The sequence below is a fragment of the Panthera uncia genome (genome assembly GCF_023721935.1).
Source record: "Panthera uncia isolate 11264 chromosome A1 unlocalized genomic scaffold, Puncia_PCG_1.0 HiC_scaffold_17, whole genome shotgun sequence".
Classification (NCBI taxonomy): domain Eukaryota; kingdom Metazoa; phylum Chordata; class Mammalia; order Carnivora; family Felidae; genus Panthera; species Panthera uncia.
In genome coordinates this window covers 24,612,762-24,684,850 of record NW_026057577.1, presented here as the reverse complement: position 1 = coordinate 24,684,850, position 72,089 = coordinate 24,612,762, and the positions used below count along the sequence as shown (strand labels likewise).

The 72,089-nt window shown below is 37.5% G+C and overlaps 2 protein-coding genes across 2 annotated transcripts; one reads left to right on the top strand and one right to left on the bottom strand.

The window, feature by feature from the left end:
- Window positions 1–22,576: 22,576 nt before the first annotated feature.
- Window positions 22,577–55,404, bottom strand: LYRM7 (LYR motif containing 7). Its single transcript, XM_049648469.1, has 5 exons — window positions 55,290–55,404; window positions 42,755–42,827; window positions 41,208–41,278; window positions 36,448–36,529; window positions 22,577–25,905 (listed from the first exon to the last, which is right to left on the bottom strand). The coding sequence occupies exons 1-5, from the start codon at window positions 55,305–55,307 to the stop codon at window positions 25,835–25,837; spliced, it is 315 nt and encodes a 104-aa protein (XP_049504426.1). The 5' UTR covers window positions 55,308–55,404; the 3' UTR covers window positions 22,577–25,834.
- Window positions 55,405–59,595: 4,191 nt separating this feature from the next.
- Window positions 59,596–63,631, top strand: HINT1 (histidine triad nucleotide binding protein 1). The gene is made up of 3 exons (XM_049648468.1): window positions 59,596–59,772; window positions 62,026–62,130; window positions 63,316–63,631. Exons 1-3 carry the CDS (start codon window positions 59,662–59,664, stop codon window positions 63,478–63,480), a joined length of 381 nt encoding a protein of 126 aa, XP_049504425.1. The 5' UTR covers window positions 59,596–59,661; the 3' UTR covers window positions 63,481–63,631.
- The last annotated feature ends 8,458 nt before the right edge of the window (window positions 63,632–72,089 follow it).

Below are 72,089 nucleotides of genomic sequence, written 5' to 3'. Positions count from 1 at the left end.
ATCCATGCGAGGGCACAGCTGCAGTAGTAAACCAGGCGGTTAGGGCAAGTCTCGTCGAGAATGGTGTGTCACTCAGGGAAGACGGGGAGAAACAGAGGAAGTTAGCTAAGGGAAAGAACATTTCAGTCAGATGGCATAGTCAGAGCAAGAGCGTGTATGGAGTGATGGAGTAATAGCAAGGAGGCCAGTGGGTGAAAAGGAGAGTAGAAAGAGATAAAGTCAGAGAGATAATGGGATACCAGATTAAGTAGGACCTTGTAGTAAGAGTTTTGCTCTTACTTTTGTTGTTATAAGAGTTGCTCTTACTCTATTTGTTGTAAGAGTTTTGCTTCTTTGCTGAGTAAAATGGAAAGTTATTTGAGGATTTTGAAGAAACGACATGGTCTGTCCTACATTTTTAAAGCTCATTCTGGCTACTAACATGGGGTTTAGGTTATAGGAAGAGACACAGTGAGGAGGTTACAGGGTTAGTCCAGGTGAGAGAGGACAGTGGCTTAAATCAGGGCCGTCACCAAGGAGGTAGTGAGTAGTTTGATTCTGCAAATATTAGAAGGGAGAGCCAAATAGGAATTCTTGACAAATTGGATGGGAGAGATACACAACATTCAAAGTTAACTCTAAGATTTTTTTTTTTTTAAAGCTGTTCTTTTTTTAAGTTTGTTTGTTTGTTTATCTTAAGGATAAATAAATAAATGAATAAAGATTTAGAATCCTAAGCAGACTCCACACTGTCAGTGCCCAGCCTGACCCAGGGCTCAAACTCAGAAACCATGAGATCATGGCCTGAGCTGAAATCAAGAGTTGGATGCTTAACCAACTGAGCCACCCAGGCGCCCCTAACTCCAAGATTTTTGACCTGAGCAGATGGAAGGACAGAGTTGTCCAGGATGTCAAGATGCCAGGATGGAGAAGGCTCCAGATGGGCCAGGTTTGAATAGTGTGATCTGGAGCTCCATCTGAGACCTGTAAAGTTTGAGATTCCTATTAGATATTCAAATGGAGATACTGAATAGGCAGTTAGATATGTAAGTCAGGAATTCAAGAGAAAGATCGAAGCTAGAGAGATACATTTGGGAGTTGTCAGATTAGAAGAGACATTTTTAGCCCAGAGAACAGATGAGATCATCAGCGGAGTGAATGTGGACAGAAAAGAAGAAAGGACCCATGATTGATCCTGAGGCATACTCTAACACTAAGGGGTTAGAGAGGGAAGAGGCTAGGTTAGCCAGAGGCTGAGAAGAAATAGCCATGGAGGAAGGAGGAAAACCAAGAGTGTGGGGTCCTGGAAGAAAAGTGAAGAAAGTACATCAAAGAGGAAGGAATGATCAGTGTCATAAATGCTGCTAGTCAGGTAAGACGAGGACTGAGAATTGATGATTGGAATGATCAAATGAGGTCATTTGATGGCCTTAACACAAAGAAATGTGGTGCATCAGTGTGGGCAAAAGCCTATCGGAGTAGATTCAAGGAAGTGGGAAGGAAAAAACTGGAGAAAGAATTTACAGATAGCCATTAAGAAATTTAACTGTAAAGAAAATGGGCAGTAGATGGAGGGAAAGTAAGTCAAAAGAAGGTTTTTGTTCATTCTACTGAAGATGATAGAAATAATAGCATGCTTGTAGGCTGATGGAGAGGATTTAGTGGATCGGGAAGAAACGATAACATGAGCCACGGAGCAGGAATGACTGGAGAGATGTCTGTTACTGGGAGAGAGGGGATAAGATCTAGATAAGATCAGAAAAGATCGGACTGCCTGTAAACAGAACAAGAAGAGTTCATCTACCGTAACAAGCCGTTTTGGGGGAGTTTTGTTTTATGTAGAAAATTGAATTTTTTAATCTGACTTATAATATTGATCACAAGAAAGCAAAATGTTTGTCAGATCAATGGAAAGTTACCTGTCCAAGTTGGCAGTTGTGCCCCCAGACATCCTTCTGCCAGTACTCATCCTGCAGACACATGTCTAGTCCCAACAGTGCAGTCCATGCCCCAGACATATTTGGGGAAGGCCAAAGAAGGCCAAAGACCATTTTTCTTTCTTTTTATTAAAAAAATATTTTTTTAAATGTTTTTATTTATTTTTGAGACAGAGAGAGACAGAGAATGAGCAGGGGAGGGGCAGACAGAGAGGGAGCCACAGAATCCGAAGCAGGCTCCAGGCTCTGAGCTGTCAGCACGGAGCCTGACGCGGGGCTCGAACTCATGGACTGTGAGATCGTGACCTGAGCTGAAGTTGGACGCTTAACCGACTGAGCCACCCAGCCGCCCCCACCAAAGACCATTTTTCTAATGGTCATTGACATTCAGTTCTGGGGTGAAGATGCTCCAGGTTAGATTAAAACATCAGGATGAAAGAAAGAATTGCATTTTACAATCAATTGCGTTCCATTTAGGACTACAAAGGAAGAAGAAACAATTTTCTATGTTAAGGAAGTGGATAGGGTGATGATGAGTCGAGTAAATTAGCTAAGAAACAGTGCTAGGAGGAAGGAGAGAAGATAATATGCTATTTAAAAAAAAATGGATGGGGTGACGATGATTTAATTATGTTAGCACTAGCTAAGAAATGAGTTAGCGCTATTGTACCTTTAAGGGGGGGCTGGTCTGGAGACTTGAATATGGGACAGATCTGGAAGCTTGGCAGCAAGCAGAGTAAGAAGCAAAGACTTCTTTGGTAGAAAATGATATTGTCATTTGTATCTGTCTTTCTGAGGGAATCACTGGGCATGGTATTGAGAAATTAAAGGTGCCACGTCCCACATTCATGTCCTCCTCCTGTGTCCATGCCAGCCCACATGTCACTTTGTTAAAGAAGACTGCTGATATAAAGCAGATGGACAAGAAGCAGATAGTGTGTCATCTCAGGCCAAAATGGGACTGGAGGGTACTCATCTGCAACAGACACACAGTAGAAATGCAAAGGCAAATTCAGTAATGTGTGGGTCTTCATCTCCATTCATTTTTTTTCTTTTATGTGTCATTTAGAAATAGCTCTGGTTTCTTTTGATTCAGTGTCATTATCAGATAATGCAAATAATAGATGGCATATTAAGAATTTCCAATGTGCCGGGCACTGTTCTAAGTAGTTACAATGGTTTTTTTTTTTTAATATTTTATTTATTTTTTTAAAGTAGAGTCCACACCCAACATGGGGCTAGAACTCATGATCCCCCCAAAAAAGAGTTGCATGCTTCACCGACTGAGCCAGCCAGGCATGCCCTCAGTAGTTAAAATGTATTAATTAATCTGAAGTAGGGACTATTATTTTCCCTTTACAGATGAGGAAGCTGAGACACAGAGAGGTTAGACAACCTGAACCTCCACACAAAATTAGTGGCAAAGCTGTGTTCCTGCCTCATCTGGAATCTCAGGACTTAGGGACTTTTGGATTGCTAAGCACTTCTTATTCTATTTGTGAAAAATCTGTTTCATCTTTGCGTTATGAGATTCTATCCCAATAATGAAAATTGAGCAGAAATTTCTCATCTTCATAGACATATTAAGGTAGAAAAACTCAGTTACTCTTTCCCGGAGCATTCATCCACATGAGCATTATGCAATGATGAATCAGAGCTGTTTGAAAGGTTTGGGGAGTGATATATTATTCATATTACTAACTGCCTTATCACACTAAAATGGTAACTTACACAATGTTTATTTTGAATATTATTCAGGTAGAATTTAGTTATTTAAATCATTTCTGACTTCGTGTATATATATGAATCAATGATAACTTGCAATGTTCTTTTCAATAACAATTTTTAACAACTAATAAAATATTAAATTTATACAATTCGCTTATGGAAAAGAGCTGATGGGTAGTGTGAAAAAAGAGGGCTGCAAATAGAGGGAAAAAAGGTGTGAAAGAAAAATTTATTTGTATAAGTTAACAGAATCATTTTCCTCTTTCCTTTAGAGATTGTTTGTAGAGGAGGATAAATGAAACAAAGAAGTCAGAAGATACTCTGTAAGGCATGAAGCTTCTCCATCCTGTAATAGAAATAGTCCCTGAGACCTCCATTCCATCCTCTGGAAAAACACAGTGAGTATTCTGGGGTTGCTTGTTTTTTGTTTGTTTTGGTTTTCTTCTTCTTTTTCCTCAATCATAGTGTTCTCACACAAGAGAATCCCATTACATTTTAAACTCTGAGGGTGAGGTCACATTTCTTGCTCCTTCTGTATTTTGCCTAGTATCTAGTGCTATGCTTTGCTTAGTGAAGGTTGTTAATCAATATTGATTTAGCTGGGTGTGATGGTTAATTTTATGTGTCAACTTCACTGGGCTAAAGGATGTTGGTAAAACATTATTTCTGGAGAACTAGGAAATCTCAGCTGGTAAAACATTATTTCTGGATGTATCTGTAAGTGTGTCTCTGGAAGAGATTAGGATTTGAACAGTAGACTGAATAAAGATCTCCTTTAGCAATGTGGGTGGGCATCATCCAATGCAATGAGGGCATGAATAGAACAAAAGGTAGAGGAAGGATGAATTCACTCTTTGTTTGAGCTGAGACATCCACCTTTACTGGTTGTCAGATATTGGCACTCTGACTCCTTAGGCTTTTAGACTTAGATCAGGACGGACACCGTTGGGATCCCCAAATGCCATCCTATTCCCAGGTCTTTGGATTGGACTGAAGGACACTACTGGCCTTCCTGATTCTCCAGTTTGGAGATGGTAGCTGGTGATTAGCCTCCATAACAGATACTGCTTCTGTTTCTCTGGAGAACCCTAATACGTGGGGAGATAGGATGGATGACCAGATATTTAGCCTCAGATGAGGTACTCTTGGAAACATTTTGGCCTTGGAGACACACGAACAAGTCTGTATAACTTGGGAGATTAGAGCTGAATACACACACACACACACACACCCATAATGTAGAACTGCGCCCTAGTAATTAGGCCATAGCATGTGTTTCACAAAAATACCACTTGATGAATGGCTCATCCTGAGCAAAATTCCAGTAATAGTTCTGCCCTGATTTGCTTTGTGATCTTAAATAATTTACTACCTTTTGTCATTCTACCTCATTTTCTACATCTATAATAGGATATTCTATCAAGGTGCCACAGAATCACATTAGCTAAAATGTGCTGTTGCAGATGGAAATAGGTGTTATGTGCTGCCTGCTTGGAAATCTTTTCTGAGAAAAAAAGTAAAAGTATTTTTAAAATAGGGCTATTCCTAAAACAAATGACATAATTAAATGCAAGTGTATGAGCAGCAAGAACATTATGTACTGACAGTTTACACTTACAGAAATTCAATACTTCTAAGTAATTCCTATATCAACTATTACTCAGGCATATTGACATAAAATATAGAGGAATTAGAGTGGTCACAAGCAGAAATAATCAAAACCTTATTCCAACAGATACCTACATTACAGTTACTGTGGCAACCCACAACTTTTCTTTTCCTGCATTGTGTGTATCAGAGCCATATGATGTTTTGGCAAACGACATTTTAGCAGCCCAGGTTCCAAGTACAAAAGTTAATGACCCATCTCAGTTCAGTCTTACTTGTTCATTATTGTGGAGGGAAGTAATAAAGTGCTATAGTTCCTGGAAAAAATGGCCAGACTTTATTTTTAGTGCAAACAGAATTTTATTCTTCTGAAAAGGATACTGAAGTAAATGGTAATTAATTATTTTTTAAAAGATTTTATTTTTAAGTAATCTTTACCCCAATGTGGGGCTTAAACTCACAACCTTAAGATCAAGAGTCGCATGCTCTACTGACTGAGCCAACCAGGTGCCCGGTAGTTGATAGTTTTTAAATCTTGAAATATAACAGAATTGTGGGCTTTACTTACTTGTTTAATTTATACCATTAACAGGAACAAAATTTTTTTTTGGGTTTCATATAAGTGTTGTGTTCAAGTAACTATGCTAAGATCACAGGGAGGGGGTAATGATTTAATGTAAACTGCATGGTTTGTTTTGTTTTTTTTTTTTTTTCACTTTCTTTTTAAGTGAAAATCTTTATTGTTAGCATAATATACATGTATACAAAAAAAGCACACAAATTCCAAGTGCGTAAGCTCAATGAATTTTCACAAAGTAAACACTGTGCAATCCCCCACTTTAATCAAAATACCGAGCATTAGCAATACTTTAATAGCTTGTTTCCAGTTTGGGCTAAAATATTAGTAACCATATTTGTATGTCTTTGGTAAACATAGTTCCATAACTCAGAGTACAAACATTGGGTCATAGGATATGCATATGTCCAGCTTTAGTAAACACTGACAAACAGGATTCCGAAGTTGGTCCAATTTGCACTGTGGTCAGCAACATATGAAAGCTCCAGATGCTCCACATCCTTGTCAACTCTTGTTATTATCTGTTATTTACATTTTAGTCATTCTGGTGGGCATGTAGTGATATTGTCTTCCCCTTGTATTTTCCATTTCCATGATGAGTAATATAGTTGAATACCTGTTTTTCAGGTTAATTGACTAATTACAATCCCCTTTTGGAGATGTGGAGATCTATTCAAGTCTTATGCCCATTTTTCTAATGTTATATCTTTTGTATACTGATTTGGAGGAATTCTTTACACATTCTGGATGTGAATCAGATTTATGTACCGCAAATATCTTCTTTCACTCTGTAATCTGCCTATTCGTTTTCTTAATGTGTTTTTGGCAAAGAGGTTCTTAAGTTTAACGTAGCCCAAATGATCATTTTTCCCCTTATGATTGATATTTGTGTCCAAGAAATTCTTGCATACCCCAAAGTCATAAAGATATTCTATTTTTCCTTTAAAAACTTTGTTTTCTCTTTTATGTTTATATCTACACAACATTTCGAGTGGATTTTTTAGTATGGTGTGAGATATGGTCCAATCGTTTTTTTCTATTAATATCCTATTCACCCACTACCATTTATTGAGAAGAACATATTTTCTCAATCATACTTCTGACACAGGCCTATATGAGAAGGCACATTCAGGAAACTTAAGTCTTTAAAAGAACTGTATATAATCGTGTGAATAATTTGGAATGCTCTGGATTGCCAATACAGATAATATAAGAAAATTAATGTATCTTTAGACTTGGGTTGGCAAATTGTTTATGTAAAGAACAAGATAGTAGGGGCACTTGGCTGACTCAGTCAGTAGAGCAAGCAATTCTTGATCTTCGGGTCATCAGGTCAAGCCCCATGTTAGGTGTAGAAATTACATGAAAAACAAAATAAGCTTGTAAATATTGTTTTAGACTTTCTGGGTCATATAATTTCTGTCCCAACTACTCACTGTTCCTACAGTGTGCTGCTATAGCAAAAAAAATTTACAAGTTAATGATTTATTCAAATGTACCTATATATATATATATATATATATATATATATATATATATATATGGGCCTGGTAGTATTCCAGTCAAACTTTATTTACAAAACTAGGTGGAGGGCTAGATTTGGCCTGATGGCCATAGTTTGCCAACTCATACTCTAGATGGTAACCAAATTACCAAATAATTATGTAATTTTTCTATTTCCTTGTATCAGTGAAAACCTGATATAGGAATAGACCTTTGGCAGACAGATGGCCTGATCCTGCTTTGGGGTTGTTCACAGGAGTTGATATTGATTCACCCAGTCTGAGCTACCCCTTAGGTGTTTCATGAGTATTTAAGATAAGACTGAGTGAATCAGTATCAACTTCTCCAGTGAATCTTCCCTATGCAGTCATTTAGTGAGTGTTTTCAGAAAGGTTTGGAAGGATTAATGTGGTATAAAGTTCCCTAATATGAGAGGGAATGGAATTATTGAGGACCTAATTGAATCATGCCCCAAGTCAGGTCATTTCATTGGCAGTTTGGGGGACCCGAAGATCAGGGAAGTTTGCACACAGTACTGTTTTAGTGCAAATGAATTGTGTCCTCTACCTAAAGACTGTATCCTCACCCCACGTCTATAGCCCCTTTCTGTCAATCACTTCACAAACTCTTAATGACAGCTACACTCCTGGTTATAGAATATAACCTTCATTGTAAATAAATATCAGAAATTGGTTTAAGCCACACACCAATCACGAATCAAGAAAAAACATCTTAGGGGCACCTGGGTGGCTCAGTTGGTTAAGTGCTGACAGCTCAGAGCCTGGAGCCTGCTTCAGATTCTGTGTCTCCCTCTCTCTTTCTCTGCCTCTCCCCAGCTCACATTCTGTCTCTCTTTCCTTCAAAAATATATAAACATTTTTAAAAATTAAAAAAGAAAAAACATCTTTAGTCCAGGTGTTTTAAACATTCACATTCCTCTTCTGAAAACATTCTTTTTGCATTTCTTGATATTTTATTACCAGGTAAACACTGTCAGTTTTGTATGCGTCTAAATAGAACAGTGAAGTTGTCAATGCATTTTGCTCAGAGAATTAGGTTTCGATCTCCCTCACTGAATTGTCAAATTCCCATTCACAATTTGTGTATTTTAATTAACTACCATACTTTTTTTAAGTTTACTTATTTATTTTGAGAGAGAGAACATAAGTGGGGGGAGATGGAGAGAGAGAGTCCTAAGCCCTGATGCAGGTCTTGAACTCATAAACCATGAGATCATGACCTGAACCGAAGTTGGACGCTTAACGAGCTGAGCCACCCAGGCTCCCCAACCACCATAATTGTTAAATGACAGTTTAAAGCATCATTTAAGAATCAGTGGAAAGTGAATCAAATTTCACTTAGGTAAATTGCTTAATCAAATCATAGGATTTTAGTGTCAACAGCAGTGTACAAGTTGGCTGTCATGGAACACTGTCCTAAATATTTTCTGGAAACTTCTCTCTCCACCAGGTTCCTCACTTAGCCACAGTTATTTGAATCAGAGGTTGTTTCCTTCATACAAATAAGGCCAACAAGCACTGTTCTCAGACAATCTGGAACTCAGACCAAGGGATTTTAGCCTGGGTGTGGCTACTCTCTTGAATACAGGAAACGAAAACAGAAGAGCTGCTATTTTATTATCTCCCTCGTGTGAACTGAAAAACAGTGACTGCAGCAGTAGGAAAGAATGAAGTAGGTGCAGAGGCTGGGGTGGAGGGCATCCCTGGATCGCCTAAAGCACTCCAGTCTGCTCCTATAGCTCAGCTTCAATCCAGCTTCTATGAGATGCAGATTTATTCATTAAACCTATTGCCTCCTCTCTTTCTTTCTTTTCTCTCAAGCTAGGTAAAGGGGGTTTCTGTTAATCACAACTAAAATATTTCTTTATTTTTATTTTTGAGACTGTGAGAGAGAGAGAACAAGCTAGCGAGTACAGGGGAGAGTGGGAGAGAGGAAGAGTGACAGAATCCCAAGTAGGCTCCACACTCAGCACTAACCCAATGCAGGGCTTGATCCCAGATCATGACTCGAGCCATAAATCAAGAGTCAATATGCGGGGCTTGAACTCATGGACCACGAGATCATGACCCGAGTCAAAGTCGGATGCTTAACTGACTGAGCCATCCAGGTGTCCCCACAACTAAAATATTTCTAATAATCTAGCCCACACATCTCATTGTATAGGAAAAGAAACACAAGTCCAGGGATGATAAATGATTTACTCAAAGATCCCATTTTCAGTGACAGAGCTGTGACTAGAACCCAGTCTCCTCCCACTTTGGTAGGTTTTTCTTCAGGTGATCCTAGATAGACATTTACTGAATGAATGAATGAATGAATAAATGACTCCATGAATGAATTCACCTTGAATCTCAGCATGTGATTAGCTCTTTTCTAGTGGGTTTGCTCTCTTCTTTTGGTCTGAATAGGTAACAAATGGTCTCTGGGATACTTACTTCCCAGAAGGGAAAACGCTCAGCTTTAGAGTTGTGCTTTTCCTGCTCAAGAAGTATGAGCTAATTATGGAAAGGCCTTATTTGGTATAGCAGATTCTGTGCACTGACCAGATGTCTCCTTCAGAAGGAGTCATTCATTTCTCTAGCTCCTGGGAGTGCTGACTGCTGAGGGTTCACAACTATTGCTCTTGCTAGTTGTCCGATTGAAGGGAATTGCCTCAGTCAGGTTATGCCTCTTCACCAGGATCTGCCTGTCCTCAATGACTGCTGATGCCAGGAAAGGCAAGTCCGGTCCCCTTGCCTCAGCTCAGCACAATTCTGAAGGCCAGTTCATCTCCTGGCCTTCTTTGCAGCTGTGTGCTAATTCCACAGCTCTCTCCGTCAAGTCTGCCATACTCCCTCAAAGGGGTTATTCCTGAGAACACTCCTTAACTTAAATCTCCTTGGAGCACCTGGGTGGCTCAGTCGGTTGAGCATCCGACTTCGGCTCAGGTCACCATCTCGCGGTCCGTGAGTTCCAGCCCCGCATCAGGCTCTGGGCTGATGACTCAGAGCCTGGAGCCTGCTTCCGATTGTGGGTCTCCCTCTCTCTCTGCCCCTCCCCCGTTCATGCTCTGTCTCTCTCTGTCTCAAAAATAAATAAATGTTAAAAAATCTCCTACATGCATAGTCTGTTTCTCTGGGAATCTTATCTATGACAGTAGTACCTTCACTGTTACCAGAGCAAAATATAAGAGGATGAAAAATGCTACATAAAGCGATTTGTGGCAGAAAGCTTAAGATCTCACAAAGTTGTCCTCTCTTAGAAACAAAATCCTGGGGTGCCTGGGTGGCTCCGTCAGTTAAGCGACCTACTTCAGCTCAGGTCATAATCTCGTGGTTTGTGAGTTCAAGCCCTGCATCTGGCTTTGTGCTGACAGCTCGGAGCCTGGAGCCTGCTTCGGATTCTGTCTCCCTGTCTCTGCCCCTCCCCCACTCATGCGCGCGCTCTCTCTCCGTCAAAAATAAAAATAAACAGTGGCGCCCCAGTGGCTCATTCGGTTGAGCATCTGCCTTCAGCTCGGGTCATGACCTCACAGCTGGTGAGTTTGAGTCCCACATCAGGCTCTGTGCTGACAGCTCAGAGCCTGGAGACTGATCGGATTCTGTGCCTCCTTCTCTCTCTGCCCCAACCCACTCACATTCTGTCTCTGTCTCTCTCAAAAATAAATAAACATTTAAAAAAAATTAAAAATAAATAAATAAAAATAAACGTTAAATTTTTTAAAAATGTCCTGTTTTTCATTCTAATTGATATTTTAAAAATAGTGTTAGCTGTGAGTTATTTTATAACTGTTTACTTCTTTAAGATATTAAAAGCACGTCATCTTATGTATTTATTGTCTTTTACCAACCACTTTCTAATAAATTACTTTTTATATACTTAAAACTTTTTAATCCCGTATAGCAGTAATTACACTCCAACTGCCTCCTTCCTTGCTGGTCTTCCCTGATAGGTTGTCTTGTCTTTGAATCTCTAGCACCTATCTTTCAGATTGACCCTGAGCAATTCAGTTATTGTTGGTTGAAAAAATAAAAAAGATCGCATTCAGTTGAAATTAGGAAAAGGATTATAGCAGGAAAAAGATTCATAAACTGAAGGCCTGAATCAAATTTTGTTGATTAAGATTCCTTATACTCAGAAGCCTTGAGATATTAACATTGGATTGTCAGACAATTGGATTAACATTTTAGGAACTTGTTTGTTTCTGGGGCACCTGGCTGACTCAGTCAATGGAGCATGCAACCCTTGGTATCAGGGTTGTGGGTTCAAGCTTCACTTTAGGTGTAGAGATTGCTTAAAAACAAAATCTTAAAAAAAAAGAAACCTGTTTGTTCCTAGAAAAAGTATCTGGAATTCTCAGGCAACATGTGAACTAAAGCTAATACAGAATTTAACCATTCCACCAACAAAATGCTGAATGAGATTCAATTTCAATTAACTTCAACTTTTAATTTTGAAAAATTTCAAAGCTAAAGAAAAGTTGTCTGCTTAAAAAAACAAAAAAGCCCTCCAAACTTCACCTTTTTTCTTTCTTCCCCTCTTTGACTGTCTTAATGAACTCATGAGTTATTTCATTTTAAAATTTTTATTTAGGGGCGCCTGGGTGGCTCAGTCGGTTAAGCGTCCGACTTCGGCTCAGGTCAGGATCTCACAGCTTGTGAGTTCGAGCCCCACAATGGGCTCCGTGCTGACAGCTCAGAGCCTGAATCCTACTTCGGATTCTGTGTCTCCCTCTCTCTGCCCCTTCCCCACTCATGCTCTGTCTCTCTCTGTCTCTCAAAAATGAATAAACGTTAAAAAAAATTTTTAATAAAAAAAATAAATAAAAAATAAAATTTTTATTTATTTTTATTTTATTTTTTAAAGTAGTTTCCATACCCAACATAGGACTCAAACTCAGAACCCTGAGATCAAGAGTCAGATAATCAACTTACTTGAGCCACCCAGGTGCCCCAGAATATTTTATTTTTAATTTATGTATAAGTCCATTATAGTATAATTGTTATTTTTGATCCATAAATTGTCCCAAACTTGGAGCTCCTGGGTAGCTCAGTTAGTTAAGTATCCAACTTCAGCTCAGGTCATGATCTTGCGGTTTGTGGGTTTAAGCCCCGCGTCGGGCTCTGTGCTGACAGCTCAGAGCCTGAAGCCTGCTTTGGATTCTGTGTCTCCCTCTCTCTCTCTGCCCCTTCCCCGCCCACACTATGTCTTTCTCTGTCTCTCAAAAACAAATAAACGTTAAAAAAAAAAAAAACTGTCCCAAATTTGACTGAAGAGTTCCTTCACTCTGGCTTGTGGGTCCTTTTAACATTACATCATTACTCTTTTAGCATTTCTTTGCATTCTGGCTTATATTACATGGCTGAGCTCATAGGAAATGAAAAGAAATTCCCATTTGCTAGAAAGAAAAGAGAACTGAAAGTCAAAGCAGGTTGTAATCGTAAGGTGACACTGAGGTAGCCTAAAAGGCTGTGAGGTGACCTGGAAATAGACCTTACTTAATAGCTAGAGACTTAGATTTTATTTCCAGCATATCACAGGTGATGAGTCCCTGGACTTGGGTGTAACAAAGAGTAGAACTGAGATCTCTGTATAAAGCAAGTCCCCTTCAAAGTACCATGAAAGAGAACTGAAAAACTATTCATAAGGCCAGAGAGAGAGAGCAAAGATCCAGGGACTCTGGGTGGGGGAAAAATCACTGGTGAGAGAAGAAAATCACCATGCCATTCACTGATTCAGGATCAATTCTAAATGACCTGAGTGGAATGGAAATCTCCAAGTTACTCTTGGGGTACCTGGCAAAGTCATGCATAAAATCTCTTTGGAGGAACACTCCCATAATTTACAACTCCACATTTGATCATAAGAGAAATAACAATTGCCATTCAAGATATACACATTATCAAAAAATTATAAGACACATGAGGAAAGACTGTCAAGAACAAAAAGGAGTATTGACAATCTAGACAGATGATAGAATATTCTGAGAGAGACTATAAAATTAGTATTTTTAAATGATGAAAGATATGAAGAACTAGGATTACAGAACAAATCACTGTGCAAAAGGAATAGTGTATTTAACATAAAAACCAAACATTATGACTAGAAATGAAAAATAGTCACTGAAATTACAAGAGAAATGCATGGGTGTTAATAAACAACAGATCAGATACTGATGAAGAAAGTGATAGTGAACTAGAGCAAATACTAAACCAGTAAAACTGAGCAAAGTACCAGAATGAAGCACAATGAGAGATGCCTAATAGGAGCCCCCACTAAGCAAAAAACTGTAGAGAATGTTTGTGAGTTAATGAAAATATAGGGGATGAAAAATTTCCAAAATTGAAGCATGACATGAGTCTTCAGAAAGATGAAGTACACCAAAGTTGAGTAGGATAAACAAAAATAAAATCTCTACCTAGAATACCAAAGAAAACACAGAAGCCTTAAAATCAATCATAAAGAAAGGACAGATTAGCCAAAAGGGACTGCAATTAGATTGCTAATAAATGTCTCAGCAGTAAAATGAGGTTAAAAGACAACACTATCTGTGAAGTGCTAAGGAAAAAGGTGCCAACATAAAATTCTTTAAAAACAAAATTTTTTTTAATGTTTATTTGTTTTTGATAGAGACAGAGACAGAGCATGAATGGGGGAGGGGCAGAAAGAGAGGGAGGCACAGAATCCCAAGCAGGCTAAAGGCTCTGAGCTGTCAGCACAGATCCTGTCGCAGGGCTCAAGCTCATGAACCTCGAGATCATCATCTGAGCTGAAGTGGGACGCTTAACCGACTGAGCCACCGAGGTGCCCCTCAGCATAAAATTCTGTACCTAACTAAACTTATTCAAGGGAAAGGCTGAAAATAAATACTTTCAGACACAGATATTCATTGAAAAAACTATTAAGAACGTATAGAATAAAGAAAGTATATACATTCAGAGGGTTATTTGGGTCTATCTCTGTGTTCTATCTTCTGGTCAACTGCTACCATTTTTCAGTTTTTTCACCAATACTACACTTAGAATCACTAAGACTTTATAGTATTTTTTAACAGCTTTATTTTATTATAACTGACATATATGGTAACTACACATATTTAAAATGTACACATGAAATTTGTACATACATGTGCATGCATCCATCAAATCATCACTACTATCAAGAAAATGAACATATACATCACCCTCCAAAGTCTCCTCATACACGGTTTGAGTTCCTCCCACCATCCCTCTCCATGCCCTCATCCTCTGGCAACCAATGATCTGCTTTCTACCACTATGGATTAATTTGCAGTTTCTAGAATTTTATATAAACAGTATCATAAAATATGTACTTGTTTTTGTCTGGTTTCTTTCACTCATAATAAAGTATTTTGACATTCATCTATTCATTGCATGTAGCAATAGTTCCTTTCTTTTTATTCTAGAGAAGTATTCCTTTGTACCAAAGGAATATACCAAAATTTATTCATTCATCTGCTTCATGGACATTTGGGTTGTTTCTAGTTTGGGGCCATTACAAATAAAGTTGCTATAAATAAGGTTTTATTTTATTGAGATATAATTGACATATTAGTTTCAGGTGTACAATGTAATTATTCAGTATTTGTATGTATTGTGAAATAATCACAATAAGTAGAATAACAGTAAGTCTAGTTAACAGTCACCACCACACATAGTTGCACTATCTTTTATTGTGATGAGAACTTTTATTTTCTTAATTAATTTTATTAAAAAAATTTTTGAGAGAGAGAGCCCACAAATCAGGGAGAGGGGCAGAGGGAGAGAGAGAGAGAGAGAGAGAGAGAGAGAGAGAGAGAAAGAGAGAGAATCTCAAGCAGTCTCCATGCTCAGCGTGGAGACTGATTTCATGATGGTGACATCATGACTTGAGCCGGAATCCAAAGTGGGATGCTTCACTGACTGAGCCACCCTGGTGCCCCATAATGAGAATTTTAAAAATTTACTTCCCTAGGATATTTGAAATATACAATATTATTAACTATAGTTAATGTATAACTATATAATATATATATCTATAATTTATACATATAATTTTTATATATTATATATAAATTATATATATAATTAATGTAATGTTGTACATTACATCCCTGTGATTAATTTTTTTTTACAACTATAAGTTGTACCTTTTGACTACCTTTGGTTACCCATTTTGTCCACCCCTACTCCTTGACTCTGGCAACTACCAATCTGTTCTCTGTATCTATAAGTTCAGTCTTTTTGTTTTCAGAGTACACATATAAGTGAGATCACACATTATTTGTCTTTCTCAGACTTATTTCACTTAGCATAATGTCCTCAGGGCCCATCCATGTTGTGGCAAATGGCAAGATTTTATTTTTTAATGGCTGAATAATTTTTCTCTATATAATACAAATACCTGCACCACATTTTCTTTATCCATTCATACACTGACAGACACTTAGGTTACTGGAAATACACTGCAATGAACATGGGGCACAAATATCTTTTCAAGCTAGTGTTTTCATTTTCTTTGGATAAATACCCAGAAATAGAATTGCTGGATTGTATGGTTGTTTTATTTTTAATTTATTGCGAAACTTCCATACTGTTTTTACAGAGTGGCTCCACCAATTTACATTCTACCAACAGTGTACAAGGATTCCCTTTTGTCCACATTCCCACCAAAACTTACTCTTGTCTTTTTCATAATATCCATTCTGAGAGACATGAAGTGGTATCTCATTGTGGCTTTGATTTGCATTTGACTGAACAGTGATGTTGAGCACCTTTTTGTGTACCTGTTGTCCATTTGTATGTCTTCTTTGGAAAAACATTCAGATCCTCTGCCTGTTTTTTAAATTGGGTTGTTTTTTTCTTGCTCTTGAGTTAAGTTCTTTATATATTTTTGGATATTAGTCCCTTATGAGATATGCTTTATAAATATTTTCTCCAATTCTATAGGTTATCTTTTCATCTTGTTGATGGTTTCCTTTCTTGTGCAATATAATATAAATAAGTCTCCACGTGGATAAATGCTTTCATTTTTCTTATGTAAATACCTGGATTATACTGGGAGTATATGTTTAGCTTCTTAGTAGTTTTTCAAAGTTGTTCAGCCATTTTGCATTCCCACCAGCAATGTATGGGGATTTCAGTTCCTCTGGATCCTTGTCAGTCTGTGGTATGGTCACTCATTCTAATTTTAGCTACCAGAAAAGGTGTATAGCAGTATCTAATTGTGATTTTAATTTCTAATGACTAACGTTGAGCATCTTTTCATGTGCGTATTTTCCACTTTTATAACTTAATTTTTTTGATAACTTGATAATTTTTTCAAATATTTATGTTTCAAAAATTAGCTTGTTCCCTGATTTTAAGAGTTCTTTATATATTTGGGATACAAATTCTTTATCAGTTTATGATGTGTGAATATTTTTTCTCAGTCTGTGGGTTATCTTTTCATTCTCTTACAGTTACCTTTCACAGAGCAAAGTTTTTTAATTTTGATAAAGTCCAGTTTATTTTTTCTTTATGTATGGTGCATTTTGTGTTATATCTAAGAAATCTGTGTCTAATCCAAAGCCAAAAAAGATTTTCTCCTGTTACTTTATGAAGTTTTACAGTTTTAGGTTTTATATTTAAGTCTATGACAAATTTTGAATTAATTTTTATATATAGTGTGAGGTATGGATCAAAATTCCATTTTTTGCATACGGATATCTAATTTTACTCTTCTGTTATAGCTGATTTAGCTATTTATGGACCTTTATTATTCCTCATAAATTTCTGAGTAAATTTTATTAGTTCGTCAAAAAATCCTACAGCAATTTCAACTGTGATCACAATGAATTTAAAGATCAATTTGGGTAAAATCAACATGAGCATAACTTTCTCCAATTATTTCATTGAAATTCTCTTGCCTAAGGGATCAAAACCACCTTCATGCTTCTAAATCCTACTGGAATTTTTAAATTGCAATTACACTGCAATCATTCCCTCTACAATGAAACATTTTTTTCACTTGGCTTCCAGGACTCTACACCCGGGGTCAAAAACTTGTTCTGTATGGGAACGGATAGCAATTTTAGGTTTTATGGATGAAATTACTCAATGATGGCATTATAGTATGGAAGCAGCCATAGAAAGCACGTAAATGGACAAGTGTGGTAGTATTCCAATAAAATGTTACTTACAAAAAAAGGCAGTGGGTTAAATTTACTCTCTGTGAGCCACGGTCTGCCAACCTCTATTCTACCTTCTTTTTGTTTTCTTCCTACCTTACTGGAAATTTTTCTGTCTCTGGTGCTTGTTGTTCTTTATCTCCTTAACCCCAACACTGGAGTATCCCAGGACTCAACTTTCCTTTTCTATCTAAATTCAATTTCTTGGTGATTTCATCCAGTATTATGGTTTTAAGTACTTTATATTAATGGTTCCCAAATATGTATTTCCAGCCCAATTTCCTGAAATACAGAGGTTACATTTAATGTCTTATTAGTATCTCCACTTGGATATCTAATAGGCATTTCAATCAATACATGTCTAAAACTAATTTCCTGATTTTTCACAAACCTAGTCTGTTTTTAACCATAGTAATTGATAGCAACAATGTATTTCTAGTTGCTCAGGCCAAAACTCTTGGAAATTATCTGACTCCTTGTTGTCTCACTTCACATAAGAACACCATGAGCTCTATGAAAATATACCCAGAATTGTGCCCCTTCTCACCACTATCAGTGCTGCCACTGTGGCCTAAGCCATTATCACCTCTTATCTAGATTTATTCAACAGACTTCTAATTCATATCCCTGCAATCAACCCTGCCCCGTAGTCTATTCTCAGCACAAAAGCCAAAGTGAGCTCTTTAAGACTTAAAATCAGATATCACTTCTCTTCTCAAAATCATCTAATGGCTTTCATTTTGATAAGAGTGAAAACCATAGTCTTTGTAATAGCCCAAATAACCTGGCATCTACTCCCCAGCTCTTTCTATCATATCATTTCTATGACTGCATCTACTACTACTTTTTCCGTAAGTCACTTTCCTCCTGTCACTGGGCTTTCTTCCATGACAGTAGGCATGAGCCAGTGTTAGGAACCTTGCACTAGCAGTTTGCTGTAAGGGAAAACTCTCCCCTTACATATATTTATGTCTAGATCCCTCATACCCTTGTCTTTGCTCAACTATCACTTTCTTGGTGAGACCTTCCCTGATCACATTTAAAATTGCAACACCTTATTGTTCCCAGCTTCCCTGTCTCCCTTTCCTGCCTTATCTTTCTCCACATTACTTATCACCTTCTAATTTACTTGTTAATTTTGCCTATCATCTGTCTCTCACCTCCATAAGTAAGTTTCCTCAGGGCAGTGAATTAGCTATTAAAATATGGCAGTTTGAAAAAAAAATATGGCAGTTTGAGAGAGATTTACATGTAAAGTCACTATTTATAAAACTATGAGTGTAGGGGAACCCATGTGGATAGTAGCAGATAAGCTGTTGCAACCCCAGGCCTAAAAAGGAAAGGGAAGCTCTTATGCAAACTGGAAGGCAAGAACTGTACAGAACCCACCTTGAGAGAAGCTTTGAGGATAGTACAGCCTGAGGCAACTTCTCAGGGATACAGTCAGACAGATAAATAACTGCCCTCATTTTCCTCCCTCCTGATACCTGCCAGCATCCCCCATTAGCCGAACCAACCAAAAGTCAGAAAGTACAGAAGCCACTTGGAGCTGGTTTACACAGTCAGTCCTCACAGAGGAGGCTGAGACCAGGGTAAAGAAAGGAGGAGAGTGGCTCTAAAATAACAAATAGAAGACAAGGCAGGCATTTTTGTTACTTGGGTCCATGTTTGTATCATACAATAGGTTTATAGTAAATGAGTGTCTAGGTCTCTGTTCAAAAAAGAGGGAATGATTGATTATGCCAACTGCTACTGAGAGGATGAATAAAATAAGAACTAAAAACTGACCTTTGGACTTCTAAGTGGAGGTCACCAGTAACTGGGACAAGAAGGGTTTGATTGCAGTGGTAGAGATTAAGCCTTGAGTGGGGTCTGTATAAGATAGAATGGGGAGAGAAGTGCTGATAAGGACAGAAACCTCTTAGTAAAAACTGCAGAAAAATGTAGTGTTGAAGGTGGAGGGCAGAGGTGGGTTCAATAAAGTTTTTTTTAAACAAAGGAAATATTCCGGAATGTTGAATGCCATTGAGAACAATCCAGTGGGGGGGGGGGGGGAGATTTGGGGGAGAAGAGGGATAATTGTAGAAACCAAGTCCGTAAATAGCTATGTCCTTAAATGATTCTAATATATTGTAACTTGAGATATGATCAAAGTTCTTTTACACGTAATCAGAAAAAGGATGGGTTATCCAATAAATGATCCTGAGGCAAAATTTTCCAATAAAAAAGGTAAAACTAAATCCCTCCCTCATATATAAATAAAAATAAATTCTAGATGGCACTAAGTCCCAAATATAGAAAGCAAAACCTTAATGTTCAGAGGAAAATGTTTTAGAACATCTTTATGCCTATGGAGTATAAAATATTATTTAAAAAGGTACAAAAGCAAAATTAATAAAAAATCTTTTAAAATGGATACACTAGGGGCGCCTGGGTGGCGCAGTCGGTTAAGTGTCCGACTTCAGCCAGGTCACGATCTCGCGGTCCTTGAGTTCGAGCCCCGCGTCAGGCTCTGGGCTGATGGCTCGGAGCCTGGAGCCTGTTTCCGATTCTGTGTCTCCCTCTCTCTCTGCCCCTCCCCCGTTCATGCTCTGTGTCTCTCTGTCCCAAAAATAAATAAAAAACGTTGAAAAAAAAATTAAAAAAAAAATAAAAAAAATAAAATGGATACACTAAAATAAACTCCCATAATACAGGTTGATGATAAACAGTGTTAAAAGACAAGTCACATTATGGAAGAAAGCATTTACAGATAACAAACACAAGATTAGTACCCAGAACATATAAAAAGGATTAGTGAGAAATAGCCAGACAATCCAAAAGAAAAAGGAGGACAAAGGATATGAACATTCATAAAGGAAAACTGTAATGACCAGTAAGTACAAGATGATCTCACCAGTAATACAGAAATCCAAATTAAAACATGATACCATTTCATGGGGCACGTGGGTGTCTCAGTCGGTTGAGCGTCTGACTCTTCGTTTTGGCTCAGGTCATGATCTCCGGGTTTTGTGGGTTCAAGCTCTTCACCAGACTCTGTGAGGCAGCATGGAGCCTGCTTTGGATTCTCCCTCCCTCACTGCCCTCCCCCACTCGTACTGTCTCTCTGAAAATAAATAAACTTAAAAAAAAATGATACCATTTCATATCCAAATATTTGACAAAAATGTGAAAAGTCCTATATAACACTAACAGTGAAGATATGGAAAAATGGGGTTTCTCATACAGTGTTGACTAGAATATAAAGTGGTACAACTACTTTAAAGAACAATTTAAGAGTTACCTGGGTGGCTCAGTCAGGTGAGCAACCAACTCTTTATTTTGGCTCAGGTCATGATCCCAGGGATGTGGGATCGAGCCCTGCCACTGGGATCCATGCTAAGTGTGGAGCCTGCTTAAAATTCTCTCTCTTCCTCTGCCCCTCTTCCCTGCTTGTGTTCTCTAACATTAAAAAAAAAAGAAGAAAAACAATTTAAAAATTCTAGCAAGAATTGAATATGTACATACCCTATGACTCAACGGTTCTGTTTCCTTGTGTATATTCAGGTAAACTTTGGGTACAAAATCCACATGCTGGAATCTTTGGCAAATTTGTTTGCAATATCAAAAAACAGAACGATACTACTGTTCATCAAGAGACATGGATAAACTAGTTTATTCTTACAATGGAATAAGACATAAAAGTAAAAGACCTAGCTATTTATGCAACAAAATAGATCTCATATAAAAAATTTTTTAAAAATAATCTCTAAAACCTGATGTATGATGAAAATAAGCTCGAGAACACATAAAGTATAACACCATTTATTTTCATTTTTAAACCACAAAACAACACTATATATTGTTTTGAACACATGCACATTTGGTAAAAGTATAAAAACAAGTATGGGAATGATATCCATGAACTGTAAAACAGTAATTACACCTGAAAAGAGACAGGCGAAAGAAAAGAGAGGTGGGACTTTAATTTTTTAAGATTTTGTGTCTCACAAGGAAGGAGCTCTTTAAACAAATATGGCAAAATGTTAACATCTGTCAAATGTGGGAATTAGGCTCATGAGTGTCTCATACACTAGATGCTGATATCTGAACTATTTCATAATTAAGTTTTAAATAAATCACTAGGGGCGCCTGGGTGGCTCAGTCGGTTAAGCGTCTGACTTCAGCTCAGGTCACGATCTCGCGGTCCGAGAGTTCGAGCCCTGCATCAGGCTCTGGGCTGATGGCTCAGAGCCTGGAGCCTGCTTCCAATTCTGTGTCTCCCTCTCTCTCTGCCCCTCCCCCGTTCATGCTCTGTCTCTCTCTGTCCCAAAAATAAATAAACGTTAAAAAAAAAAAATTAAAATAAATAAATCAATAAATCACTAGCAGCTTAAGTACTGTCCTTTAAAAATTATACATTGATACACTCACTGTAAAAAATATTTAAACATGCAAGAGTTATCCTAATAAAAATCCTCAATTTATCAGTCCTTTCATCAAATCTCATTTTCCTACCTACCTACACTTGGCCCTTGAACAATATGGGGGTTAGGGGAGCTGAACTTTGTGCAGTCAAAAATCCACATATAACTTTTGATATGCCTCAAAACATAATAGCCTACTTGTTGGCCTTAACAGTAACAGTTGATTAACACATATTTTATACAAGCATTATATACTGTATTCTTTTAAAAAAAAAGCTAGAGAAAATATTAAGAAAATCATAAAGACAAGAAAATACATTTATAGTATTGTACTCTATAAAAAAAAGTCTATGTATAAGTGGATCTGTGCAGTTCAAGCCCTTGTTGTTCAAAGGTCAACTGTAGTAACATTAAGCATGTATATTTCTATTCATTTGTATATACAGTAAAACCTTGGTTTACAAGTATAATTCGTTCCAGAAACATACTTATAATCCAAAGCACTTGTATACCTAAGTGAATTTCAAGAACCATCGGCTCAGTTGTGATCATGTGACATTCAGCATCATGTACTACACATACTGCAGAACATTGCTCGTTTATCAAGTTAGTATTAGAAATGTTTGCTCGAAAAAAAAAAAAAAAAAAAAAAAGAAATGTTTGCTCGTCTTGGAACACTCACAGAACAAGTTACTCGCAACCCAAGATTTTACTGTATATGCACAAACCTGTGCAAAGTAGTTCTTTTGTATGTAAATGGATTCATAGAGAACATATATTCTGTGACTTGCTTCTTTCAGTTGACAATATATATATTTTGCATCAATTTTTGAACTGTTGTGTAGTATCCCAGAACTCTATTTCCTTTAATTCTCTGCCCCAAGTTTGGAAATTTAGGCTATTATCAATTTTTTTTAATTATAAATAATGTTACAGAAATTTCTGTAAATATATCTGAGTGTTCATTTATTAGCACTCCTGTGTGCTATTGACATAAAGACTGAACAATATATTTATTTTAAATTTTGATGTGAATTTTCCTTTCAAAAAAGCCCTATCACTTACATCCTTTCCAGAAATGAGATTGTCCATTTCCTCACACCCTATGACCTTTAAAAATATTGGGTATCTTGAGCTTCTTTAGCTTTTGCAAATTTGATGAACAAAATTGTTTCATTTTGTTTTAATTTACATTTCTCTGATCACTAGTGAGGCTTAATATTTCTTCTTCTGTGAACTTTTAATTTATATCATTTGATCATTTTCCACTGAGTTATCTTTTACTGAGTCATAGGAACATTTACATCTTAACTATCTTTTTAATGTTTACTTTTGAGAGAGAGAGACAGACAGACAGACAGAATCTGAAGCACGCTCCAGGCTCTGAGCTGTCAGTACAGAGCCTGACATGGTGTCTGAACTCACAAACTGCCACATCATGACCTGAGCTGAAGTCTGAAGCTTAAATGACTGACCACCAAGGCGCCCCACATCTTAACTATTTTAATCATTATGTTGGTAGCAAGTATCTTCTGTAAACTTTATTTATAGTAGCTTTCACAGAGTGTACAGGTTATATATTTTTATTTAGACAGACTTCCAATCTTTGGGGATTTTGATAGGTAACATTTAAAGAACTGTTCACTTCCATAATTTTCAATTGTCCCATCTAGGAACATAGTATATCTTTCATTTTTAAGTTACAGCTTTTTTTAAAAAAAGTCCATTTCCTTTTTTTTTTTTTTAATTTATTTATTTTTGAGAGAGTGTGTATCTGCTCAAGGAGGACAGACAGAGACGGGATAGAGAATCCCTAACAGGTTCTGCGCTGCAGTGCAGAGCCCAATGCAAAGCTCAATCTCACAAACCATGAGATCATGACTCAAGCCAAAATCAAGAGTCAGCAGCTTAACCGACTGAGCCATCCAGGAACCTCTAAAAAGTCTATTTCTATTTTATAGTTTTGTTTGCTAATATAAACAGGATCTTTTCTCTTATATATCTAAAACATGTATCTTGGAGAAAATCTCAAAGCCACTACTTTAAATAAAATAAACCTATGAATTATTAACCTCTATTGCTCTTAGTAGTAACTATTAAAAAAAAACCCTGTTGAGATATTTAAATTAATGTGAGTGAAGAATTGAACAAGGGAATTAAGATTAAAGAGAGAAAGCTAAGAACTGCTAAAACTGTTCAATAAGACGGAAATAATTAAAATATGTTAAATTAACGTAGGTCAGGCAACTTTCCTTAAAATATATAATATACTTAATGAAACAGTAGTAAGTCAGGCAAATTACCAGTGATGGTATTATGACAACTTTCAGCATACTTTTATAAAGGCAAATTTCAAATAGCAAACAACTTTTACTTTTATGTAGGTATAATTTCCACAAAAGTAACAAATATACATAGGAAATGAAAAACTAACATAGCAAATCTTTTGACATGTATAAACCATTTCACAGACTACTAACTACTCTCCTCAAAAGTATTAGAAGGCATTAAGGATAGTCGATGGCTTAATGTTAAGTATAATATGTCTAAGGAATTTAGAAAAATCTTTGATTTTCTAAAATTAAATTATTTTATTATGTTTTAAAATTAAATTATGTTAAAACCTAACATTTCATATCCAGAATGGATATATCCATGTTTTGCCAACAAACAAAGCTTGCATCAAGAATCTTACAAAAATTTTACGGGTGCCTGGGTAGCTCAGTTGATTAAGCGTCTGCCTCTTGGTTTCAGCTCTGCTCATGATCTTACAGTTCATGGATTTGAGCCCTGTTGTCAGAGCAAAATCAATTTTGGATTCTCACTCGCCCTCTCTCTCTCTCTCTCTGCCCCTCCCCTGTTTGTGCTCTCTCTCAAAAATAAATATTAAAGAAAAAAAAGAATCTTGCAAAAATTTAAAACTCTGTATTGTTACTGGGAAAACTTATCAGGGAATTAGGAAAGAACACACTGTTCACTAAGAACAGAGAATGGTAAAGACACACAGATAAAAGAAAAACAAGAAGATTATTAAATACAATTTTATAATTCCTACCATTAGAGGGTACAATGACAAACTGTTCTGTGATATTCCCAATCTTGTCAGGGAGGGATGGGACATGTGGGAAAAAAAAGCCATTTAAGTTTATTGATTAAAATGGAAAGAATGGAGCCACGTATTACATTTTCATTATAAAGTCTAGCTATGTCTAAGTACAGCTATTTCTACTAAGGCTATATTATATAGTTTGATCAAGGGTCACTCCTTCCTAAAAAAATTTGGATTTATTCCACAGTGATCCTAGGTGATTTTGATATTTTATTCATCTATCTTCAGAAGACTTATAAAAAAAATGTCTTTACAGGATCAGAGAGATACTCTATCTCTGAAAGGAAAGTGTATAATTATTTGTTAGAATAATTACAGAAATAATGTCAATGCTTTACAGGAAACAAAGGCCACTTTCTATAGAGAGTTGGTATATGCTATGATTTTTTACTAATTTAAGGTTTGTGGGACTAATCATAAATTTAAACTAATAATTTTAATCTAACAGTTTCATTTCACATGGGAGGAAAACCCACCAACTTGTCAAAACACTGCACTCTTAGTTATGGTGAGACTAAAATACTCATCAAGGTCAAAGAGAAATGAGTATGACATGCCTCCCTAAGCATTCATTTTACTTTATAAACTTTGATTTTATATGCAAATTACAGGTCTTCTTATCTAATGCTGTCTAGAAATATTTAACTATGTTCTGCAGTTTTTAGCAATGTTCTTTTAATGTGAAATTTAATTATGATGCAATACTTCATTCATTTTCAACAGGCCAGTTCTAAGAGGAATATTTCCATTTCCAAAACTTTTGCCAGAGTTATATATTTAAGATTAAAAACTACAAAGCTTGAGTTTATCCTAGAAAACTCATTTTTTCTGAGTTGGTGCATCACAGTATGGCACATTTTCTATAAGGAGTTCTTTCCTAGGGACCAGTTCTGAAAGAGAAACAAAAAGAGTAATTGACATCATGAAAATGAACATACATTCATTTCCCCCTAAACTTTTTTACAGTAAAATATTGAATTTTAAGGTAGATCTTCCATAAATATTTGAGTTAATTTCTAGGGTGAAGTCCTTGATTTTAAATGGAAACTGTTAACAGAATTCTCATTTCAGATTATATTAAAACATATATGATCAACTGAACCTTTTATCATTTATTAAATATAACTAATTACGTGAACAGAATTAGGCTAAAGCACATTATCACCTATCTGATGACAGATTACTGATAATTAAAATAATCAACAGGAAATTTGTTTAAATGCCTATTATATAAAAAGCAAGACTGTTTCTCTAATTTAAAGATCCTAAATTTTACAGAATAGTTCTCACATGGGGGTGTTTTGGGTGGTCACACCAACTGAAGAATGCTGCCTGCATTTAGTGGGTAGGAGCCAGGGATGTATGGGACAATTTGGTGCAGTGAAGAACTATCCTGTTGAAAATGTCAACAGTTCCCCAATGAGAAACACAGTTAAACAACAACAACAAAAAATATGAGTCTTCAGTAACATATCTTGCTGAAGGTCAACTGAGATCCAAAATTTTGAGATCATTGATTTTCCCTTTTTTTCCCTGAAGAGGTTAATTCAGGTATCATGATAAAAAAAATGCTCACATCACTTTCTATGAAATAACTTGGGTATACTCTGTCAGGGGCCTACTCTGTCAGGGGCTCCTGAGTGGCTCAGTAGGTTGAGTGTCCAACCCTTGATTTCAGCTCAGGTCATGATCCCAGGGTCATGGAATGGAGCCCGGCATCAGACTCCAAGCTGAGTGTGGAGGCTGCTTAAAACTTGTCTGTCTCTCACTCTCTCTCTCTCTCTCTCTCTCTCTCTCTCTCTCTCCCCTCTCCCTCTCTCTCCCTCTCTCTCCCTCTCTCTCCCTCTCTCTCTCTCTCTCTCTCTCTCTCTCTCGGGGCACCTGGGTAGCTCAGCTAGTTAAGCGTCTGACTTCAGCTCAGGTTATGATCTCGCAGTTTGTGAGTTCAAGCCTCGTGTTGGGCTCTGTGGTGTCAGCATGGAGCCTGGAGCCTGCTTCAGATTGTGTCTCCCTCTGTCTCTGCCTCTCCCCTGCTCATGCTCTCTTTCTCTCTCTCTCTCAAAAACAAACAAATGTTAAAAAAATTTTTGAAAGAATTCTCTCTCTCCACCTCTCCCCTACTCGTGCTGTCTTTGTCTCTCTCTCAAAAAAAATCATGGTCATGAAAGAAAGAAAGATTGAGGAATTGCTTCAGATTAAGAAAGACTAAAAAACATGGTGACTAAATGCTATTTGTGTGATCCTCAATGGATCCTAGACCAGAAGGAAAATTTTTTTCTTCTGCTATGGAAGACAAGTTAGGACAAATGAAAACATGCAAATGATACAGTTGTATCAATGTTAATATTGTGGTTTTGATAATTATACTGTGGTTTTATAAGAGAATCTCCTTGCAAGTTTAGCAAATATATATGAAAGTATTTTTAAGAAATACACTCTTTCTCCAAATATAATCTTAGCGGGCTATCATGATTTTAAAAATGATCATTTGGGGGTAAAGAGGCATTATGTCTGCAATGTACTGTCAGAACATCCAGGAAAAAAAATGAGGGAGGAATAATAAAGCAAATGTGGTAAATGTTAGCATTTGTGAAATTTCAGTAAAGGAAGTATCCATACCCTTCAACTTCTCTTGCATCTTTTCTGTAATTTGAATTACTAAAAAAAAAATTTCTAAAAGGTGTCACTAAAATAAATTTAATTCGAAAGGAAAATATAACTGATCTAACTAAAAATAATGTTCTTATGAGCCAGGTCGTAAATGTGGCTTACTGAAATGAAAACCAGTTAAATAAATATTTTATATCTCATCTGCTTTTACCAAATCTTGGGAGATATCACCAGAGAACAAATTATAGATTAGGTTTTAACTTAGTAACAATGGCAATAAATTGTTTCACTTATCAAACATATATGGGCCTATTTTATGCTGAACATTACATCATGAAATGAAGATGCAGAGATGAATATATAATAGTCTTTTCAGGACAGCATGGTAACAATAGTTAATAATACTGTATTTGAAAGCTACTAAGAGTACATCTTAAAAGTCCTTATCTCAAGAAAAACAATTTGTAACTATGTAAAGGACAGACATTAACTAGACTTATTGTGGTGGCCATTTTGCCATATGTACAAATATGGAATCATGTTGTAGAAATGAAACTAATAATGTTATATGTCAATTATACTTCAATTTAAAAAAGAAAGCCTATTCAGCTTCAAAGAGTCTACAGTCTGGTGGAAAAGACATTAACCAAAAGTACAACAAACAGTAGTTTAAAAAAGTAAGAGATTTAATTTTCTCACATATCAAGAAATATGAATTAAGGCAGTCCTGGGCTACTACGGGTCTTTACTACCACTAAGAAGCCAGGCTCTTTTTACATTCCTGTTGTGCTATCCTTCATGCGTGGTTTTTGTCTTTACTGCTGCTGTGACATCACATCTGCTCTCCAGGCAAGGAGAAGGGAAAAGGGCAAAAGGTGAGAGCTAGGTTGGTTTATGACTTTTTAACAGGAAAACAATAGCTTTCTTGCAAGCAGCATCCAGTACACAACTGCTTATGTTGGCCAGAAAGGTGTCCTGTCGCCTGAGAAATAATCTTTTTTTTTTTTTTTTTTTTGTCTTGGCACACTGCACACTGAACAAAAATTTTCAGCTAGTAAGAAGGAATGGATAGTGAATACAAGTGGTCCACCCTCCTGTCTACACAACATGAATATATACCCTTTGGTGCACACACAGAATATATCCATTTACAACCCCCAAAGTCTTATCCACCAGGTTTAAATCAAGTATTTCTGGCTGATGTGCTAGTCTTTCCCTTAGGTCTACCCAGGGCTCACATGGTAGTATAGACACAGCAATGAAAAACTGGAATAGGAAACACAGCAGTCACTGTACCACAGCAAATCCTAAATCCTGCTGGACAGGAAGAGCAAGGACTTCTTGCTTTTGCCAAGCGATATATTCCCTAGTTAGCCAATCTGGCAGCACCTATCCTGTTTTGTGGGAGACTAAAAGACCTTCTCCTGTCCTCTCTTCTTCAAGGCTCCTGGTTCTGTATGCTAGGGGCATCCTTGTCCAGAGGTGGGATACTGGGGAAGATCTTCTTCGTTGAGACTGTGAAGCTTTCACAATCCACTTGCTATTGATATGTGTTCAAGGGTCCAGGGATGGCCTTAAGAGTTGAAGTGAGCTAGCCAGACTTGGGGTTTCTTGGCAATATAATTCATTTAAAAACTTTATAAGCTCCAAATTTATTTTTTTTTCTAGTCATTTCCATGTATAGGTAGTCATAGGTTTTTAAGCATGAAGATTTTCATTCTTTGGTAATGGCCTCTACATTCTGCCCATTCCCCAATCCTTAGATTAATGCATATTTCTTAAAGTAATGAAAAACTATAGGCTCCAGTGAGTAAATGCACTGTATATCTGATCTTTGCCTGACAAATGAGAATGGCTTGAGGCAAGGATCTTATTTCATGTCAGAACTCAAAAGCCCCGGCTTGTATTGGCTATAGTGTTAGTAGGGAAGAGCAATTCTCATCTTCAACACTGCAAGACTCTAAATCTAAAGTATAGGATTCTCCATCAGGACACAGACAGAAAAGTGCCCTTAGCAAAACAGCACTTCCTTCCATCTTTGCTTCGTAGCAACTAGCTTAATCTGCATTCATTCTCTTTTTCAATATTCTGCTGAAAGCAGGAAGATATAACCAGAACACCATGACATTCTGGTTATTTCTCTTATTCCTATAGCTTCAACTGGTACTTGGTGTGTTTCAAGAAACACTACGAGGCACTTACCTCATGTTTCATCACTACATAACAAAGGCCACCAGCCTAAAGACTGTAAAGGTGAGATCCATAACAGTCATATCCACCTGTGTCTGTGCCTTCCATTCAACTAATCGCACAGCACCTCACTTTTGGTAACAACTTCTGTTGTTCTTAGTTAAAAGTAACAGAAGCTGACTCTGGCTGATTAAGCAGAAAAGGCATTTATTAAAAATGTTTTTGGGGGCGCCTGTGTGGCGCAGTCGGTTAAGCGTCCGACTTCAGCCAGGTCACGATCTCGCGGTCCATGAGTTTGAGCCCCGCGTCAGGCTCTGGGCTGATGGCTCGGAGCCTGGAGCCTGTTTCCGATTCTGTGTCTCCCTCTCTCTCTGCCCCTCCCCCGTTCATGCTCTGTCTCTCTCTGTCCCAAAAATAAATTAAAAACGTTGAAAAATAAAAAAAAAATAAAAAAAAATAAATAAATAAATAAAAATAAAAAGGTTTTTGGTCTAACTCATGCAATTATTGTAAGGGCTTAAGAATCAGGCATGCTTAAGGCTAAGCTTCCAGGAACAATGTACAAATCCATACCACAAAACTGGCTTGATGATGAAAACTGCTGCTGCCTGTTGGCCCCTACAAGAAACTGCCATCACTTCTATCACCATGGAACAAAAGATGCTACATTTCAGATGCTGCTGGAAACTAAATTTTACTACATCTGCTTCTGCCACCACACCAGTGCCACTTCTGAATCAGTAAATTGACTCTGCCATTACTGCCAGCAAAAGATTGTATGCCAACCATCTTTTCTCAAGTTCATTTCTGAGTATGAGTGAATGTACTGCACCTATGTCAAATTCCATGCCTGAACTTTATTTTTTTTTTTAACATCTATTTATTTTTAAGAGAGACAGAGCACGAGTGGGGAAGGGCAGAGAGAGAGGGAGACATAGAATCCGAAGCAGCTCTAAGCTGTCAGCATACAGCCTGAGTCTCAAACCCACAAGCTATGAGATCATGACCTGAGCTAAAGTCAGATGCTTAACCGACTGAGCCACCCAGGTGCCCTTCCATGCCTGAACTTCAAAGAAAACCAAGGAACTGAATTTTCCAGATTCTTATAAAAAATTTTTTTTTAATGTTTATTTTTCAGAGACAGAGAGAGACAGAATATGAGTAGGAGAGGAGCAGAGAAAGAGGGAGATACAGAATTTGAAGCAGGCTCCAGCCTCCAAGCTGTTACCATAAAGCCCAACGTAGGGCCCAAACCCACGAACCATGAAATCATGACCTGAGCCAAAGTCGGCCACTTAAATGACTGAGCCATCCAGGAGCCCCTGAATTTTCTAGATTCTATAATGGAAATTTAGAACTCACTGAGATGGAAATTTCTGAAACAAAATGAGCAATTCAGAAAGTGGTAAATAACCAGAAAACCTGTCAAATATTCATTACTCCATCCCTTAACCCAATTCACCTTATTAGGTAATCTTTGGAATCAAAAGGTGCCCTACAACAGAATTTTTCTAAAGTAACTGCTAGCACTTTCATTAGGACAAATATATAAGAGGCAGATTTACATGCTGTATACTATTTTTCACTGTAATGTTTCTTTACTGATTATAAAATCTTTGACTTTGTTCTCTATGTTAGATATCAATGTGCCATAACAACATTAAGTTTATTGAGGTTGTCAGATCTTGAAAAAGAACTACATCGAGATCATGATTTATTTCCTGTACTTTAGAGGCCCCTAAAAACCTTATTATGGTCATATGAAATTTATCAGTTAAAGAGTAATTTCTTTTTTTTAATGTTTTATTTATTTTTGAGAGGGAGAGAGCACAAGTGGGGAAGGGCAGAAAGAGAGAGGGACAGAGGATCTAAAGTGAGCTATGCACTGAAAGCAGCAAGCCTAATGTGGGGCTCAAACTCATTAACCATGAGATCATGACCTGAGCCAAAGTGAGACACTGACTGAGTCACACAGGTGCCCCCAAAAAAGTAATTTCTTTTTTTTTTAATCACTTTATTTTATTTATTTTTTGAGAGAGAGAGGGTGCAAGTGAGGGAGGGGCAGAGAGAGAGAGAGAGAGAGAGAGAGAGAGAGAGAGAGAAAGGGAGAGACAGAGAGAGAGAGAAGTGGAGCTCACCCAAAGTAGGGCAGAACCTCACTTTAAGCGGAGCTCAAGCTCACCTGTTGCAGGACTTGAACTCATGAACTGTGAGATCAAGACCCAGGCAGAAGTCAGATGCTTAACTGACTGAGCCTCCCAGATATCCCCAAAACAATAATTTCTTAAAATAAAATCCTTTAACTTATTTATGGCCCAAATAAAAATTTAGGTCAAGATTAAAAATAAATAAATAAGTAAATGAAACAAAAGAGGAAGTAATACTTTCAAACTCATTTTATGAAGCCAGCATTACTCTGATACCAAAACTAGACAAGGACACTACAAGAAAAGAAAATCAGAGGTCAATATCTTTGATGAAAACAGATGCAAAATCCTCAACGAAATATTAGCAAATCAAATTCAACAACACATGAAAAGAATCATGTATCAAGTGGATCAAGTAGAATTTGACAATCAAGTGGAATTTATACCAGGGATGCAAAGATGGTTCAACATCTGCAAAATACTGTGATACACCACATTAACAAAATGAAGAATAAAAAAGAATCATAGAATCAATGCAAAAGATGCAGAAAAAGGATTCAACAAAATTCAACATGCAGTCATGATTAAAAACTCTCAGCAAAACTGCTGTAGTAGAAACACACCCCAACATAATAAAAGTCACATAGGACAAGCCCATAACATCATAGTCAATGGTAAAAAACAGAAAGCTCTTCCTCTAAGATCATGAACAAGACAAAGTTGCCTATTCCCACTGCGTCTGTTCAACACAGTACTTTTTAGCCAAGTAGCAAAATTTTAATTCATTTCTATATACCAGTACAAACACTGCTAAAATTTGTGGAGATATTTGCTTAAAATAATTTTAAAGTAGATTAAATAATCCAATTTGTTATATCTTGGACATAGGCACAAAGTAGGAAAAAGAGACCCATATATCTCTTAATAGAAAGAATGATGAGGCCATTCTTAAGGTAATATAGCACTATATGCTAATTACCATGAAAGGCTCAAAAATTTCAATCTTGTGGGAAAATTAAATTATAAAGAAAACCAAAAAATCAAAAGAAATTTAAACCAGTATTATCACATCTAAAACCAGGCATTTGAAATATATCCAATTTAAATGTTTGAAATAACTTAATTTTTATTCATATAAATAAATATTATTTTATTCAAATAATAACATTTAGAAGGGACTACCTGTATAAAATGTTGGCTATACTACACAAAAGCTCTAAAGATCATTATTAAGATTAAAGGTAATGATTAAAATTTGCAATTTAGAGTAATGCAAATTTTATGTTTTGCATTTTTTTTTACTATGTTTATTGCCCTTATGAATACAACTCAGATCTAATAATTTCTGATAAATCCTCATGAACTTAAAAATAACTTTAAAGCTTTATAGGGCTTAAACTACTAAATACCAAGACTTACTATGAGACTGTAATAATCAAGACATTAAAGCATATGATGGATCGATAGAAAAACTAATTGCAGAGATTATGAAGTTCAGAAACAATTGAAAGCATATATAGTCATTTTATTTTATAACAAAAGTAACCCTGCAGTACAGTGGGAAAAAGTGGTCTTCTCTATAAATGCTCGATCAATTGGACATTCACATGTAAAAACATTGTGACAAACACCAAATGATTTCACTTCTATGTAAACCAAACCAAACCAAACCAAAAACACACAGCAATGAACAAAAAAAGCATCAAGAGACCTATAAATACAGAGAACAAACCGGTGGTTGCCAGAAAGGAGAGTAGTGGGGAAATGGGCAACAAGGGGTGAAAGGGAATGGGAGGTACAGGCTTCTAGTTATGGAGTAAGTCACAAGGATAAAAGGTAAATAATAGGGAATATAGTCAATGGTAGTGTAATAGTGTGTTGTGATGAATGGTTGCTACATTGGGGTTAGCATAGCATGGACAGAGTTATCAAATCACTATGTTGTAAACCGGAAACTAATATTGTGTCAACTATGCTTCAACTAAAAAAAAATCTTGACCCCCTAGCTCATACCATATACAAAACCCAACTCCAGGTGATATAAACAACCAAATGGAAAAGATCAAACATTAAAGCTTTTGGAAGAAAGCATAGGAATATCTCTTCATGACCTTGCTTGAGACACACAAAGATTTTTTAAACAGGACAGAAAAGTATCAACCATAAATGAAAAAACAGACAAACTGGATTACATTAAAATTACGAACTTCTCATCAAAAGGCAACATTACCAAAACCAAAGGCAAGCCATTAAGTAAAAGATTCTTGTAATACATAGATCTAAGAATGTATATTCAGAATATACAAAGAATTCCTTCAAATCAGTAATAAAAAGGCAGCTAACCCCTTGGAAAAAGGGGAAAAAGACTTGACCAGTCACTTCATAAAAGAATATCCAAATGGCCACTTAACAACTGAAAGGGTGCTAGTACTTTATTAGTCACCAAAGAAATGCAAATTAAAATTACAATGCAAATACCATAACACAATCACCAGAAAGGGTGCTTAAAGAGGTGCAGATTACCAAGTGTTGGTGAGGATATGAAGCACCCTGAGGTCCCAGACACTGCTGCTGGAAGTGTAAATTAGCCTAACTAATTTGGAAAACTGGTTAGGAGTATCATACATTCATTTTTTCGATACAGTACAGTACTATAAATGTATTTTCCTTATAATATAATGTTTTCTTTTCTCAAGCTTACTTTACTGTAAGACCATAGTATATGATACTATAACATATGTGTTTATGTTATCGGTAAGGCTTCTTATTAACAGCAGGCTATTAGTAGTTAAGGTTTTGGGTAGTCAAAAGTTACACATGAATTTTCTAATGTAGTCAGCACCCCTACCCCTGCACTGCTCAAGGGTCAACTATGTATATGTGTGTGTGTGAGTGTGGTGTTGGTGTGTGTGTGTGTGCGTGTGTATACCCACACACACATAAATTTTTCATATATTTATAAATTTTGAACTAAAAGGCACATCCAATTATGTTCAAGGAATCAATAGTCATTACACATTAAGAATTAGAAACAACACAAATGAACAACAGCATGGATAAACTGTGATATGTTCCAACAGTATTCATAGAAATGTTTTACACAACAAAATAGATTAATGTCGCAAATGCCATGTTGAAAAAAGCCAGACAAAATAGTAATCCTTTACGAATCCATTTATATAAAGTTCAAACATTTTATTTTACTAAATTAAAAATCTATAGTATTAATAGTAAGGATAGTGGTTAGCTTATTAGAAGCGGGTATCTGGAAGGGACATGAGGAGTTAGGGGAATACTGGTAATATTATGAAATAGCTTACTTTGTATGGTGATTACATGGTTATTTTACTCTGTGAAAATTCCCTGGCTGTATATTTATAATTGAGCACTTTTCCGATTGTATGTTATACTTTGAGATTACTTAAGAAAAAAAAAAAGAAAGAAAGAAAAAGAAACCTTGGGACACCTGGGTGGCTCAGTCAATTTAGGATCTGACTCTTGATTTTGGCTCAGGTCATGATCCCAGGGCCAAGGGAGCAAGACCTGTGTTTGGCTCCACACTGAGTGTGGAGCTTGCTTAAGATACTCTCTCTTCCCTGCTCTGCCCCTCTCCCCCCTTTTTTTTTTTAATTAAAGAAAAAGAAAACATTTTCAAAAATTTGAATGTCATCTTTTGTTGTTGTTGTTGTTGTTGTCGTCCTCAAAGATATTTTAGGGAATGAGAACAAAATATAATGTGAAATGAAAATTCTGCTGAAGCCCTATGAGGTATCTGGAGGTATAATGGAGGATCCTCAACTGTATTTCCATTTTCTATAATACCAACGCTTCTAAATTAAAATAACTCTAACCAAAGAATAAAAGATAAACAGTCTAAGTAGGTGATAACTGATAATACAATTGTTAAGAACATCAAATAAATATGATGAAAAAATAGTCATACTGTTTTTGTAACTATAGTTCTATAATATAACCAGTAGTTAAAAAAGAAAAAGAAAAAAAATCTGGTAAAATAAAGTTTCATAATCTGGCATTTTAAACAGTAACCTTACAAATACATACAGGATAGGAGCACCTGGGTGGCTCAGTTTGTAAGCTTCCGACTTCGGCTCAGGTCATGATCTCATGGTTTATGAATTCGAGCCCTATGTCAGGCTCTGACATAGGCTGACAGCTTGGAGCCTGGAGCCTGCTTTGGATTCTGTCTCTCCCTCTCTTTCTGCCCCTACCTCACTCACACTCTGTCTCTCTTTCTCTCTCTCTCTCAAAATAATAATAATAATAATAATAATAATAATAAACATGTAAAAAAATTAAAAAAAATAAAAAAGAAAATAAAATTTATAAAAAACAAACAAATGTATACAGGATATACCACATTGTCTGGCAAAATCAAGTTGCTTTATTATTAAGCATTAAAAGCACTGCAACTGCTCAATAGTTTAAAACACATAGAAGTCAGAAAACATTTTTAATTTTACTTACTCAGTGTATTGTGGTCTGTATGAATACCTTGTACAACGGATGTTCTGAGTAACAATTCAACGTCGGAACCTATTTTTATTAGCTGTTAAGAAAACCAAACATAATAAATCCTCTGGGTGTTTTTTTTTTTCCAATGGTCCATATAGAATGCAATGATTTTGAAAACCGTAGGTATACTGTTTAGTTGTTTTTAGGTAATACTGCCTTTAACTTTTTAAAACTATTCCAAGCGTAGAGAATATAGACATGTGTGTACTTTGAACTTTTATCCAACCATTCCAAATTTTGTTCCAAAATAGATTATTTTTTCTTGAATGTGTATTTTATATGTTAAAAATGCTGTTTTGGGGGGCGCCTCGGTGGCTCAGTTGGTTGAGCCCTTGGCTCTTCATTTCGGCTCACGTCATGATCACATGGTCATGAGACTGAGCCACATCAGGCTCCACTAACAGTGTGGAGCCTGCTTAAGATTCTCTCTTCCCCTCTGCCCCTCTCCCCTGCTTTCTCTCTAAAATAAAATTAAAATAAAATTTTTTGGGGGGTGCCTGGGTGGCGCAGTCGGTTAAGCGTCCGACTTCAGCTCAGGTCATGATCTCGCGGTCCATGAGTTCGAGCACCGTGTCGGGCTCTGGGCTGATGGCTCAGAGCCTGGAGCCTGCTTCCGATTCTGTGTCTCCTTCTCTCTCTGCCCCTCCCCCCTTCATCCTCTGTCTCTGTCTCAAAAATAAATAAAAACGTTAAAAAAAAATTTTTTTTTTAAATAAAAAAAATAATAAAATAATTTTTTTTTTTTAAAAAGCTATTTTTGGGGTGCCTGGGTGGCTTAGTCTGTTAAGCATCCAACTTTTGATTTCAGCTCAGGTCATGATCTCACAGTTCATGGGATTGAGCCTGGCATCAAGCTCTGCTCTGCAGAGCCTGTGTGGGATTCTCTCTCACCCTCTCTTGCTCTCAAAATAAATAAACTTAAATAAAAGAGTAAATGCTGTGTTCTTCAGGAGACGGCTGAGTCTTTCTTTTATAGAGTTGGATGTACTATAAACAACAGAAATGATACTGAATTAGAAGTCAGAATACTTGGATTCCAAATCTGGCTCTATCATTAAGTATTAGGCCTTGAGTTAATTACCTACTCTGAGTTTCAGAATTTATCATATGCAAAATGAAGAAATGGACTAGAACAATGATTTGTAAAGTCGTGGACCCTTAAGGTACCTTGAAAGTCTTTCAGATACCATGAAGTCAAAATGATTTTCATGACACTAGAGCTTTCTGCATTGTTTGAGTTATAGCAAAAGTAGAATTTTCTCCATGGACTACCATTTTGACCTGAATGAACCACAGACAGACAAACTATGATTATTCAGACCTGGGTATTTGGAAAACATTTTCTTGAAAATGAGTAAATGGACTCTATTTTATTTGCTGACAATGACAAAATTCAAATTTTCAAGAACAAATTAGAATTCTAGGGAAATTGTATCTGCCACCATGAGCTTGATAGTTTCCCAATACTTAGAAATTTTACTTATGAGATGGATATTAACATTAATAAATATAATTTTAAAACATTACATATTGAACTATGTCAACATTTGGAAGGTATGCATTACTTAGTGAACCTGTATTTTCCAAGTCAATGGTGCACGATGTTACAAAATCATGCATGGGTAAAAGATCCATTCCAAGAGAAAGACATATTAAATATATTGGTCTACTAAATCAAGACTTGAGGCCACGCTGGAGAAGAATATCCTAGGAAGAAGCAAAAGCATAAATGCCGTAAGACAGGAAAGTTCTTGGTGAATTCCAGTGCTCTCAAAGAACACACTGAGACTGGAAGAGCAGGAGAGAGAGGGTGAGCTGAAGTGGGGAGTTAACAGGAATCAGATGATACAGTCTTACAGGCCATGGTAAGGACTTTAGTTTTTACTTTGGGATGAGAAGCTATGAGGGTTTTTGAGTACAAGAGTGATGAGATACACCTTTATATATTTTAAAAGGCTCAATCTGGGGCACCTGAGTAGTTCAGTTGGTTAAGTATCCGATCCTGTCCCAGCTCAGGTCTTGATCTCAGGGTCGTGAATTCCACCCCCATGTTGGGCTCTACACTGGGTGTGAAGTCTACTTAATAAAAAAATAAAATAAAATAAAAATAAATAAAAATAAAACAATCTTCTTTTAAAAGTGTTGAGGAATAGGCTCTAGGGAGTTAGGGTGAAAGCAGGGATACCTACTAGGAGGCTTTTGTAATAATCCAGTGAGAGATGATGGTGGCTTGAACTAGGAGGTAATGATGGGGAGAATGAGAAGTGGTAGAATTCTGGATGTATTTTGAAGGTTAAGCCAACAAAACTGTCTGACAGGTTGGATATAAGTGTGATAGAAAGCAATCAAGAAAGAGGTTGACCAAGGTTTTTGGTCTGAGCATTAAAAGGAGGGAGTTGCCATTAACGGATACGGAGAAGGGTGTGTTAGAGCAAACACTCACCTCTCAACAAACCTGAGAAGGGACCTGGCAAGAGAAAGGAAAAATATGGGTGTTCTCATCTATTGGAGGTGCATAAACTGAGTTGAATCATAGGTCTAATGCTGGAAACAAAGTTAGATGAGGAACAGGGATACGGGGAAATCAGAGAGGATGAGCAAGAGGTGGTCCGTATAATCCAGGAGCCAAAAAAAAAAAAAAAAAGCATCTATTTATCTACCTACTTCTCTCCACCCATTGGTCTAACAGGTAACAGAGTTCCACAGTGCAACTAACCTTTAAAGAAATTTACAAACTGTTGAGGTGTAGTATCAAAGAATATTCAATTTATTTGAAAACGTTACTCTGTACTCTGACACTTTTCCAACTACATATCTGTGTAAGGCTGAATTTTCTTTATTTATTTTTTATGTTTACTCATTTTTGAGAGAGAGAGCATGCGCACAGGAGAGGGGCAGAGAGAGAGGGAGACAGAGGATCTGAAGCAGGCTTTGTGCTGACAGCAAAGAGTCCGATGTGAGGCTTAAACTCAAACTGTGAGATCATGAGGTGAGCTGAAGTCCGATGCTTAACTGACTGAGCCACCCAGGTACCCCTTCATATACTTCAACCTAAAAAACACTGCACTGGACTGAATGAGGAAGCAGATATGAGAATTTAGCTGACTGCTATTAAGACAGACTTTAAAGAGATTTGCAAAATATAAAACAATATTCTCACTAAATTTTTTGAAAATATGGTTATTTTCCATAAACAGTATATCTGTTAATGTGTAATGAGCTTATTTTTAGACAATAAATATATATTTCAAAAATTTCTCAGTTTTAATCTCTACTATGGTAAATAGTGAAAGAGACACCACATGAACAGCACTTTGGGGTCCTCAACTTTTAAGAAAGTAAAAGGGTCTTGAGATCAAAGAGTTGAGAACTGCTGGTGTAAAAGATGCATAAAATTCCTTTTGGCATCAAGATTTCATTACTGCTCTAATACACAACAACGTGATAATCTAAGAACCACTAAATATTTAACAGATGCAGAATTACAAAACATACAAAATATATATTTGTATATAACAAATATCTAATTTCTATACTGCTTAATGCTAAATTAGTGCTTCACAAGTAAAATAAATTTAGAAGACTGTAGTTCATCTCCCAGTTGACATAAACAGACTTCAATTTAAAATTTTTTTACCATGATTTCAAAATTAAAAAACAATTACCACATTCTTAGTAATCAGTCTACTGAATAGCAAATGGTACATACTTTTGTATACATCCATTACCCTCTCTTCAAGTCATCACTTATGATGTCATCTTAACTTCTGCCATGAAAAAAATTACAAAGTCCCTGTTTGCCCTATCAAATGGCTAAGTGAAATCTTTCCCTTTATGTTACAGGGATAGAAATACTCAAGCTACCTCATTTTGTCTCATTAATTTGATCATTATAGATATTTACTATTCTAAAAATAGTATTTTTCTCTACTAAAAATAAATGCATTTTAAGAAAAAAAAAAAAAAAAAAAAAAAGTTAACAGGTAGATTTTATTAAACCAAACCAATTCTTGGAATTATAACTGCCCTGCAAATAATTTTCCATTTTTTTGTTTTCTTCCTAAGGGTTCTTTCCCTACATTTATACAAAATGAGATAAAGAAATACTTGGGAAGTTAAAAACAGAGACAATATGTATGTATATGCAATATGAGTTTAAACAATAAATCATTGTGCATTTTTTAAAATGAATATGTACTGGGAGTATTAGGAAGTTCATAGATTAGTGTCAGTAGACGGACTGTCTTCAACTAGAACAAGTGACTAAAAGGCAAAACAAGAAGAGTTCACAAACTGGCTGATTAACTTTCACTGCCAAGACAGGAATTAAAAAAAAAAAAGCCTCTAGTTGAGCTAAATGAATAGAGAAGTTCTATCTGCAGTTGTAATATTTATTCTCCTTAGTTTCAGTCACTTGCCTTAGGTGAAGATAGAATTTCTGTGGGTTTCTGGATTGGTTCAGCTGCTCTTGCTCTGACCATAGCTACATCCATATTCTTTTCAGCCAGAAACTTGCTGTCTTAGGGGTGTAGGCAGATGAGCCTGAAGAGGTGAGCCATACCAAACAAGTGAACTATAGATATAGTTGTGATGCCTTTAACTATCAAGTAATAATTTTTATTTCATATAACCCCTCTATTTTCATCATTTTCTCTAGTGGCTAAGAAAACATATAAGGGCTTTGTCATAAATGAAAGACTCAACTACTGTACCTCTTCTATTTTCTTGGGAGAAGTTTCACTTTTATTACTTTTGAATTCTTCATTTATCTTTATTCTGGCTGCTAGAGAAAGAAAAATATATATACAATTATTTCTTTTCTAATTTATAATTCCTGCCCCAAGAATGTATAGGTTATTCATTATGAATGACTACTTCTCTAGTAGTCGAGATAGTTTTGCCTCATGTAAAACAAATGATAAAAAAAAACCAAGATATTTATTAAACAAGTGTCTTGGAGAGCTTTTGACAGGCTGGCAAATTTCTAATTAAACTGAATACATTCTTAATGCTCTAATATTTTTGTTTTCTGCTTTTTACTTCCAGTTTCATTTGTGTACCTCCAGCTACTAGACTCTAATAAATCCCATTTAATGCTTTATTCCATAAATCTAAAAATTACAATTAAAATGCTTTAAAATGGCAAAACTCAATATATAAAGCATGTTAAACCATACACACACACACACACACAAAGACATAGGAACAAAATATATATATAAGTGTCTTGGCTAACATGTAAAGTGAGTGATAAACCTTTTGTTCATGTACACCACTGACACTTGGCATCATTATAGCAAAATTTAATCTAACAACTGCCTTATTGATGCTGTGAACATTTAATAGAGCAACCCATGTAAAGTGCTTAGTAACTATGTAAGGTTAACTGTTCTTATGTCACTTGAAAACACTTAAAGTAACAAAAATATGCTGCTGATGGAGAATAGCCAGAAAAGCTGCTTGATATATTTCGATACGTAAGATGGTGAAGATTTGGGCTTTGCACACAAACTGCTTAGGCTAAATTCCAATTGTACCTCTCACTAAATACGATGTGGGAGAAATTCTTTCACATTTTGTTAATTTTGTCATCTGAAGAAAACAGAAATTATAATAGTAACTCACAGGGATGTAGGATTAAATGAATTTGGTAAAGTATATACAAAATGAAGTATACACTTTAATATTCAAGAAATTATTTTTGGTGAATTACAAAAACTTGAATTCCTGGGGAACAGTGAGGACACTATCTAAGTGCCCTCTCAAAGAGTTTTAGAAATATATTAAGATAGATACTGAACATGACCAACATAGAAACTAAGCTTTAGAGCTCTGATTTCCAGATAAGAAGCCACTTAAAACAGTGAAATACTAAATTATAATCGTTTGGGATAGGTTCTCTTTCAGCACTACTATCACTTTGAGCATGAAACAAGGCATTAACTATATGATAGTATCTGGTCCAAGAGTGTGAAAATGGGATTATATAATAGAGGAGTAAGTTTAATGGCTCGAACATAAAGCAAGCAAAGGATCATATTGAAATTCTGATTTTTTGTAAGAACTTGATCTTTAAAAATTTTTTAAGAAGATATGCCTCAAAGAAGCGTAAACTAATCTTTACAAAACATAACAACATTAGGGGAGAGATAGTGAAGATCACTCTCTAAGATGGGTCTTGACCATACAAGTTTTCTTGGATATATTAGTAGCCATGTGAAGAATGCACTTACTCCAAAGGAGCAAAAAGTAAACCTACCTTCTAATGCTCTGGTATCATTTTTAAAAACCTGTTGTCTGGTCCTGTGTAATGTTTTAAAGAGCTGTAAAACCTGTAAAAGAAACAAAATTAGAATTCAGATCTCAAAAGAAAAAAAATTCACATTTTATATAATTACAAGGATTCAACAGTATTTCTTTCCTGTTTGTTACTTAGACTATTTTTCTTTTTTAAAAATGTTTTTATTTATTTTTGAGACAGAGGGAGAGAGGAGGAGCAGGGAAAGGGCAGAGAGAGAGGGAGACAGACTCTGAAGAAGGCTCCAGGCTCTGAGCTGTCAGCACAGAGCCCAACGTGGGGCTCGAACTCACAGACTACAAGATCATGACCTGAGCTGAAGTCAGATGCTTAACCGACTGAGCCACCCAGGCGCCCCTATATTTCAAAGTAGCTGGTGAAAATGAGGGTTTGCCAAAATAACTTTCCCTTCATTATTTATCTTTAAATTAAAAAAAAATAGCTTTATTTAAAAAATAATACCAAGTTCTTGGAAAAAACAAGGGATGGTCAAAAAGTTAATAATCCCCCTGTCAAAACCAGTATACTATCAACTACTAACAAACTTTGTCAGTTTGGTTTGTATTCTCACTTTTCTTAACATATTGAGGACTTCATCTGTTCTTAAAGTTTTACACACACATACACAAACTCATGAACCTGGTATGTATCTTAAGAGACCAAGAAGCAAGATGTTACAGATAATTTAACAAAGTGTGATTGTGATTTCCCAAAAGAGAAGCAGAATACTGAGACTAATAAATATTCTAAGGCTATGTTAAAGAAATAGAGAACAAAGCCTGACATTTGGGTAGAAGACAGACTATGTAGAGTCTTTAGTGTTAAACTAAGTCTACTTCGCACTTCTCAAATCTAAAAACATACTCAATCCTGTTCCCCCAATATTGCTTTTTCTCCTGTCTTCTTAATTTCAGAGAATAGGAGACACTGAATTTCTCAAGCTTGAAATCTTTAGGTGATTCTTTAAGTCTACATTACTTTTCATGTGGAAACCTTAGGAATGTCTCTCTAATGTTTTCGATATTCTCCATCCCTGAACATTATTTAAGTTCATCTTCTTGTGGTAGAGCATTTGCATTTTTGAAAATGTCTACCTGCCTCTGTAGTTGGGTCATCATTTAGCTTAGACTACTTAACACAGATTTGTCACTCTGCCCCCATTCCCTCCTTTCCTCTAGCTTATTCACTAGACAAAATACCTAATATTTATTTACTGAGTATATCCTGTGTGCTAGGAATGGTTTTAAATATTTACATATATTTACCAAACATCAAAGACAGACACCAAAACAGAAACAAGAAACATGTAGCAAAAAATAAATAAATAAAATAAATAAATAATAAACAAATAATAAATAAATAAAACAAAACAAAAACCAAACCATCACAATGAACTTACTCAGAAACAAAGTGACTGCAAAGACGTTGTAACAATAAAAAGAAGGTATAGTAAATTAACAAAGAAACATTCAGAAAATTCCCAAAAGCTCTCAGATAGCAAAGAAGTAGAATAAAAATTCAGAGGTAGAAACTGAGGGGAGAAAAGAAAGAAAATTAAGAGCATAATCTAGATGAACCAATAATTACATTAATAGGATTTCCAACAAGAAGGAACAGAGAAAACAGACAAAAGAAATTAAAAGGGGGAGAAAATTAAGAAAATATCACCAACTAAGGCACTTGAGATACTAGATTGATAAAGTTTCACCAAGTACCCAACACAAAACCCATACGATAGGACATCATGATATAAGTTCAGCACAATGCTAAAAAAAAAAAAAAAAAAAAGGAAAATCTCAAAGATAAAAAACAACTCACAGATAAAAAACAGAAAATCAGACTGGCACTTGACTTCTAAATAACATCATTATGAGAAGACAATGGTTTAAGATTTTCAAGCTTTGGAAAAAAAAAAAAATGTCCAGCTCAAGATACCATACATAGCTAAACTATCACCTAACTACAAAGGCAAACAGACATTTTCAAAAATGCAAATGCTTCACAAGGGGATGAACTACAAAAGAAAAAACATGTGAACCAGTGAGACAGGTGATCCAACACAGAGATGATGGTGGAGGACAAATACATGTCAGCATTTGTGTGCCCACCCTGGAAAAGAGTCTAGACTACAGCCAAGGATGAACTGCTCTAGAAAAGATGTTCCTAGGAAAAAAAATCAAACTGAATTTGGGAACAGATAAGTAGGAAACTAACCAATGATAATAAAAACAAAATTATTAATTTCAAGAAAAACAAAGAATTAGAAAAGAAAGGCAATGTAATCATATATTAGAGGACTCAACTGTGGACAATTTTATACAGTCATAGTAATATCAAAAATGAAAACTGATACACCAAAATTTATATAACAAGAAGACTAAGGTATAAGGAGGGAGCTTAGCTTGGTCCTTAACTTCCATTGTTAAAAGTCAGTAAATAATTATCCTCAAAGAGAAAAAAACCCCAATGAATAGCAGTTTAAACATGTTATTTAGAAACATGGAGGTAAATATGAAAATAGCTAAAATGACTAAAAGCACTTATCTCTGGGGAGCAGGAGTTGGAAGTATGTAGAAGGAAGTAGACTAATAGAGTTTCTGTGTAACACTATTTGACTTCTTAAACTTTTCACATTGATCACCTTTATAAAAACTAAAAAAAAAAATTTTTTTTAAAAGAGAAAGGGAAAGGACTTTAACAAAAAAGAGTAAAGACAAGCACACATTGGAAGAAAATATTTACCAACCATATATCTGGTAAGGGGACAGTATCTAGAACATAAAAAGAACTCTCACAACTCAACAATAAAAACACAGACAAAGGATATGAACAGACATTTCTCTAAAGATACACAAATGGTCATTAAGACCATGAAAAGATGCTTAACATAATCTGGCATCTGGGAAATATAAATGTAAATCTCAGTGAAATACACTTAACCCCAGCAGAATGGCTGTAACGAAAAAGAAAATCAGTAACAAGCATTGCAAGAATGTGCAAAAATTAGAACTCATACATTGTTGGTACGAATGTAAAATGGTGCAGCTGTCTGGAAAATAGTTGGGCAGCTGCTCAAAAAGTTGAACATAAAGTTATCACATTTTCTAGCAATTCCATGCTTAGGTATATATCCAAGAGAAATGAAAACATACCCTTATGTAAAAACTTACACATGAACGATTACAGTACCATTATTCACAATAGTCAAAAAAGTAGAAACAAGTCAATTTTCTATCAATTCATGAATAGGCAAATAATCCATACCGTTATAGCACGAATTGTGCTTCCCCCAAAGGACATGTTGAAGTCCTAGTCCCTAGTACTTGTAAATGTGACTTTATTTGGAAATAGGGTCATTAAAGATATCATTAAGATGAGGTCATTAAAGTGGACTCCACTTTAATGGATACAATATAACTGGTATCCTTACGAGGAAAATGCCATGTGAACACAGAGACACACACAGACTGCCATATGAAGATGGAGACAAACATTAGAGTGAGGTAAGAGCAAGCCAACAAGCCAACGAACATCAAAGATTGACAGCCACCATCAGAAGCTGGGGAGACTTTACCCAGTTTCAGAGGGAGCATGGCTCTCCTGGCACTTTCATTTCTTTACATTCTCATCTTCATTTCATTTCTAGCCTCCAGAACTATGAGACAATACACTTCTGTTGCCTTAAGCCACCTAGCCATAGGAAACTAAAACAGATTTTAATACTGGGAAATCGGGTACCACTATAACAAGTACCTAAAAATATGGAAATGGCTTTGAAATCGAGATGTGTAGAGTCTGAAAGAATTTTGAAGTTGTGACAGTAAAAGCTGAGACTGCCTTGAAAAGACTGTTTGTAGAAATATGGACTTTAAAGGTAATTGAGTATCATAGAAACCTAGGCAGTTTAATATTACAAGAGTGGTGGAAGACAAGTTGCATGGGATTGAGGGAAATGTAAAGTTAAGTAAATTTTACATGCTGTTTAGGGAAAAAAGAAAGTAATGTCATTAATAAAAAAGCCAGTGTCCCTAATTTAAGAACTAGTATACACAAAAATAAATTCAAAATAGATTCAAGACTTAAATGTTAGATATGAAACCATAAAAATCCTATTTGACATTGTCCATTGCAACTTCAAACTAGGTATGTCTATTGAGGCAAGGGAAACAAAAGCAAAAATAAATTATTGGGACTACATCAAAATAAAAGGCTTCTGCACAGCAAAGGAAGTCATCCACAAAACTAAAAGGCAACCTCCAGGATGGGAGAAGATATTTGCAAATGACATATCTGATAAAGGGTTAATATCTAAAACATACAAAGAACTTTATAAAACTCAATACTCAAAAGATGAATAATCCAATTAAAAAGGGGCAGAAGACATAAATAGACATTTCCAAAAGGCATACAGATCACTAACAGACAAATGAAGGTGCTTAACGTCACTCATCATCAGGAAAATACAAATCAAAACCACAACAAGATATGCCCTCACACTTATCAGAATGGCTAAACTCAAAAACACAAGAAATAACAGGTATTGGTGAGGATGTGGTGAAAGGGGAACCCTCTTGCAGTGCTGTGGGAATGCAAACCGGTGCAACTACTCTTGAGAACTTTATGGAGGTTTCTCAGAAAGTTAAAAATAGAACTGCCCTATGATCCAGCAATTGCACTACTAGGTATTTACTCAAAGAATATGAAAATACTAATTTAAAGGGTTATATGCATCCTGATGTTTATAGTAGCAATATTTACAATATCAAAATTATGGAAACAGTTCAAGTGTTCAAGTGATGAATGGATAAAGAAGATGTGGTAAATATATATACAAAATGTAATACTACTCAGCCATCAAAAAGAATGAAATCTTACCATCTGCAATGACATGGATGGAACTTGAGAGTATTATGCTAAGTGAAATAAGTCAGTCAGAGAAAGACAAATACCATATGATTTCACTCATGGGTGGAATTTAAGAAACAAAATAAATGAGCAAAGGGAAAAAAGAAACGGAGAGAAGCAAACCAAGAAACAGACCCTAAACTATACAGGACAAACTGATGGTTACCAGTGGGGAGGTGGTGGTGCAGGGGGATGGACTATGTAGGTGAGGGGGATTCAGGAGGGCACTTATGATGAGCACCAGGTGTTGTAATACCTGTATTACAGGTATTACCTGTATAACTGTATACCTAATATTATATTGTATGTTAACTAGACTTTAAATGAAAACTTAAAGGAACTAGTGTAAGGAAAAGAAAATGTCATCAATACTCCCATTCCCCAGCTGATATTCCAAAGGGAACCAGTTCCTGTCACCGCACTTGCTTGCACCCCGCAAATGCCCAGTGCTGTGCTTCTGTGGATCCATCACTCCGGTGCTGCAGGGCCCCTCCCACAGGAGACCACCAAAGGCAAAGCTAGCTAAGCCTACCCCTCCCACCCCTGTGCACCTTGCGGATCCACCCCGGCTAAAACGCCCTTGGCCAGATACCATCGAAGCAGCACAAGCCTGGCAGTGCGCAAGAAGCCCAGACAGGGGCCACACCACTCCACAGTGAGTCCTGCCTCTGGGAGAGGGGAAGATAAGGTACACACAAGTCTGACTGTGGCCCCAGCGGTGGGCTGGGGGCAGACATCGGGTCTGACTGCAGCCCTGCCCACCAACACAAGTTACTCCGGAGAGCAAAGAAGTGCCCTGCAGTTTGGAGCTACGACAGGGACTACCCAAAATGATGAAACGGAAGAATTCTCCTCAAAAGAAACTCCAGGAAGTAGCAACAACTAACAAATTGATCAAAAAAGATTTAAGCAATATAACGGAACAAGAATTTAGAATAACAGTAATAAAATTAATCGCTGGGCTTGAAAAAAGGCATAGAGGACAGCAGAGAATCTATTGCTACAGAGATCAAGGGACTAACAAATAGTCATGAGGAGGTAAAAAATGCTATAAATGAGGTGCAAAACAAAATGGAGGCAGCCATAGCACGGATTGAAGAGGCAGAGGAGAGAATAGGTGAATTAGAAGATAAAATTATAGAAAAAGAGGAGGCTGAGAAAAAGAGAGATAAAAAAAATCCAGGAGTATGAGGGGAGAATTAGAGAACTAAGTGATGCAATCAAATGGAACAATATCCATACCATAGGAATTCCAGAAGAAGAAGAGAGAGAGAAAGGGGCTGAAGCTGTACTTGAACAAATCATAGCTGAGAACTTCCTTGACCTGGGGAAGGAAAAAGGCATTGAAATCCAAGAGGCACAGAGAACTCCCTCCAGATGTAATTTGAAACGATCTTCTGCACAACCTATCATAGTGAAACTGACAAAATACAAGGATAAACAGAAAATTCTGAAAGCAGCTAGGGTTGAACATGCTCTAATTTACAAAGGTAGACACATAAGAATAGTAGCAGAACTATGTAGTGAAACTTGGCAGGTCAGAAAGGAATGGCAGGAAATCTTCAATGTGATGAACAGAAAAAATATGCAGTCAACATTCCTTTATCCAGCAAGTCTGTCATTCAGAATAGAAGGAGAGATAAAGGTTTTCCCAAACAACAAAAACTGAAGGAATTCATCATCACTAAACCAGCCCTACAAGAGATCCTAAGGGGGATTCTGCGAGTGAAATGTTGCAAGGACCACACAGTACCAGAGACATCACTACAAGCATGAAACCTACAGACATCACAATGATTCTAAACCCCGTATCTTTCAATAATAACACTGAATGTAAATGGACTAAATGCTCCAACCAAAAGACATAGGGTATCAGAATGGGTAAAAAACAAAACAAAACAAAACCAAGACCCATCTATTTGCTGTCTACAAGAGACTAATTTGAGACCTGAGGTCACCTTCAGATTGAAAGTGAGGGGATGTAGAACTATCTATCATGCTATTGGAAGTCAAAAGAAAGCTGGAGTAGCCATACTTATATCAGACAAACTAGACTTTAAGTTAAAGGCTGAAACAAGAGATGAAGAAGGGCATTATATAACAATCACAGGGTCTATCCATCAGGAACAGCTAACAATTATAAATGTCTACGTGCTGAATACGGGACCCCCCCCAAATATATAAAACGATTAATCACAAACATAAGCAACCTTATTGATAAGAATGTGGTCACTGCAGGGGACTTTAATACCCCACTTACAACAATGGATACAACATCTAGACACAAGATCAATAAAGAAACAAGGGCCCTGAATGATACATTGGATCAGATGGACTTGACAGATACATTTAGAACTCTGCATCCAAAAGCAACAGAATATACTTTCTTCTCGAGTGCACATGGAACATTCTCCAAGATAGATCACATACTGGGTCACAAAACAGCCCTTCAAAAGTATGAAAGAATTGAGATCATACCATGCACACTTTCAGACCACAGTGCCATGAAGCTTGAAATCAACCACAGGAAAAAAACTGGAAACCTCCAAAAGCATGGAGGTTAAAGAACACCCTACTAAAGAAGGAATGGGTCAACCAGGAAATTAGAGAAGAAATTTAAAAATATATGGAAACAAATGAAAATCAAAATACAACAATCCAAATGCTTTGGGATGCAGCTAAGGCAATCCTGAAAGGAAAATACATTGCAATCCAGGCCTATCTCAAGAAACAAGAAAAATACCAAATGCAAAATCTAACAGCGCACCTAAAGGAAATAGAAGCAGAACAGCAAAGACGCCCCAAACCCAGCAGAAGAAGAGAAATATTAAAGATCAGAGCAGAAATAAATGGTATGGAATCTAAAAAAAACTGTAGAGCAGATCAATGAAACCAAGAGTTGGTTTTTTGAAAAAATAAACAAAATTAATAAACCTCTAGCCAGGTTTCTCAAAAAGAAAAAAGGAGATGACCCAAATAGATAAAATCATGAATGAAAATGGAATTATTACAACCAGTCCCTCAGAAATACAAGCAATTATCAAGGAATACTATGAAAAATTATATGCCAACAAACTGGACAACCTGGAAGAAATGGGACAAATTCCTAAGCACCCACCCACTTCCAAAACTCAAACAGGAAGAAATAGAAAACTTGAACAGACCCATAACCAGTGAAGAAATTGAACCACTTATCAAAAATCTCCCAACAAATAGTCCAGGACCAGATGGCTTCCCTGGGGAATTCTACCAGACATTTAGAGCAGAAATAATACCTATACTTCCCAAGCTGTTCCAAAAAATAGAAAGGGAAGGAAAACTTCCAGACTCATTCTATGAAGCCACCATTACTTTGATTCCAAACCAGACAGAGACCCAGCAAAAAAAGAAAGCTACAGGCCAATATCCCTGATGAATGTGGATGCAAAAATTCTCAATAAGATACTAGCAAATAGAATTCAACAGCATAAAAAAAGAATTATTCACCATGATCCAGTGGGATTCATTCCTGGGCTGCAGGGCTGGTTCAATATTTGCAAATCAATCAATGTGATACATCACATTAATAAAAGAAAAGAACCATATGATCCTGTCAATTGATGGAGAAAAAGCATTTGACAAAATTCAGCATCCTTTCTGAATAAAAACCCTCGAGAAAGTCAGAATAGAAGGAACATATTTAAACATCATAAAAGCCATTTATGAAAAGCCTACAGCTAATATCATCCTCAGTGGGGAAAAACAGAGCTTTCCCCCTGAGATCAGGAAGAGGACAGGGATGTCCACTCTCACCGCTGTTGTTTAACATAGTGTTGAAGTGCTAGCATCAGCAATCAGACAACAAAAGGAAATCAAAGGCATCCAAATTGGCAAAGATGAAGTCAAGCTTTCACTTTTTGCAGATGACATGATAGTATACATAAAAAACCCAAAAGACTCCACCAAAAGTCTGCTAGAACTGATAATGAATTCAGCAACATCACAGGATACAAAATTAATGTACAGAAATCAGTTGCATTTTTATACACTAATAATGAAGCAACAGAAAGACAAATAAAGAAACTGATCCCATTCACAATTGCACCAAGAAGCATAAAATACCTAGGGATAAATCTAACCAAAGATGTAAAAGACCTGTATGCTGAAAACTATAGAAAGCTGATGAAGGAAACTGAAGAAGATATAAAGAAATGGAAAAACATACCGTGTTCATGGATTGGAAGAATAAATATTGTTAAAATGTCAATACCACCCAAAGCAATCTACACATTCAATGCAATCCCAATCAAAATTGCACCAGCATTCTTCTCGAAGCTAGAACAAGCAATCCTAAAATTTGTATGGAACCACAAAAGGCCTCGAATAGCCAAAGTAAATACTGAATAAGAAGACCAAAGCAGGAGGCATCACAATCCCACACGTTAGCCTCTACTACAAAGCTGTAATCATCAAGACAACATGGTACTGGCATAACAGACATACAGACCAATGGAATAAATAGAGACTACAGAATTGGACCCACAAACGTATGGCCAACTAATCTTTGACAAAGCAGGAAAGAACATCCAATGGAAGAAAGTCTCTTTAACAAATGGTGCTGGGAGAACTGGACAGCAACATGCAGAAGAATGAAACTAGACCACTTTCTTACACCATTCACAAAAATAAACTCAAAATGGATGAAGGACCTGAATGTGAGACAGGAAACCATCAAAACTCTAGAGGAGAAAGCAGGAGAAAACCTCCTTGACCTCAGCCACAGCAATTTCTTACTCGACACATCTCCAAAGGCAAGGGAATTAAAAGCAAAAATGAACTATTGGGACCTCACGAAGATAAAAAGCTTCTGCACTGCAGAGGAAACCATCAACAAAACTAAAAGGCAACCGACAGAATGGGAAAAGATATTTGCAAATGACATATCGGACAAAGGGCTAGTTTCCAAAATCTATTAAGAACTCACCAAACTCCACACCTGAAAAACAAATAATCCAGTGAAGAAACGGGTAGAAGACATGAATAGACACTTCTCTAAGGAAGACATCTAGATGTCTAACAGGCACATGAAAAGATGCTCAACGTCACTCATCAGGGAAATACAAATCAAAACCACACTGAGATATCACGTCATGCCAGTCAGAGTGGCTAAAATGAACAAATCAGGAGACTATAGATGCTGGAGAGGATGTGGAGAAACGGGAACCCTCTTGCCCTGTTGGTGGGAATGCAAACTGGTGCAAGACTCTGGAAAACAGTGTGGAGGTTCTTCAAAAAATTAAGAATAGATCTACCTTATGACCCAGCAATAGCACAGCTAGGAAGGTACCCAAGGGATACAGGAGTGCTGATGCATAGAGGCACTTGTACCCCAATGTTTATAGCAGCACTTTCAACAATAGCCAAATTATGGAAAGAGCCTAAATGTCCATCAACTGATGAATGGATAAAGAAATTGTGGTTTATAAACACAATGGAATACTACCTGGCAATAACAAAGAATGAAATATGGCCCTTTGTAGCAACAAGAATGGAACTGGAGAGTGTTATGCTAAGTGAAATCAGTCATACAGAGAAAGACAGATCCCATATATTTTCACTCTTATGTGGATCCTAAAAACTGAGAATAGAGGGTTGATGGGGGGTGGGAGGGAAGGAAAAGTGGGTGATAGGCATTGAGGAGGGCACCCGTTGGGATGAACACTGGGTGTTGTATGGAATCCAATTTGACAATAAATTTCATATTAAAAAATTTTTTTATTAAAAGGAAGAAAACTAAGTTACAGATTATGTTCTCTTCCTCATTTGCTTATATTAGATAATTTCCACTTTATGGAAAGTGGATTTTTTTTACAGGCAGATCAGTTGGAATAGGACATTGACATTTTAAGCTTGGACAAATTAGTCAGCCTTTGTCTCAATTTTCTTATAATGGATTAATATTAAGAGTATATGGGAAATTTTCAGAACCAGGTTTCCCTTAAAATTTTTTTAATGTTTGTTTTTGAGAGACAAAGACAGAGGATCCAGAGTGGGCTCGGTGCTGACAGCAGACAGCCCCATGCAGGGCTTGAACTCCCGAAGAAATAATGACCTGAGCCAAAGTCAAATGCCTAACCGAATGAGCCGCCCAGGCACCCCTGGGTTTCTCTTTAGATCATTACTTACCTGTCCTTTATACGTCTGGGTTATATGTTCCTGAGGGACAGCCACAGCACTGGGTACCTCCAACACTGTATATTAATCAAATGCTTACTTGCTGTGGTCCCATACTTCCTCAAAGACTTCTTGGTCACTTTTGTATTCTTCACACTTACCATAAGTACCTTCTATACATGGTAGATCTTCCCAAAAGTGTTTTTGGAATGAATCCTATTTAACTTATTTTGTATTAAAGTTTTTCAAGCAACTTCCCACTTCAATAACTTTCCATATAGTACTTCCTCTTTCTGGAATATTCTTTTCTCTTTTCACCTATCAATTTTTTTTTCCCTCCTAGCAAATTTCTAATCAAACTTCAGGACTCAACTTATACTTCTATGAGATGTATTTTTTTGCGTCCCTCTAGAGGTTAAATGCCAGTAATCTCACAAAATACACTGTATTTTCCATTCGAAATCTTCCTATCTGCTAGATTTCTTTACGAAGCAAAGATAGTCTGTTTACATCCACTATGCCTAGACACTGTACAGGGCTAAATGCTGGCTTGAAGGTATTACTGATAGCTATAATGGATATGCAATAAATCACTTGAATAATTCTTTAAAATTGTTTCTGTTGGTGCTGTGACATATACTAAAATGTAGTAGGAACACCAAATTCACTAAAACACGAGGCACCGCTTGTTTGTTCCTTATTGTTGACGTTGACCAACCATTAGCAGTGCTTTTCCTCACTACACCTTTCCAGGCTTATACTGCAGCAACAGTGACAGGCCCCAACAGGTCACGCTCTAATTTAAGGTTAGGAATGGCTAGTCTTGAGAAGTGTGCCCCAGCCAGGAACCTTTATCATTTTAATGAGAAATGAATCTGAGACTTCAGCGAAGTGCCTGGTGGGCCTATCACTTCCCAAGCTCATTCAGAGCACTCAGGTCTCACAGGACTCTGCGGTCTCCTCAGTTGTTAATTTTTGACAAGTGATTCTGAGGGTCCTCGGTTTCTTTGGCTCCCAGACTTCAGTGTACTTTCCGGTTATCTGACTGAACTTTTCATCTCATCGGATAGTTGTGGCGCAGGAGTGCATTTGGCGTTTCGTCCACCTTTCAAGGATGTAAAAGTGGTCCCTCAGACAAACGTTCAGTGTGGGGATGAAACAGGGGCAGAACTCAAGTGCAGCCTTGCATGGCTTAGAAACACATACTTTGGCACCCCAGAAAAAGAGGGAGGAAGCACTGGTGTTGCCCTCCCTCCGCACCAGCACAAAACCTCGACGGCCCTTTCGGAGTTGGTCACCGGGCTCCATAGGGGCAACGTTCACATCCTCCATGAAGGATCCTAAACCCATATCTACTGAAGTTACAGACAAGCTTCGCAAGGCCGCCGCTTTCCCTCCCCGTCGCTATCGTACCCATGCCCTCCCCGGACCCTGTCACCTTGGCCGCCTGACCCATGGCTCTCCGCGCAGCGGCGGCTACTTCTTCAGTGGTCGAGTCGCCCCGCCTCTCGACAACCAATCACTGCCTGGCGTGGACTATCCAACTACCTGAAGTCACGTTCCTATCGTGCCGCAACCAATCACTACGCAGAATCCCCTTAGTAACCCGCCCCCACAGAGGACCCTGGAAGACAGTTTGCTAAACTCCCGCAGTCTGGTAAAACCGCGAGAAAGTGCCGAGCTCAATTACTGGAGAAAGGTGAACGGAAATTACCTGGACGCCATGTTAGTTAGGGGCAGAGTCACTTCCGGTCTCGCAGAGAGTCGGTTACGTTTAGTGGATGGTTTGTGGACCGATACGTTATACCTGTTGTTTGGGGGTTGGAGTTATCTATTAAAGAACACTTATGTTAACGTTTCCTAGTTGCGAAAGTGTGCGTAAATAAGGGCCAACCCCTACTACAGCGGCTGTTGATTGCAATGCTGATGCCCCAAAGCGCTTGTCTAAATTAATTCCCCATAAAGGTGAGATAGTTACTTAATCAAGACCATACGGCTAGTAAATAGAGGCCTGGCTACCAAACCCTATGTTGCACCTGAAAATCCAGTCTTACCCTCGACACATTCTGCTTGGCTTACTCTACTCCTTGGTTTTGCTGGTCAAGAGGTCGGAAATGTTATTTAAGTACATTTTAACTTAGGACCTTGCAAGCTTCAAGAAAAATCTAAACCTTTCCCCCACTGCATAATCGCTGTTTCCCTTCCCTACCTCACAGCCTTTCAGGTTAACGTTTAGTTAAAACCGACTTTTTATTAGGAATGAAAGATTTGAAGCAGTGGATCTTAAAGACCTTTTTCCTTCTCTGTGATATACGTCATTTTAAAGAATACTGCAAGTCATCATGAGACTAGCAAGGTAACAGTTGATTTTTTAAAATTATAATTCCTTAGATCTGCAGATGAGTGTTTAACATAACCAAGCAATTAAACCAAATATACTGGAAACAGGAAAAATATCCAGGAAACAATAGATGATCTAATGACACTACATGATTCTGCCTTCTGATTTGTAAAGAATGATTGAAACATGCTTTTCTTTATTTCCAGTTTAGAATCATAGCACAGTTTCCTGAAAATTCGTAATTTATTGTTATAATTTCTGGCTAACTAGGGTCCTGTATTCAGTTAAGCAAATCCCCTCACCTGCCAATACTTGAAAATACAGTTCCCATAGTGCCCTAATCAGTTCAGTACTGAAGCTTCTCTTAGATAAATCTGTATGGTTTGTTCAGCTGTTCCATAAATGAGGTGACTATATTGGTTATTCTAGGAGTATGAGTTTGGTAACATCTCAAAGTATGGGACCCAGAACTGAACAAGAAATTCCAACTTGTTCCTCACATAAGTTCATGCAGTTATACAGTAGGCAGAATGAAGGACTCCAAAAGGTATACTGTTTAAATCCTAGGAACTTTTGAAGATGTTACCTTATATGACAAAAGGTACTTTACAGATGTGATTAAATTAAGGCTTTGAAATGAGAAAATTATCCTGGATTGTCTGGTGGGCCCAATGTAATCACAAGGATCCTTAGAAGTGGAAAAAGGAAGGAGAGACAGGGAGAGGTTTGAAGATACTCTGCTGTTGGCTCTGAAGATAGAGGAAAAGGCCTCAAGCCAAGAAATGCCGGTACCCTCTAGAAGGTAAGGAAAGGGAACTGTTCTTCCCTAGAGACTCTAGAAGGAATGCAGCCCTGCTAACACCATGATTTTAGCCCAGTGAAACTCAGATTTGTGACTTCTGGAATGCTACCTGTTTGTGGTCCCTTCCATCTTCAAAGCCAACAGGAGAGAATCTTCAATCTTTGACTGTCACCTCTATTTCCATCATCATATCTCCTCTCTTTCCTGTGTCTCTTTTTCACTTATAAAGGTCCCTGTGATTATACTGGGCCCACCTGGACAATCCAGGCAATCTCTTCTACTGCGAGATCCTTAATTTAATGACATTTGGAAATCCCTTTTACCACGTAAAGTAACATATTCATAGGCTCCAGAGATTAGGGCAAGGACATCTTCTGCCTACCAAACCCAGTTGGGGTAAAGCTAGTTAATAAGGTTGAAATGGAAGGAAATGAAGAAGTAGCCATGGGCCTGATTGCATAAGAACCTAATGTGTCAAGGCCAGTATTTCAGATTTAATTCTGATGAAATGCCTTGCCAGCAGGAGAATGACATCATGATTGGTATTTTATAAAAATTTCTTTGTGTGCTGAATGGCAAACTAATACAGAGGAAGCAGAGAGGCTAGCTAGGAGGCTCTCAATGTACTCCAGGCAAGATATGATAATGGCTTGGATCAGGGTGATGTAGTAGAAGAGGTGAGGAGTGATTAGATGTATGATATATACTGCAAATATGAGAAAGAAGAGTTATGGATGATTTCAAGGCTTTTGACTTGAGCAATTTGATGAATGGTATTATAGTAGATGTAGAATGCTGCCAAGAGGAGTTTTGTGTGTTTGTTTACTGTGCAAAGAGTAAAAATATAAATTTGAAGTGCCTGACAGACATCCATATTAAGATAGTGAGTAGGCAGTAATATATACTATAGACCAATCTGGAATTAAGAGGTAAGGTAGGTCAGGAGATACATACTGGAGAATCATTATTCTGTATATGGTAAAATCTGAGTGAAAGATGACCATATTTATTATCCAAACCAGTATATATCTCTTTTTAACTTTCTACTTTGACAATTTCAGTCTTACAGGAAAGTTTCAAGAATAACAGGATTTGCATGTCTCACTTGGATTCCCCAAATGTTCACATTTTACTACAAATGGTGTTATCCTTTTCTAGGTCTCTATATACGATCATTTTTCTTCATTTCTTTACTGTTTGAAACCGAGCTGCGGACATGATAGCCCTATACGCCTAAATACTTCAGTGTTTTTTTATTTCTACCAAAAGGTCAGTCTCTTACATCAGTGGGTCTCAAAGTATGATTCCAGGGCCAGCAGCAAATACATCACTTAGAAACCTGAATTATAAGACCCCATCCCATATCAACTAATTTTGATAATTTTGCTGTGGTTATGTGAGGAAATTAACATAACTTTCAAAATTACTATCCAATTTATAGGTATTACTTAGATTTTGCCAATTGCCCCAATAATGTTGTTGATAGCAAAAGTAGCAAATGGGACACTTGAGATTCGAAGGATCTACTATCAGTAATTTTTATTGGTAGTGGACAAAGCAATACAAACTGGTAAAATAATCACATAAGTAGTCCTGGAGCTATAGTTAATTTTTCTTAATAACGATATGTAGAAATTAAATATTAGCTAGAGAAGAAGGCTAAGAACGGAACCCATTGAGAAGTCTGGAACTGGAGGCTTACTGTGAAGGAGAAATAGCATCCAGAGAACGAAGAGAAGACTAGGAGAGTGAAATCTATACCTGAAAAGAGGAAATGGTCAACAGTAGCAAATGATACCAAGAGGTCTAGTATGATGAGAATTGTAAATGCCAACAGAATTTTATAAGTGGGACTTCTTTAGTGACATTGCAAGAGGGAAATGGGTTTAAAAAAAATATGTGAGGGTGGACACAGAATAAACAAAACTTTTAAAAGGCAGCAAAGATTTGAAGGGGTATGTCAAATTAAGAAAGGTATTGTTCCTTTAAGGTGGGGCATCTTATATTATGTTGATTACTTCTGGGAAAAAGTTTTTGTAGAGTCCTGGGAGGATTACAAACTACTGATGCCTGGGTCCCAACCTGGGAGTCTGATTTAATTGATCTGGAGTGAGGCCAGATTCAAGAGGATTTTTCAAAAGTTCCTCAAGTGATTTTTAACATGTTGTGCGAACCACTGCTAGAGGGAGAAAAAAACTGACGCAAGGAGGGCTTACTTACTGGAGCCAAGACTTTCTGTGGCTGAGAAATTACGTGGTACAGTGTCTCATACAGCAAACATGCTTGGATTATCAAATCTTTTCAGTTACAGTACCTAATTTTTCCTACAAGTGCCCATAAAGCAAGGGAAGAAGGGCGTATACAGTAACTCCACTCCCCAAGACACACTAAAAGAAGAAAGAAAAATGACCTCGATGTGGCTCCCTAGAGCCTCCGAACAGGAACCTCCCTTCCGCCGGGTCTAGTCGGGCGGTTCTTGCAGGCTCCCGCGCGCTCGCTGCACCCCACAGCTCAGGTCGCCAGTGCGCACGCGCTGGACCTGCTCGGGAGCCCGAGCAGCGGTCCCCGCGCAGGCTTGGCCGCGCACTCCCGCCCTCTGCCCGCTGCCCCGGCTCCTCCCTCCTCCGGAGCTTCTCCTTGGGGCGGCCGCGCGGGAGAGAGGCCGAGATGGCTGATGAGATCGCCAAGGCTCAGGCCGCCCGGCCTGGTGGCGACACGATCTTCGGAAAGATCATTCGCAAGGAAATCCCAGCCAAAATCATTTTTGAGGATGACCAGGTAGAGACCGGGCGTCGCCTCGCTGGCGGGCAGAGGCAGGCCAGTCGCCCGTGGACACGCGGGTTTCCCGTCGAGGGAAGTGTCGGGCGGCGCCACGAAGGGAAGGGACCCGGTCGCCCCGCGCGGCCTCTGCCGCGGGCCCCCAGCCAGCGGGCAGGGCCGCGGCCACTCCGAGGCGGCCTGCCGGCGCGTGCCGGCGCTCCGGTTACGCGTTATCAGCCCGGGGCGCGGGTCAGGCCGCCCGGCGCCCGCGGGGCCCGCACCGTGAGGTCTGGGCGAGTGTTGGGGAAGTGCTGGCTACTCGGCGTGGGCTCCCGCCGGATCCGCGGCTGCCTCGGACCTCGCCGGTGTCAGGAATCTTACAATCTCGCCAGCGCTCTGCCTGACAGGGAGAAATCCGATCGCGCCCTGACTCGGGCCCAATCTCCGCGATCTCCCGCGCACAGCGGGTCCGCCTGGGCTTTCCCGGGTGCCTCTCAGCGCCGCGTTGCGCAGACAGCCTGGGGCCGGGTGCACCGGGGTGGCGGGGGGCGTGCGGGGGTCGAAGGTCAGCTTCCGCGAGGGCCAGACAGTCAACCCCACCCCCACCCCTGAGATGAGTGGGTTCTGGGATTTGCTTTCCTTTGACCCCGCGCGGTAGCAATGGTTCCTTTCTTGTTTGACAGGAAGCAGTTTTTCTGCCAAGGGACTGAGCATGTAGTTTTTGTTGATTTCACCGTAGGTGAAATTCTGTTTGAGAAAGTCCGAGTTGATGTGACATCTTGTATAAAATATTTAGTAAGCAGTTGTATTTATGAGTTTGGATCTGAGACAAAGCTGGGCAGGAGGTTGGATGATTTAGACAAATACTTTTGTAACTTTCTGTTAAATTAACTTTAAGAAATATAGAATATAAGGGAAACATTCTTCTGATGCTCCTATGGCATTCTTAGATTCAAAATATTATCCAAGATTTAATTAGATTCCTTTAGGTGATTTTATTTGGATACCTTTATTTGTCACTAGGAGGAAAGTTATTTTGTTCTAAAAAGTGCGTCTTTTTAAATATTTTCACTTGCTTTTTATAAATTATTGAAATACTGACTTTTTAACCACCTACGCCCCAAGAAGTATAACTGCATGAAGCGATCTAAATGATACAGCATTTTGTGTGGAGTACTAAATAGAAATACTCCTGAGACATTTGAGTAGGGTTAGGTTCTATTAAGTAGCTTCCGCCTTCATTAGAGAACAAGAGATACAAAAATATTCATGTGGTATGTAATTTGTCTAAATGCTAACTATTCTCCTTGTGTCAATGAAAGAATAGAATATTACTTAAATAGTTGAGTAAGGGGGGAAGAAATAGGTCTTAGTCAAATATCAGACAAATACATAATTACAAAGCTGATCACTGCAGTAAAGGAAAAAAAAACAGGAAATTGCACAATCAGGGCTTCTCACCTAGGGACGTTGGGGAGGGGAATCAGATTTCTTTCAGAAATTTTATATATGCTGGGAGCTGAGGAATGAATAGCAGTTTAAGTTAGAAGTTGGGGTTGGAGAGGGGAGAGAGGACCATTGCAGTAGGGAATGGTCTTTGAAAAAGCCTGGGAGGGTAGAGAGAGATGGAAGACAATATGATTTCAGCAGGAAGAGTTTGCAGTTTCTACTGGAAAGGTAGACAAGGATTAGCATGCCTAATTTCTACTTAACTTTTGGAATTTCCCTAACTCATAGAGCCTGGGGTGGCTCAGTTGGTTGAGTGACTTCAGCTCAGGTCATGATCTCACGGCTCCTGGGTTCCAGTCCTGCTGAGCTGTCAGCACAGAGCCTGGAGCCTCCTTGGGATTCTGTGTCTTCCTCTGTCTCTGTCCTTCCCCCACTCAGGCTCTGTCGGTCTGTCTGTCTCTCTCTTGCTCTCAAAAATAAATACACATACATACATATGTACATACATACATAAATTTCCCCACCTCAGCATGGTTGTCTGTAGTCACCCAGTCAAAATCAGGTTCTTCTATGTTAATCATGTATTTCACCCTTTTCCTTTGTAACAAATAGGTAGATTTTTAACTTAATTATATCCTTTTTTAAGGCCAGCCTTCCCATTAGGCTGTAAGTTCCATGAAAGGGACCATGGGATCACATGTATTGTGTACACTTCTGATTTCCGAGCATCTAATACGGTGCCTCCCATGGGATTAGTGTGAAAGAATAAATGTGGCCTATAAGATGATATACTAAAACTGATTTTTTCCCCCTTATCTCTAGTGTCTTGCTTTCCATGACATTTCTCCTCAAGCACCAACACATTTTCTGGTGATACCCAAGAAACATATATCCCAGATTTCTGTAGCAGAAGATGATGATGAAAGTGTAAGTAAATGTACCAACACCATTTATTTTCTTACCTTTTTTTTAAATTTGGGAGACTAAATTTTGACCTGAAAGTGATGTCACATTTTCGTTTTCCTAAGGACAGTACTGAGGGAATAAACCAGATAATCACTAGGGAAGTGCAATGTATAAATAATTTGAGGTTTTGTTTTTTTTTTTTATAGAGATATAGTTGACACATAATGTTTTGTTAGTTTTAGGTGTACAACATAATGTTTATATATATGTATATTACGAAATGATGACCACAGGAACTCAAGTTAATATCTATCACCACAATATTCTTAAACAAAATGGTTCCTAACGAGGAATAGTTGGTGAGACTTATTTTTCCTCAATAAAGAAACACTACGTCATATAGGGGAAATTCAGTGAGTCTTCTTCTATTAATGCTATTAAAGGAAAGAAAAATCACTATTTCATTTTGCCAGACATACAGGCCTCAGTTAAATATTCTCCTTATGCTCCTTGTGATTGATTGTATAATTGTTTGTAAGTACTGGCTTTTCTCCTTGACGGGTGCTTTAAAACTTCCTGCCTCATTGATATCAGGCCTGGTCATATGACTTGATTTGGCCAGCAAATGCAAGCAGAAGTGGTATGTCTTGCATAGAAACTGTAAGAGCTAGTACCTGGTTTGTCATGTTCTCTCTTCCCTTTCCCCCTATGATCATACAGAAACTACTCCTTCAGCCTGGGTTTCAACATGAAAAAAGATGTATTATTTAGAGCCTAGTCTACTTGTGATGAACATGTAGTGAGCACAGGAAATGTATCTTTGTTATAAACGAGTATTTGGGGTGGTTGTTACCATAGCTTAACCATACTTATCCCGATTGATATACCCTCCTATTACAAGAAAGCAGGATATATCTTGCTTTATTAAGAACATTTAAATACCTCTTGGAATATGATTTTACAATTGTTTTAATTGAGATTTACCTCTGATTTGTTTATTGGAATTAGTAATGCATAAAAACCTAATCTTAATGGGTTTTTAATTGTAAATTAGGTTGTATTAGTACTAAGAGTTACCAAATAATTTGTCCAGACGGGTATGTTTCAACTTGGTGGTCTTTTAATATTTCAACTTGGTAGTATGTTATTTAATGGCAAAAACTTGTAAATTGCCTATACTTAAGAAACTTTTTTTTTCTTTTCCAGCTTCTTGGACATTTAATGATTGTTGGCAAGAAATGTGCTGCTGATCTGGGCCTGAAGAAGGGTTATCGAATGGTGGTGAATGAAGGTTCAGATGGGGGACAGTCTGTCTATCACGTTCATCTCCATGTTCTTGGAGGTCGGCAGATGAATTGGCCTCCTGGCTAAACATGTTTTAGGGATAATTTTCCCTTCTCTAGGCAATGATCAATATTTGCAAGTTCCAATATGTTAAATAGTATACGTATTTTTGCCTGTGTATGGAGAGATTGAGGGAATAAAGGCCCATAAATAAAAGATAATGTTGCATGGTTTACAATCTCTCTGAAACCTGTGTTTGCTTTATTAAAAAAAAAAAATGTTGGAATGTATGAAGGTAGAATTCATAATTTGGGTATTCTTTTTTCTCCCTAATGTATACTAAACATATGTACATTGTTAAAATGGTATGACTGGTTTCTGAAGACAAATACAAGATTTCACAAATTTTTAGCTTTGCAATACCCTTTTAGGGTAAAATATTAGTCCAGGTGGAGATTTTCTAATCTAATTTTCTCAATACTTAAGAACAAAAGAGTATCTTATGTGATTGATCCAGAAAGTGAATGTTTTGGGTCTAAGAGCAATGGTTTTTGTCAAGCCCACGTTCCCCCTGGACTGTTGGGGTAATTTGGAAGGAATAAAAGTAGATTTGTCACAGAATCTTTGATGACCATATGAAGCCATACGTTGTTATTTCTTTCATTATCTAAACTCTCTGAATATTTATTATAATTATATTACTTAGAATTAACTTTCCACATTGAAAACTTATAAAAATATTTTAAGTTGTGCAAGAATCTGGCTATGTGGAATTAAGGAAGAAATCTCAAGGTCTGAGTTCTCCTTATCAGAACATACTTTTTTAGTCTTGCCTTTCTGCCTTCCACAGACTAGTTGTCTAGAACCAATTTCTGTAAATAATAGTGGGTGTAACCTTTTTTCCAAGTTAAATCTCCTTTCTTCATTCATATATGGTACTTTATTGTATTGATTATAATTTTTTTCTGTTCACATTTTGACTTACAAAATAAGAAGTAATTAAATTTTAAAAAGCCCTTTTCTTATGGCATGGGTTTTAATTAAAAAGAAAAGAAAGTAGTTAAGTCTTTTTCAAACATGTACTACAAGTGTGCCAAGAGTTGATTTAAACTCTGCATATCAGTCCTTTCATAAGTCTGGAAAGCAAACTGTTTGAGAGCACCAGCTGATGATAGTAATTGCTTCTTGAAATGCTTTGTGTGATATACAGGATCATTTAATAAAGAGATTTTTGCCTCTACTGTCATAACTTGGAGATATTGCAGGTTCTGTACCAGACCACTGCAATAAAGCAAATATCACAAAAGTTACTAAAATTCAATGAATTTTTTGGTTTCCCAGTGCACATAAAAATTACATTTATACTATAGTCTATGTGATAGCGTGATAGCATCATGTAGAAAAAAAAAAAAACAGTGTACATACTTTAAAAAATACTTAATTCCTATAAAATGCTTACCATCATCTGAGTTTCCAGTGAGACAATCTTTATTGATAGAGGGTCTTGCCTTGAGGTTGATTGTTGCTGACTAGTAAGGTTGGGGTTGCTGTGGCAATTTCTTTAAAAAGGCAGTGAAATTTGATGCACTGATGGACTCTTCCTTTCATGAATGATTTCTCTGTAGCATACAATACTGTTTGATAGCACTTGACCCACAGTCGAACATCTTTCAAAATTGGATTTTTCTCAAACCCTGCCACTGTTTGATCAACTAAGTAATACTCTAAATCCTTTGTTGTCACTTCAACAATCTTCACAGCACCTTCATTAGGCACAGATTCTATTCACAAGAAAGCACATTGCTCACCCTTAAGAAGCAACTCCTTATAGCAATTTAGTCACATCTCAGGCTCCACTTCTAATTCTAGCTGTCTTGTTCTTTCCATAACATCTGCAGTTACTTATTCCACTAAAGTCTTGAACCTCTCATAGTCCTCAATGAGGGCTAGAATCAACTTCCAAACTTATGTTCATATTGATATTTTGACCTCTTCCATGAATAGCAAAGGTTCTTAATGGTATCTGGAATGATTAATCCTTTCTAGGAGGTGTCCAATTTACTTTGCCCAGATCCATCAGAGGAATCTATTCTATGGCAGCTACAGCCTTAGGAAATGTAGTTTTTAAAGGGTAAGTCTTGAAAGTCAGAATTACTCCTTAATCCATGGACTGCAGAATGGATGTTGTCTTAGGCATGAAAACAACATTAATCTCCTACCTCTCCATCAGGGCTGATGACCAGGGTGACCAGCTACATTGTCAACGAGCAGTAATATTTTTAAAGGCCTTTTGTTGTTTTTTTCCTTAGCACTAGGTCTCAATGGAGGGCTTAAAATATTCAGTAAATACTGCAAACATGTTGTAAACAGATGTGCTGTCATCCAGACTTTGTCCGATTTATAAAGCAAAGGCAGAGTAGATTTAGGATAATTTTTAAGAGGCCTAGCAGTTTCAAAATGGTTAATGAGCAATGACTTCAAATTCATGTTTCCAGCTGCATGAGCCCCTAACAAGAGAGTCAGCCTGTCCTTTGAGGCTTTGAAGGTAGGCACTGACCTCTCTAGCTATGAAAGTATTAGCATCTTTTTCCAAGAGAAGGCTTTTTGGTCTACATTGAAAATCTGTTGTTTGGTATGGTCACCTTAATTAATTCTCTTCACTAGACCTGAAAAATTTGTTCAGCACTTGCTGCTTCCTCTTGCAATTTTATGTTATGGAGATGGCTTCTTTCTGTAATTCTCATGAACAAACCTTTGCGAGCTTTAAATTTCTGGATCCTTCTTTCCTCTCTCAGCCTTCGAAGAACTGAAGAGAATTAGGGCTTTTCTCTGGATTAGGCTTTGGTTTAAGGCAATGTTGTGGCTGGTTTGATCTATCCAGACTATTAAAACTTTTCTCCATATCAGTGATAAGGCTATTTGCTTTCTTATTCATGTAGTCACTAGAGTAGCACTTTTAATTTCCTTCAATAACTTTTCCTTTGCATTTGCAACTTGGCTAACTGGTACAAGAGGCCTACCTGCCAACTTGTTCTGTCTTTTGACATGCCTTCCTCGCTAAGCTTAATCATTTCTGTCTTCTAATTTAAAGCCAGAGACATGTAACTCTTTTCAATTGAACACTTGGAGGCCACTGTAGGGTTATTAAGTGGCATAATTTAAGCATTGTGTCTTAGGGAATAGGGAGGCCCAAAGACAGGGAGAGAGATGGGGAAGGGCTAGTTGATGGAGCAGTGAGAACACACAACATTTATCGATTAAATTCGCTGTCCTACATGGCTGTGGTTTGTAGCACATCAAAATAATTACGATCACAGATCACCATAACAAATATAATTGTAATGAAAAAGTTTAAAATCCAAGAATTACCAAAATGTGCCAAAGATATGAAGTGAGAAAATGCAATTGGAAAAATGGCACTAATAGACTTGCTTAACATAGGATTGTCACAAAGCTTCAATTTGTAAAAAATGCAGTATCTGCATAACGCAGTATCTGTGAAGTGTAATAAAATAAGGTATGCCCCTAATAGCTCATTAAGTTTTCTTCCTAAGTATATTTATTACCATTCTATCCAGTTCCATAAACTTCTCAGGAATAGTTACATGCATTTGTTTATTTAGAGTAACTTTTTTTTTTTAGATTTTTAAAAATGTTTATTTTTGAGAGAGAGAGAGAGAAAGCACAAGCTAGAGAGGGTCAGAGAGAGAGAGAGAGAGAGAGAGGGAGACACAGAATCCGAAGCAGGCCCCAGGCGCCAAGCTCTCAGCACAGAGCCCAATGTGGGGCTTAAACTCACAAACCATGAGATCATGACCTGAGCCAAAGTTGGATGCTCGACTGACTGAGCCACCCAGGTGACCCTAGAGTAACTTCTGATGTTTCTATAGCTGGTTTCTTTGTTTCGTACTGAAGATTAGGCACTTTTTCTTAGAAATGCCCTTGGTTTAGGGGTGCCTGGGTGGCTCAGTCGGTTAAGCATCTGACTTCAGCTCAGGTCATGATCTCAAGGTTCGTGAGATCAAGCCCCGCATTGGGCTCTGTGCTGACAGCTCAGAGCCTGGAGCCTGCTTCAGATTCTGTATCTCCCTCGCTCTCTGCCCCTCCCCCGCTCATGCGCGTGCGCGCGCTCTCTCTCTTTCTCTCTGTCAAAAATAAACGTTAAAACAATTTTTTAAATAAAAAAAAAAAAAGAAATGCCATTGGTTTAACATGGATTCACTGTACTTTGTTTGCAAATGACCTGATAGTGATGGAACTGACAAGGAGTGATCAGATTTCAACATGTTTTTGAAGTTAAATCTAGAAGGATTTGCTAATGGGTAAATATGGGGGTAAGAGAAAGGATGAAGGATGTATTATTTCTCAAGAGTCTGTGGACTGACTGGGTGGTTTTTCTGCTGCTTTGGACAGAGTTAGTTGTGTCGCTGTGTTCTCTTGAAGGTTGGAAGGTCAAAGATGACCCCACTCAGATGTCTCATGTTGGTAATGGAAACTAACTATGGTCCCTTGATTCTCCTTTGTATGGCCCCTTATTCTCGTGTAGCTTAGACTAGCTTACATGATGGTCACATGGTGATAAACACCCCAAACCCAGTGTAAAATAATTATTATTTCTCATCGTTTTGTGTGTTGGTTGGGTGGTTCTGCTTATCTCACCTGGGCTCACTCATGTAGGTTGGATAGAATGGATTCTGAGAATTGGGATGGCTTGGCCTCTTTCCATGTCTTTCACCCACAATATTCTACACAGCTTAATGTTCTCAGGGCAGCATTCAAGAGGGCAAAACCAATGCTGCAAGACACCTGAGGCATAGGCTTCAGAACTCAAGTAACACCACTTGTACCACACCTTATTGGTCACAGCAAGTTAGAAGGCCAGTCTAGATTCAAGGGTTTGAAGACAGAATGAAGTATGCAAGAAGTATATCTCTTTTTTGTTTTCTATAAGAACTTTTCTGTTTTGATTCTCTGATCCAGCATGGTAGGAAATTCTTCATTTTAGTCAGTTTAGAGTTTCCCCCGCCCATTCCCGGGTGTGTACCTAATTTATGGAGGGTCTTGTATAATGTCATGATATCAGGTGCCATCTAGGCCTAGGTGTCATTGGTCTCTATAGTCTGCTGGAGACTTTCATTATCTCACTTAATCCTTATTTACTGATCCCTGTAGGTTGACACTTTGTAATAATGATGACCAAGATTATGACAGTAATTATGACAGTTTTATGACAGTATTAATAGCCATTGCTATTTATTCAGTGCTTACTATGGGATAGGTGCTGTGCTCTATTAAATACAGTATTGCCAAAATAAATAAATAAATAAATAAATAAGTAACTCTGTATATGTCTATTATATCCTGCGGCATTTGCTCAGAGTATTATATGTGTAATGGACACTTGTAATTATTGGTGTCCAGCATTTGAACCCTGTTCGCATCTGAGGGATTCCTTGCCTCCCAAAAGAGAAGCTGAAATGAACAGATATCTAGTATTCTAGCTCCTCTGCCAGCTGGGATTGAGGCCCTTGACTTAGGCTCTGCCAATCAGATACACTCATCTGGGATTTTGAATTTGAAACTAATGACACAAAGAAACAAGGACAGGGGAGACTTCTTTCTGGTGTCAGTGGCAACAGCACCCAGTTGGCAGGCACAGCAGTGTCTGTGTTGCCAATCGCTGGATCCAGGATTGAATACCAGGGATGATAACAGTGCTAGCTGTGGTTCCTGGGTTCAGTGACAGTGGGAGCAGAGCCCCACCAGACTAGCGCTCGGGTTCTGTTTTCGGGTGTGGTATTACTTGCATAGCTTCTCTTTCTTTTTGCCTGTTTTCCCAGTTAATCTGTGACTAGCCATTAAATATGGCTTCAAGAAGTTAATGTTTGGAGAAATTTTTAGTCGGAATGGTTTAGACAATAGATTCTCAGGGAAAGGTGAGGTTAGGGGGTGGAGAGCCACGATTAGTTATTTGGCCTGGTTTGGGATAAAGACAAGGAGAATCCAGCTAACATTAAGGAACTGTATTTTTATAGCCCATGGTAAATAGTAGTAAGTAGCTAATCAAGTCATTCTGTGGATCACTTGTACCGATGCTGCCAACTGAAGGCAAGGCTTTGGGTCTGCCAAGTGCTACGGCCATAGTACCGTATGAAGGGCAACCAGAATTCAAGGTTGGAGGAGGTATTGTGATTGCTTCTGATTGCTTGCTGAACAGCTTTAAAAAATGAATTACAAGATTTCTTTACTTTTTCTTTCCTTCCTTCCTTCCTTCCTTCCTTCCTTCCTTCCTTTGACAAACTAAGATTTCTACGTTAGTAGTTCAAGTTAGCAGTTGAAACCCAAGGGCTTTCTATGACAATGCTATAAAAATCTGAGAGATTGTTCCAGGAAATAAGCTCTTGTAGCTAGAGAACTGAAACAGTTGTAAGCCAAACAACATTTTGATCCTCAAGGTTGCCATGTTTCAATTCATAGCTTTGTCTAGACTCTTATGAGGAAGTTAGAGTATCGATAAGCAAAGAATGGTATCTGAATACTTGGAATGAGCTACACTGGACAATTTCGCTGACTCTGAGCATCCCACATTCCTAACCTCCTGAGCCTTTCTTGTCAGCTGAAGCAGTCTCTTCTCTTGTGTAAAAGGTATAGGTTGCTTAAATAACCTTCCCAATTATTTCTCTTATATACTGCAGCTATTCCTGTACCTCATTCTTGAAAAAGAAAAGTAAACTCCTGAGGCCTAATCTTCCATGCATCTCTTACATTTCCTTCTCTGCAGTTTTATCAGAAGATCCCAAGAGACCCTAAATGGTACCTCTGAGACCATTCTCAGAACTGCAGAAAGAGAAGTTGCTAGGCGAAAAGAACACTTTCTACTACTGACAGGAATGGAGAAAGGCTGAAAACACCCAAGAGTTAATAAGCTAAAAGTAAATTAAAAGATAAAAAGTAGAGGGGTGCCTGGTGGCTCAGTCAGTTGAGCATCTGGCTTTTGATTTCGGCTCAGATCATGATCTCACAGTTCATGGGATTGTGATTCTCTTTCCCACTCCCTCTGCTCCCCCCCCCCCCAAAAATAAACAAATAAGAACATTAAAAAACAAAAGATAAAGAGCCTAAAATCAAATACAAAGAGAACCAAATGAAATCAACTATATATAAATCTTAAAAACAAACACACAAAATATAACTCAAGTTACTTTTTGTAAAGTTTATTTTACTTATTTTGAGAGAGAGCAAGAGAGAAAGAACACGGGAGGGGCAGAAAGGGAGAGAGAGAATCCCAAGCAGTCTCCACACTGTCAGCCCAGAGCCCAATGTAGGGCTCAAATTCATGAACCTTGGCATCATGATCTGAGCTGAAATCAAGTCTGCTTAACTGAATGAGCCACCCAGTCACCCCTCAAGTTACTTCTGAACACAACACATGGACTCTAGATCCTAAACCAGATAAATTTTGAGGACAAGGACAAATGCAAAGAAATCTTGAATATTATCTCATAGGCTTGCTGTTTGCAGTATTGTTTGTAACTCTGTGTGTATCATAGGATAGAACAAAGTTAATGGTGTGAATGAAAGAGTTTTCATTGTGGCAGAAGGGAGATAAAGATATGGAACAGGAAAAGGCGAGAAAGAAGCTCATGAAGTTGAGAAGTACCAGTATACATTGATGGTTAAAAAAAAGGCATAGTCTTATCCACTAGGCTTAGTGACAGTAACATTACATACACACCTAGCTTTTGGTCTTTAACTACTGTTCCTGATTAAAAGGTTCCTTGAAGAAATGGCTGATTCCAGGTGTGGGGAAGGGAAAGTACAAGGTGAGCATTGGATATCTTGTTTGGGTATGCTGGGCAGAGGGAATGCTCAAAGACTGAGGAGGTCATGTCAAAAGGACACAGGAATTTGACTGAATGAGCTCCAGGTGGCCAAATATGGGATCGTTAGAGCATAAGAATAATTAATAATGGGCACGATACATGGAGAAATATATATGTAAATCTATATTGAGAGGTACCTGGGTGGCTCAGTTGGTCTAACTCTTGATTTCAGCTCAAATCATGATGTCACGGTTTGTGGGATCAAGCCCTGTGTAGGGCTCTGTGCTGACAGTGCAGAGCCTGCTTGGGATTCTGTCTCTCCCTCTCTCTGCCCCTCCCCACTCTCACGCACTCTCTCAAAGTAAATAAACATTTTTTTAAAAATCTGTGACTTTATATTGAGATGACAGAGAGAGAGTGTGTGCTTTTTTCTTTTTTTAGCATAAGCGCCAACTAGTAATTGTAGAAGAAATGATCAAATGGAAGAAAAAATCACAATTTTTCCGCTCACTACATAACATATATATAACAATGTAACACAATGTAACAACTGAATCAGTCAAGGACATCAATGAATGCTAACACCAGAGGGGGATATGGTCTCAAAGCATCACTTTACTGGTTTGCAATCTCAGAGTTTCTTAGGTGAAATTCAAAACCGGGCCCCAAATGTGCAGTGCAAGGAAAAACTGAAGAAATAAGCAGATCCCTCCAGACTGGTGGGTAGCAGTTTTGGGTTTTTTTTTTGAAAAAATTTTTTTTAGTTTTTTTTTTTTTTTTGATAGAGAGAGACAGAGCACAAGTGGGGGAGGGGCAGAGAGAAGGAGACACAGAATCCGAAGTAGGCTCCAGGCTTCAGGCACTGAGCTGTCA

Excerpts from the sequence above, each read along its gene's own strand:
- LYRM7 (XM_049648469.1), bottom strand. Across the intron at positions 36,530-41,207 it reads CTCCCAAGAAAATAGAAGAG|CTAATAAAAATAGGTTCCGA; the intron begins GTACAGTAGTTG and ends TTTTCTTAACAG. Across the intron at positions 25,906-36,447 it reads TACAGACCACAATACACTGA|AACTGGTCCCTAGGAAAGAA; the intron begins GTAAGTAAAATT and ends TTTCTCTTTCAG.
- HINT1 (XM_049648468.1), top strand. The coding sequence starts at position 59,662 with ATGGCTGATGAGATCGCCAAGGCTCAGGCCGCCCGGCCTGGTGGCGAC. Across the intron at positions 59,773-62,025 it reads TCATTTTTGAGGATGACCAG|TGTCTTGCTTTCCATGACAT; the intron begins GTAGAGACCGGG and ends CCTTATCTCTAG. Across the intron at positions 62,131-63,315 it reads CAGAAGATGATGATGAAAGT|CTTCTTGGACATTTAATGAT; the intron begins GTAAGTAAATGT and ends TTTCTTTTCCAG.